The sequence below is a fragment of the Mercenaria mercenaria genome, chromosome 14 (genome assembly GCF_021730395.1).
Source record: "Mercenaria mercenaria strain notata chromosome 14, MADL_Memer_1, whole genome shotgun sequence".
NCBI classification, from domain to species: domain Eukaryota; kingdom Metazoa; phylum Mollusca; class Bivalvia; order Venerida; family Veneridae; genus Mercenaria; species Mercenaria mercenaria.
In genome coordinates this window covers 8,303,922-8,376,010 of record NC_069374.1, presented here as the reverse complement: position 1 = coordinate 8,376,010, position 72,089 = coordinate 8,303,922, and the positions used below count along the sequence as shown (strand labels likewise).

Sequence of the window (72,089 nt, the reverse complement as noted above, 5' to 3'; positions counted from 1 at the left end):
TTTTAAATTAAAGTTTGGATCTTCTTATTATTTCCCTTTTTTATTTCCAAGTTAAAATGTTTAAACCCAAACAAAACTTTTAAAATTAATTTTTTTTAAAGATTTCCCTAGTTTATTATTTTTTTTTATTAATAATTAATTACATCGCTTATTCTTGATAACTTGGTATTTTTTTCTGGAAAAAAACACCATTCCCAAATTCAAGCGACAAGACCAAAATGAAATTTTTTTCTTTCTGATTAATTTTAAATGATTAACAAAGGGGGATTATGTTTTTGTGAAATTACTTTACGGGTCGTTGTAAAAAAACAAATACATTTGTGGTTTTGTTACCCCCCATTTTTCAAAAGTTAATTTTTTTGTTGTGTATCAGTTTTGCTTTATCTTTTCCCAGGTATGCCATTTTGTTTTTTTTAAAAAATCTTTCAGTAGAATTAATCAAACCCAAATTCTTGAAAATTAAACGGGACCCCAAAATTTAAATTTTTGTTAAATTTACTCTCCGCTCACAATTAGCCAAAAAAAATTAATTCATCATCATCTGTCACTTAGGTTTTTTTGAATTTGACTTGGAGGTAAAATATAGTTTCTAAACCCAAAAAAAAGAAAATTTTTTAAGGAATTTTTAGCATTTACCCTTTACCACCTTCGATTAATCCTTTTCTAAAAGAAAAACCCTTTTTTAATCCAACTCGATCATTCCCTGCTTCACAGAAAGGAAAGTATCTAAATAAAAAAATTCTTTTTTCCCGTTATTTTGCATAATTCAGATAGTTCAACTAATCCTTTTAAACTTTACCCCTTTAAAAAAAATTATTACAAATCAAAAACTTTTTTTTTCCATTTTTTTTAAAACCACTAACTGATTTTAATGAAGTGCTTATTATTAGAGCAATTTGATTAGCCCTCCATCGTCACCAAAATTTTCCGTTAGCAAGCTTATTTACTTTAAAACTTATTCAAAATAACCTTTAAAACCCAAATAAAATATGAATTTATTATTAATTGAAAAGTGATAACCGTTTTTTTGTTGCTTAACATTTTTCCCCCAAAACAGTTAATTAAAGCTGTACAATTGAATAGAGTTAATTCAATCTTTCACAATATTGTTTTGTCTAAACATGTATATATTAAAATTTATTTTTTTTTTTTATTTAAGTTAAAACTTTATTTTTTAAAATTTAATCTTTAATACTTTTTTTTTGTCGGCAAAACCCAGACCCTGAAAATAATCTATTTAATCTTATATTAATATCCTCCTCCTTACATTTTTAGGTTTTTTTCTTTTCTTGTAACCCCTTACAATTAAATTCCCAAACTCCGGGGGTTTTTTTTTAAATTTTTAAAAAAATTTTATCAGGCAAAATTTCCAATTCTGCCCCAACCCTTTTTTGTTCCATTTTCCAAGTGCTGTTTTTCCTGCTGTTTCCAAACTTTTTTTCCGCTGTGCCAATTGAAAGCAATTTTTCCGCTTGAAAAAAATTTCGTTAAAAGTATCAAAGATCCCTGTTCCTGTTTTTTTTTCCCCGGTGAGCATCAACATAAATAATATTCCTTATTTTTTTTTCATAACTTTTTTGTAATTATAAAAACAAAAATTTTAAATTTCATATTTTTTTTAAAATTTATTAAAAAACTTGTTTAAAACCTCTTTAAAAATTTAATTTTCACAAATAATCTTAATATTATTCTAATAAATTTTATAATATATTTATTAATTTCAGAATATCCAACTCTTTGTGGTTTTTTTGAAAATGGATAACTTTGTTTAAATCTCATTACTTAAAGCATAGATAAAACACAAATTTTCCATCACAAGTGAATTATCAAAAGATCAAAAAGAAGTAATTGTATAACAGAGTTAGTTATATTGGGTTTTGTATTCCCCCTTCAGTTTTTCTCAATTTTTTTTTTTTAAAAACAAGCAATGTATAAAAATTTTTGATACTTCCAAACCCCAACCCAAAAATTATTGTAATTGAAATCAAAATCTTAAAATCTTAAATAAATTTTCCAAACTTTTTGGGCAATTTTGATTTATTAAAAATTCAAAATCATCTTTTATTAATTTTCCCTAATAAATTATTAATATCTGTGAACTGTAAGAAATTTTGTAAATTAATACTTTCCATCCTTACCATTATAAACAAATTTTTTTTTATTGCATATTCATCATTAATATTAGCCAAGGTAGGTATAGTGTTAATAATAAAAACCCAACAAAAATTTTTATTTTTTCTAAAATTAAAAACGAAAATCTGTTTGAAAAATCATTTGGGTTTTTTTTATCATTTTAAACTTTTCAGAACTTAACATTTTTTTGTTCCATTTATATAACAAAAATTTTAAATTCAAAAAATAATTTTATATAACATTTCTTTGCTGGTAAAAGTGAATCATTTTTAATAGTTCACAATTTTTCTAATCCCTTCTTTTTTTAGTTCTTATTATTATTTCCACATCAATGAACCACAAATTAACCCCCAAGTCTTTAAAACCAAATTCTTTTGTTTTACAGGACAAACGTCAAACCTTGTCCTCAAAATTACTTTTTAAATTTTATAATCTTTTTTTGATAGGAAATCCTGATTTTTCTTTAATTTTTTTAAATATTTTTCCTGAATTAATTGAATTTTTTTTATTTTGTTAATTTTTAAAACAAATAAATAAAAATTATTATTTCATTTTAATTACTTCTTTTCCAGTTATTTTCCTTACAAAAAATTTGTTTTGGCCAAAAAGTTTATTTAATTAATAAAAATTTTACCTTTTGTCCATTGGGGCAAAAATTTATAGGGTTATGATTTTTTTTTCCTTGTCCACTAAATAAGGACAAAATTAAAAGTATTTTTCAAACCCTTTTTTTTTTATTATCAGTTCCTTGTTCATGTTTTTTTTTTAAATTTTTTCTTTTTCTTTCTTATTTGGGTCTTTTGATCTTTTATTTGCTCTATCAGACCCCTTTTGCTTCACTATTGTATAACTTACCATTTTATTTTTGGGCTGTGTCTTCATATATTTATTAGGGTTAGATTCCCTCTGCATAAAAAAGTAAACATTCAGACGGTTTGGAAATCCAATTCTTTTTTAAAAAACAGTATCCAAACCGCATTCAAATCTTTTAGTATTTTTCCTCCCATTTTTCAAAATTCCCCCAACAGGGCTTCTCTTCGGGGACTTTGAAATTGGATTGGTTTTTTGGAAAGCTGTGGTACACCCCGGAAAAATTTTTTCTTTCATTTCATCACCCAAAAACGCTAATTGTTTTTTTATTCCAGGTAATGCTTTTAAAAGACTTAAATTTTTCTTTTTTTACTTTCTATTTTTTTATAATTGGGTTATAAATTTCAGTGTACAATCCCCATTTTAGCTTTTTTTTTTTTCCTCTTATTTCTTCTCTAAGATTTTTTTTTATCTTTTGCCCAAAAAATTTTTTTTCTTATTTTCATTTTATTAAGTTTTTTATTGATTTATATAAAATGTAAATAATGTAAAATAAAGTAAAAAAATTAAGATTTTGTAAGATATTTAAAAAAAATTAAAAAATGTAATATTATAAATGAAATTCTAAATTTGATACAAAAAGTGATAAATCCAAAACTTAAAAAATTTTTTTTCCCTTTTATCCAGTTATGTTTTAGAATGTTAATATGTGGATCTTTTGGATCTGGAAAAAAAAAAAATTAATGCTTATACTTCGAAAACCCTTAATATTATGAAAAAATTATATTGTATGCTAAAAATGAACAATCTAAATATCAAAAATTTAATTAACCACTTAAGCCAATTGCAAAAAAAATTAAAGTAGATCCTAAAGAAATATTGAATGTTCAATAATGAAATAATTGATGTTAATGATCTGAATCAGAAAAAAAAAAAGTAGTAATATTTGATGATTTGGGATGTGAAATAAAAAAGTTCAAAATGAAAAAACAAAATACTTTATTTAAGGAGCACAAAAAACTGTTGGTTATTTTTTTAAGTCATCTTACTAAAAACACCCAAAAGATATTCGAATTAACTGTTCACATTAATTTTATTTGAAATCCCGGGAAACGAGAAAAGATAGATTTGTAAGAACAAAAAAAATCTGATTCATTTGCTAATGCAACAAATCAAAAAAAAAAGATTTTTTAAAATTTACAAACCAAAGGGAAATTTTTAAGAAAAAACTTTACTGGTAATATTAATGGGGGTTTTTTTTTGATTAAAACAAAAAATGAATCTGACATATAATAAATTAAATTTTATATTGTTAATGATTAAAGACTAAAAAACAATACAAAAAGCTTTGAAAGGAATGGAATCATAAAAAAACCCCCACAGAAATAAGAACTTGATAACACAATGAACAGAGCATTAGATTGGAGGGAATAAAATAATCAACCCAGAAATCCAGAAAAAATCCCCCGATGTGTTTCAAGACGATTTTGTTTAAAAAAGTTCAATGTAATAGATAACTAAAACTTGAAGATGTCAAAAATAAAAAAGACTTAGAACAAAGTAAAGAATATTGAAGATTAACAAAAGATTTTAAAAAGAATTTATTATTAAAGTTAATTACAAGGAAAAATTGAAGAAGAAATGAAAGCTAGGGTTTTTCTATTAAAAACTTTAGGAAAAACAAAATTTGACAGTGACAATATAAAAAAAAATATTTGAACCAATTTTTAAAATTATACAACAAGTTCAAAAATTAAAAAAAGTATATTAAACATGAAGAACTAAAAGACAAAATTATTGAAGCTGAAAAAAAGTTAAAAATATTATCAGTTTTGAAATTAGAACAGAAAAAATAAACAAATATGAAACTAAAAAAAAAGATAAAATTTATTTAAAAATTTAATTTTAAATAAACTTCGAATATAAAACTGAACTGGAAAAGGCAGCTTCAAAAGGGGATGACCAGACCGCATTAGAGGACTTTAAAAAAAAGCTCAATTTTAAAATAGATGACTTTAAAAACAAAATTCGAAAAAGGGTTTTTATTTGACAACCCTCACAAATTTAAAGTATGCAGACTTAGTAATATTACAAAAAATTACAAAAGATATACGCAGCTTAATGTTTAAAAATTTAAGAACAAAAAATGAACTGGGCTTTTAGTTGAAAAAAAAAGTTAAAAAGGAAGTTAATTACTGCTAAAACTAAGCAATTAACAAATTTTAAAAATCATAAAAATTTTGAAAAAAAACTTGTAACCCATTAAAAATGTTATGCACGTCCAATAAAAAGTACGAAAGTTAAGTAAACTTAAAGTTTATTACAAAAAGATATTAATGAAATTTAAGATCAAATAAAAAAAAATAAAAAATTTGGACCTATAGTGAATATCAGCTAAAAAAGGGAAAACAAACAGCTAATATTCAAATAATTATGCAATATTTAAAACAAAACCCCTAATGTCGAAAAATTTTTACTAATCTGAAGAAATTACAAAAGTAAAAAAAAATTTTTTGAAAACAAAAAAACAATTAGCTAAAAAAAGAATACTGTTACAAACTTCCTTTGAAAGTTTCATAACAAACGAATTGAATTTAGCGAAAAAATTTAAACTTTAAAAAAAAACAGAAAAAAAAAAAGAAAAATTTGGAAAAGAAAAAGAAACAGCAAAAAATGAATGTTCTTTTTTTAATAAAACATTTTTTATGGGAAAATGATCCAAGGTTTTTAAAAAAACGGTTTTTTAATTTGTAAAAAAAGAAAAAATATTTTTTTAACCCTCTTTGGGGCTGGATACATTCAACATATGAAAATTGACGGTCAAAAAATTTAAATGAACTTGAAATTTGACATGGAATTTCGTAGTTTTTGAAATTTTTTACGCAAAATCAACAATATGTGTAGCTGTCCAAAATTTGGTTTTTTAAGGGTGTTTTGGTTAAAAAAACCCGGAACTTATTAATGATATTAATTTTTATTAGCGGGGGCCGGGTTTAAAGCTGAACCGAATTAAAAAAAAAGACAAAAGCCCAAACGCGATATTTGGGTGGTAAGAAGGCTAAATTCTTTGGTATATTTGGAGTTAAAAAATAAATATAGTACCAGGCTTTGGACATTGGATCGGGCAGAATAATATCTATGTATAAAAAAAAAATTTAAATTCACTAACACAAGGAACAATGTTTGCAACACCAGAAGATTCAACATCTCAGAAAAAAATTTTACGCTTTTTAGGTAGTTACACAATTTACTATCGGATGAAACCTTTTTTGATAAATCTATATGGTGAATTAACTGGTGAACATTTTTAAACCTTATCGAAGAACTGCAAAATTTAAAAAAAAGACAAAAAAATTTGTATAAAAAACTGAAACCATTCGACAGCAGGGTTTAACTATTTGAAGTGACATGCTTTTTCTTGTAAACGTTACTATAAATAAAAGTAGGACATAAAAAAATTCCACTAAAGTTAAAAATAAACTTTTTAACGGAAGTGACAGCGTTTCTTTAACGGTTTTTAAAAAAAAAACAAAACAGGCCGGATTTTAAAAAAAGATAAGGTTACATTGAAAGTTACTAAAAAAGGCGTTTTTCTTGAAACGTTTTAAAAATTGTTAAAAAAAGCGTTTTTTTAAACGTTAAAAAATAGCGTTTCATTGTAAACGTTTCAAAAATAAATGTTCTAAAAAAAAAAGGGGGGTTTCCCTTGTAAAACGTTATAAAAATAAATGTTCTAAAAAAGCGTTACATTGTAAACGTTACTAAAAATAGATTTTCTTTATTTTTTCTATGGTTTTTTAAAAAAATTGTTAAAATCTTTTTTTTTTTTTTTTTTAATTGCCACATTGTCATGGACCAAAAACAAAAAAACTTTTTTTTTTTTTTTTTTTTTTTTTTTGGTTTAAAAAAAAAAGGTTTTTTCATTCGGTTTTTTTAATAAAAAAAATTTTAAAGATTTTTAGGGTTTTTAAGTAGGGATTTTTTAAGTTAGGGAAGTTTTAAAGTGCACTTAGAAAAGGGGCAAGGGGTCAGGGGGGGGGGGGGGGGTTTTTTATTTTTTTTAAAATCGGGATTTCTTATTACGGGGCCAGCATGGAACCGACCGCCTGCGCATCCCCGCATTGGTCGTTCTGTTCGCAAGGTTTTTCTCTAATTTCAAAAAGGCTTTGAAAGCGAACAACAAAATCTTGACCAGACTGGCGGATGCGCCCGGCTTGTCGGATCCATCTGGTCGCAAAGCCACTGTTTGGATTCTCTGGGGGGGCTCACAGATAAAAGTAAACCGGCTGGACGGTCTTTCGTGAAGTTTTTAAATATGCAACAATTTTTTGGGCCCAGGGACCCACTTAATAATGTCCAATTTTAAAACATTTTATGCCGCGCTTAGGCTTATGTAAAAAAAATTGGATTTTCTTGATTTTTTCATGTCCATAAGGATTTTTTTACCCTTAAAACTGAAAGTTTTGGGAGTACAAAAAACATAGTTCAAAGTGAAAAATTGGTTAAAAATATTTAACTCAAAAAATAAATTTTAAAAAAATTAAATTACATACTAACTTTTTATGAAATTTTTGGGATTACAAATATCGAGTATTACTGTTTATAGCAAATTTTTGGCAAAAAAACCAAAACAAACAAACATCTTTGGTGGCTATTTGAAAACCCGGTTTTCATCAGTCTTCGGCGCCCTTTGCGAATTATCATGCGATTCATTGTACACGAGATTGTGTGAAATGCAAATTTGCGAACGTTTGGTTTTTCATTGCGATTGGTGGTGGGGACCAACCGTTACTTTTCACCGTCTAAATTTCTGGCTCATAAATGATTTAAATTAATAACTGACTTCTCTTTCTTATAATATTCAAGTATGTTATTAATGATAATGAGCCATAATGAGCTATTTGTGCTGATAGTGATAATAATTGATCAAACCGAGCCTGCAATATTTTTGTGTTGGGCGACCTATGGCTTTTCCAATTTTTTTCTATTTTCATATATTAATAGAAACATTCAACATTAGCATAGAACAGTGGTTATGTTAAGTTATCTGAAAACGATATGCAAATAAAATTTTATTAGAAAACGACGTTAATCTTATTAAAACTACCACGTCGCAAGGTTAGAATAGCGAGAAGACAGGAATAAGAACCCCGGAAAAAATACCAATTCGTCACCGATCTACCGTTCAGACGCAACTCTGTGCCAGCCTTACTTTTAATGTCTAGAAATACACACACGTGCAGTACAGGCTCATTATTTGAAACAAAATATGTTTTATTGTTTATATGATCATAAGTGATCAAAGGTGAGCGAGTCGCGCTAAGCTTCTTTGATTTCTTTTTTCATTTGAAATTAGAATAATAAAATGCTTGTAAATTACCTTACCACAATTTCAACCATTATCAATGGTAAACATGTCACCTGATTGTCTCCTTGATACATTTTCTTCCCACTAACGAAATTAAAACGAAAACGAGGTACAACAAGCTGACCAATGTTGATAAACAGCGGAAGAAATGTGACGTGAAATAGATAAAGAATAAGACAGTTCTTGAAATAAAAAAGGAAAACAGTTTGATGTGATCATTTTATACATCTTCAGTCAAATAATTAGATCAATTAATTTTAAATAAAGTTCTTCACTGTTTAGATATTTGGAAGTCAAGGTTTGTAATAATCTTCTAAAGAATAGTTTTGTTAAATTAACCGTTCTCAAGAATATTTACTTCATAGCTTATCACGAATATTATTTTTTTACGAATTAGTGTGAACATTGCTATTTCTATATTCTGGAGTTTCGACTTTTCTATTTTAATCAAAAAGTATAGATATTCAGTTTTTTAAGATTTAGTTTCGCTCGAAATCATAAAAGAATCATATAATATTATTTCTACTACTTTGCGCACAATCTGGCCGGTGTATACTGCAGTTTACCGGGCAAAGAAGTCAAAAAATGGAACTGTGAAATTTATTTTTTGTGTTATGTAAAACACTTGAATTGTTCTCCGTTCAAAAAAAAAAATAAATAAATAAAAATAAAAAATAAAACAGTTTCAGTTTCTCCGTTCAAAAGTCAACATTTTTTGTTCTGGGTCCTTATAAGTAATGCTTTCAACACAGCTGTCTGAGATTTTAGTTTTACAGTTAGACTTTAAAAACTATCCCTTATTATTTCTACATTTCGTTTTCTTTTTAGTATTTTTAATATCTGATTTAAGCCATTGTTTCAGAACCATCATGACGGATCAATTTTCGAGCTTGCTGAATAGCTCCCTTGACACCATGGGTTACTCAATAGGAAATATATCACTAAGAGCCGGGTTATCGAAAAAAATTACAAGAATGTGCAGCGAAAGATGTACTGAACAATTTGGTGTGAAATTACTCTCTGCAGGAAGCAAAGCAGAAGGTGTTTCATCAATTTTCGCCAGTGATGATGACGCTATGCTGGTATTTACTGATTACATTTGCGTGGATTTTGGTGACATCGAAAACGGCATATATGTTATTCGAAAACACTTTGACGACTCACCTCCGGGATATATCAAGTTACGACCACTGGGTGTGCAGAATATAACAGTGTTGCCACGGTTGCATTTATTCTCAATGTATGTACCTAACTTAGATATTGTGTTGTTATCAAGCATGTGCTTTCGAAATTATTTAACTTTGATGTACAGTAAAGTCATGCCTTATCTAGGACTGGTAACAAAAGTATCAAAGGTTAGTGGACCAGCACTAGCTTTAACTGTAAACCGTTGTATGTTGGACGATGTATTTTCAGCAGACCTTTATGCTGTCATTGTCCCAGCTTTACCTTACTATTCTTCCTCGATCCTGGAACAGTGGAAAAAAACGCAGGCGGTTGTATGAATGGCCCTCTTCGGACACCATAAAAGAAGTATCAACTACAGAGGGATATGTTGTTCCCGTTGGACACAAGCATAGTGAGGAACAGAATTTCGAGTGGAGAGTTTGCTACACGACCGGGGAACAGAAGCTTTTAGGCAGCTTGAATGAGGTTCCGATGAAACTTTATGTTTTGCTTAAAATGATAAACTCGTGTGTAATCAAAGGTCAAGTGGACTGTCTTAGTTCTTATATGATTAAAAATATTGTCATGTGGGTTTCAGAAACATGTCGCACTGGCATATTTACACCAAACAATCTTTCACGTTTGGTACTCCAAAGCTTGGCATTTTTAAGAAACTGTCTTCTTTACAGTAACTTTCTTCCGAATTACATGATTGCTGACAGGAATCTATTATTTGGTAAGGTTGAAGCTCAAGAAAAAGTTGAACTCGAGAATATAATAGGAGAATTATTACACGATGGTGAGTTTTTATTTCTCAGGTGTGAAAAGCTAACACATGCCATGTACATCATGTGTGAAAATCCTACACTCGCACTGAGATTTCGGGCCTGGAGAAACGAAATTGAAGAACTCTTCTTATTTATGCGTCTAAAAGCCTTTTCAAAAATTAAACCCAACATGGTGTTCAAGTCGAACTTCTGGTACGAGCTGTTCTATGAATATCTTCAAGACGAATCGTTTATAGAAACAACGATGAGATTATTAAACCTGTTGTCGATCGATGAAAGAACAGCGTTCGGAAATGGGTTTCAAAACTTTGACGACATTGATAATTGGCTCAACAGATTGTTTTCATAATCTCGGCATTTTATAAAAGAAACTGACATGATATGCATACAGTTACATGCAAATCTAGGATGACAGTTAGACAATCAATGGTAACCAACAACCATCTATGTACTGAACATTCACTGTGTTGATAGTGTAATCAGCCAGTTCCTCACAATCATATTTATTAGATGTATTCAAATATCTATCAACGTAAATAAAGATAATTGTTATGTTTTCACTTCACATGACGTGTTACTTTGAATGGAGTGAACCTATATCATATAAGAATAAACTTTTTAAGTTATCAAGTTGTTGGTCGAGATCTTTAAATCTTTTTTGTAATATGTACGTTAAGGAACTGACAGTACATAAAATGTATGAATCTTTTAGTTTCAAATAACAAAGTGAAATTATCAAAGAACTGTGATATGATTTTAAATCCACCGTTTTAATTCTAATTCGACAGATTTATACTGGAAAACACCAAATACAAAAAGTCGGCACGTAAGGCTCTGTTTTTGCCACTGACGCGCGTGCTGCGGGTTTTGTTTTGGGGAGGTTGCGTTTTTGGTACGTGGTACTCTCTGTTTTTGGTACGTGGCATTCCTGTTTGATATTTGTCTTTGTTTACTATATATTTCAACAATAATTTACATCTTTTGAATTTGAAAAGTTGTTAAATGCGTTTAGATCAGTTTCATTTTTATGCCCCAATGAAACAAGTTTTCCCATTTGTTATCAACATTTTTAATTTGCTTGTAATCTAATAAACACCTTACGGACGAGTTTCATGTTTTTGAGGAGGACCTTTTATACTGTCTAAGATTTCGTAATATAATATTCTTAGTTTAGTCATCATCATATAATTAGTCTACATAATGAAATAATTCGATAATTATAACTGTATCACGGCCGACTTTTGATGCACATTTCACTAACGGATATTCAAGGAAGTGGGCCCTTAAACACAATCTGAAATTTCCATTCATATTCTCCGAGTGCGATTTCGATATTCTCCGGTTTTTATGAAACATGGCCGAAAGATTCCGAAATCGCACACGGTGGATACACGTAATCATACGGCGATTACGGGTCCATTACCTGAATTTTGAATCAAGGTCTACATGGTCTATGTGCTATACTGATATAATCAACTTTTGTTTGCATTTTTTCTTTTTCCCTTTCCCTTTCTATAAACTATGGAGTAACGTGGTAGAAGGATGCGGAAGGAAGAGGATGTGGAAGGAAGTTTTAAGACCCTTTTGTCTAATGAAAAGAGGAAAAGCTGAAAACGACATCATTTCAGGACCATTCTTAAATGTATGGTTGTTTTGTATAGGGATATCTAGAAATAGGTTTTACCATAAAACAGCTGATTATCAAGAAACAGTAAAAGCGATATATTTACATGCATCTATTAAAACCGTGAACAGTTCAAGGATGCAGACAGACCATTCGCATGAACATATTGTATTACCCTTGTAACTTTACGAAAGAGCTTTCTTTTGTCCCGGTACTTGTAGCCAATTCGGAAGCATGTACTGTAAGAAGACAAGTGTGAAATTCTATTTATGGTGCTATTTCACTTTTAAATATTTAAACAGAGTGGTATTTATGACATTTTGCACAGAGACCTGCTCTAAGTTTTCCCTAAAGCAAAAGATGAATTTTGCAAAATACATTTTACCACTATCAACAGGCCGGAAGTGCTATGTTCACGTTCTGTTACGTTTTAGCTACGTTGTACTACGTTCTCAACACGTAGTTTCTTATACCCCAGTCACACATACGGCCCGGAAAGCTACGTCTAGCCCCGGATAAAAACGTAGTAATCCGTATCGACCCGTATTGAAACGTACCTGAGACGTACCTTAATGTAGTAAGCCGTATCAATTCGTACCAATGCGTACGGCTCAGGTACGGATCGATACGGGTTACTACGTTTCTATCGTAGCTCGACGTAGCTATTTGCGCCGTATGTGTGACTGTGGTATTATTGGAAAACGACATCGAATTTTGAACATGTCTTAAATTAAAATTTCTAGGTCACGTTTCGTCACGTTTGAACACGTTGTGCTATGTTGGCCCACGTTGTAGCCACACTTCCCAACGTAGCTATAAACATCACACTATGACTGGAGGATGTCTGTTACTAGTATTTACATAACACATTGGCAGAAATATTGTCGTTATTCAATTTACATTGAAGAAGCAAAATCTGTTGGCTATACATCATTATTTTAAAGATTTAGGAATATGAAATACGGAAATGCAGTAGAATAATCTCAGACACTATTGAAATCATACCGTTTTCGTCTACATGCAAAACTCAACAATGTGATTTGATAACTCATTGATATTATCTAAAGTCGCCGATCTACATGTACTCGTCCCAGTTTGGATAGTGTTATTAAACGTGATATTTATAAAGGTATTTGCGTTAAATTCATTTCCTCATTATGATTCAACATTATTACTTTGTTTTAAATTTAGAAGCTCCTTCTGTACTACACTTTCCAGTTAGGACATGGGGTGAGGCGCATTTTAACGGTATTTTGTAAGATTGTTAGATAAAGTGTCCTTTCATCTAAACTTTTTAAGGAATTAATATATGTCAAAAACCTGATAGTTCTTAAGTTAAACGACAATATAGTTGCGATGTGTACAGTTCAGCTGTTCAAGGCATGTTTGACTTGCCAATACATTGCGGGATCAATGACGGTTCACTTACTTAATAAAAAAGGATATGGAATTTCGTCATAAGTACAAGTATAATTTACATTGACAAAAGGTTATACATCTCTATTTTTTATTATAGTAATATATCTAAGGCTGATATTCAACTAATTGGTCGATTTATTGACATATTTTAGAATTAAAAGTTCATTATTCTTCCGTCAGTTGAAATGTTTAAAGCTAATCTAACATGGCCGCAATATCAATCTTTATCATTTATACATGTGTCCATTGGCGGAGGCATAAGTTATTGTTGCTTAAATATAACTTTTAGATTTTTATGTATCGAACCTGCATATTACATTTTGATTGAAGAAGAATGTAATACTATGTTTACATACAACTCAATAGGTCTGCTGATACAACATTTAAAATCACACCCATGTTTTTTTGTGAGGTAGCCACAACTCCCATGGAAATTCAAAATGTGAAGTCTGAAATTTGAAGTATGAAGTCTGAAGTATAAGTATGTAGTTTGAAGTGTGGAGTCTTTTTCGTGGTTTTTGTTTTTTCTAAACAATCTTGAATACCGAAATTGGCCACAATAAAGTATAATGATTATGGCTAAGTTACTTTTGACTCCAGAATTTGAATAAACATATTAGAGTATAATATACTGTCTGGGCGTACCATGTAAGGTTTAAAGCACTGGTATTAACAATGGGGGTGAAATAATCAGGGGGAAAGGTGCGGTCATGACTTTTGTTTAAAAAAGGCTGTTATGATTGTTATTAATATTATTGTCATTATAATTACTGTTATTATTATTATTATAATTATGTAAAACTTCATTGTATATGTCATTGTATAAAAATAGGCATTTAATCAAATTATTCAGTTTGGGGTTCAATTCCTAAAAATGTACTAATCATTAATGTCTTATAATAACACCTGCGAAGAGGTGTCCTTTGGGCATCGGACTCAATGGATGGTATTTCAACAAGTTTCAGAGGATTGTATATAGACTTCTCATCATCCGCGTTGTTAGACGCTTATTGAAATTCGTTGATATGCAAGCAGTTGTTTGTTGCAGAACATAGTTCTTGTTTTGGTCAGCAGGAAGTTATTTATGACACTTCTGATTGGTTGAAAATGTATATGGTATTCCGCGGTGTAAAGTGATCTCTCATTCGCATATGTTAGATGTGTTTGATGTGTTTTAAAATTATCCAATTTCATCAATTCATACTCTAATCTATGATTACTGGCTAAAAGTTTATGGAATGGTGCATTTTGTATGATGTATATATTTGTGGTGCCTATGTCTGGTGCCAGGATTCTCCCGCATATAATTTTTAAATATTGATTTATTTGATTGTTTGGAAGAAGATGTTATAAACTTTCAAAGCCTTGGGTCAGTATATGTAGTTGGTGATTTCAACAGCAGGGTTGGTATGAAAGCAGACTTTATTGTTTGTGATCGTTTGAATACTTTTATAGATGATGATCACTATGTTCCAGATTTGACCATGTATCGGGCCTCACCAGATCGCTCAAGTAATAGTCATGGTACTAAATTACTTGACCTTTGCAAATCTACAAACATGAGAATTGTTAACGGTAGACTCGGTCACTCAGATAATTATACATATATATCGAGAATGGGTTCGTCAGTTATTGATTACTTGTTAACTAGTGAACAAAATTTTAAAAATGTGTTTGATTTTACAGTTGAATCCGTTAATGAGTGGAGCGATCACGCACCGCTGATCTTATCTTTACATTGTAATAAGATTTATGAATGTCACGACGACCAGTCTTACTCTAATGTTAAATGGAATAATTTACATCGAGATGAATTTAGATCGGCTTTAATATCAAAATTACCCGAATTGAACAGCATTGTTAGAAATATAAACTGTAATAGTCGTGAATCTGTGAACGAAGCCCTTTGTAATCTAACTTCGGTTGTACGCAATGTTGCAGACCCTCTTTTTACTAAATCGTAACGAGACAGTCGCATGTTTATTTTAACGATAATTTACAGGTTAATAACGCTGAGTGGTTCGACAATGAATGAACTATGGCAAGAAAACGTTATTTAGAAGCACGGAATGATTTTAATATGTGCAAAACTGATACTAGCAGAACACATTTTTGTAACTGTAAAACTGAATATAAAAAACTTGTTAAAAGGAAAAAGTTTGCATTTAAGTGCAAAAAATTGTCTGACATTGAAAACGTACGTAAAAGTAAGCCTAAGCAGTTCTGGCGGTATTTTAAAGGTCCAATCCTAAGGAAAGTGAACATTTTAATTTCTTTTAAAAAGCACAGAAACTATTTCATTTTATTGGAAAATGAAAGTTGGTATGTAGAAATTCGAAATAAATCGCAGTATATGTACAATTATTTTTCTATGAAGTATGAAGAAAGTTAAAAAGACCTGGGGGGGGGGTCATTCTGTCGATTCATTGAAATTTCAACATACTACACATACATTTCTTTGAGTTCCAAAGACCTTCTGTAAATTTTGACCTGCCAATCTTCATTATTTAGAGTCTTGCAGAAGTCTATGCACTGGCTATGAAAAAAATTGCCAACTCACTTTCCCTTAGTAATGGACCTTTAAGCGTAATAAAAACAATACTTCCCGTATTTCATTGGAAGATTTTCGTGTATATTTTGAAAACTTAAGTAATGACATTTCTGTATCTACAAATGATGATGCTGAAGATTTTAATAACCATAATTTTAATAATACTAATACTTGTTTTCCAGAGTTAGATGAACCTATAACTGTTTCAGAAATAAATGATGCTGTTAAGTGTTTAAAACCTGGTAAAGCCACCGGTAATGATTTATTGTTAAACGAATATTTTATCGAAAGCATTGGCATTTTATCTTCTCATTTATGTGATGTATTTAATGCAGTTTTAAATTCCGGTTTCTTCCCGGAACATTGGGCAGACGGTGTTATTGTTCCTGTACACAAAAAGGGGGATTATGATAATGTGCAAAACTATAGAGGAATTACACTAGTTAGTTGCCTGTCTAAATTATTTACGACAATTTAAATAAGAGAAGTACCAAGTTATGTGATAAACACAATATTATAACAGATTCACAATTTGGTTTTAGAAAGGGTAAATCCACAGTGGATGCTATTTTTGTTCTCATGTCTATTATACAAAAGTATATTTATGAAAATAAAAGGTTGTATGTAGTCTTCGTTGATCTAATGAAGTGTTACGATACTATTAACCATAATATACTTTGGTTTAAATTGTTTAAATTGGGAATTCAAGGAAAGTTTTTACACATAATTAAAGATATGTACCGCAAGGTTAAGTCTTGTGTAAAGTCTTTGAATAGCTTTTCAGATTATTTTGAATACGCAATCGGTTTGCGACAAGGCGAGGTCATGTCACCAATTATGTTTTCTCTCTTTATTGAAGATCTCGAGTTATTTTTACAAGGTGATGTTAACTCTGGGTTAAATATTGATGACATTATTTTGATTCTATTATTATTTGCTGACGATATGGCTATTTTAGCGAAATCTCCTCAAGAACTACAAAACCATCTTGATACTTTATTTACCTATTGTGAAAATTGGGGTTTAAAAGTTAATGTTAACAAAACAAAGATAATGGTATTTAGAAAGCGTGGGGGCGTGTTACCTGATGAACAATGGACTTATAATGGAAATATTATCGAAGTTGTCAATAATTTTAACTATTTGGGAACAGTCTTCAATTACACGGGTAATTTTAATCTAAATCAAGACACCTAGCAAGTAAAGCTCTTAAAGCATTAAATATGCTATTAGTGAATTTTAAAAAGATACCTTTAACGCCTAAAACATTATGTCAATTGTTTGATGCTTTTGTTGGTTCAATCCTTGGATATGCTAGTGAAATTTGGGGCTACACGAAATCAAAAGAAATTGAAAGAATTCATTTAAAATTTTGCAAACGTATTCTAAATGTAAAGCTAAATTGTAGCAATGTTAGCATTTATGGTGAATTAGGTCGATATCCTCTTTATGTAGCACGCTATGTACGAATTGTAAAATACTGGTGTAAAATTCAGATAATAATAATTTTGATAAAAACGATGTATAATGAAAGCTTGCAATTGTGCAATAGAGGTTGTAGAAATTGGGTTTATAATGTTAAGAAAATGTTAAGTGAATATGGTTTTATGTATGTATTTGATGACGACTTTGTAGATTTTCAAACTTTACCAAATTTATTTAAACAAAGAGTTATGGATTGTTTTATTCAAGAGTGGCATAGTAGTTTAGATAGAAATCAAGTTCTCTTAAATTACAAATATTGAAAACTAATTTTGGTTATGAGATTTACTTAAACATTTTGCCATACAATCTCCGCTATTATTTTGTAAATTAAGAATTTCTGTCTTACCGTTAAGAATCCAAACTGGCCGATATGCAAGAAATAATACTCCTAGAGACCAAAGGAAATGTTTATGTTGTAATTCTGATGTCGACATTGAAGACGAGTTTCATGTTATTTTTATTGCCTATGTTATAATGATTTGAGAAGTAAATATATTACACGATATTTTAGAAATAGACCTTCTATGTATAAATTTTAGAATTATTAAACTCAACAGATAAACGCATTCTAGTAAACTTATCGAAATTTGTTAAAGAAATGTTAACAATTAGGAATTCTATTCTTAATATGTAATATGTTCATCCTCTGTTTAACTATTAATGTTATGTATAATGATGAAGTATTTGTACCATATATGATTATCTCGCTATGACTGTCACCTATTCGTTTATTTATTTGAATTTATAATGACTATGTACCATGTACACGTCTATGAAATAAACTTCTGTTCTGTATGAGAAATGTGCATGTTTTATCAGTAGAGCATTTTCATGAAAAAATTTAAAAAATCACTGCCGGACTAGGGGTAACCGAGTTCAAAGAGAAAAAAGTGCCCAAAAGTGACGGTCAACATGTACATTTCTTGCAGTTCTTCGATAATTGTTTCATCTTGAGTAGGTGGAATCAAAAATTTAAATGTTAGGAAAGACCCATGACCGGAAACATTACAATGTGGGGCTATAGAAATCGATCTAGTTCAATATGACCTTTTGGTTGCTTCGGTATAATAAAATAGATAACACGTGTCAGTTAGGGTGTAATTGTTATTGTCAACCCAAATCGGTATTAACATCCGAGCCGATTGTCAGTGAGGGTGTTAATACATTTTTTTCGGGATGACAATATCAATAACACCCACATGGCCTTGTGTTATTATTATTTTACCAAAGGATAATATGACTTTAATACAGAATAACGTTTCCTTATTCTATTACGACTTTACGTTGGTGTATTATTTACACTTAAAAAAGGAAATTAATTTCTTCTTTTTGATAATAGTATTATATTAAAAGAAAAAACAAAGATGAATATCAAACAGAGAAAGCCACGTTGTAACAGGCAGCCTCGCCAAACGTTAAGAAGGCTGGTCTGCAATTAATTGGTAGATTTATTGATAAATTTCAAAAATAAAAGTTCATTAATTTCCGCCAGTTTAAGTGCTTCAGGATAATCTAACATGACCGCAATATCAATATTTACCATTTGCACATGTGTCGATTTACGGGGTTCCATAATAAGGTTGCGTAAATTGGGACACTTCAAAACAAATTTTCTTCCTAATGATAAATTATGAAAATGTAATCAGCAAGTTTAAACAACAAAGAGATAAAAGCCGTTCTGAAACAAGATGACTAATGTCATTGTGACCGCTTTGATATGTCATGTCGCGAAAGCAAGTAAATTATTTCTTACTTAAAATGTTTATAAAGCGGAAAAATATTTTGCTTAAGATAATTTGCTGCTTAGATGCTCTGACAAGGTTACATCAAGGTCCAATAAAACAAATCAACAATAGTCAACGAAGAACAATAATTGGAAAGTTGTATAGACTTGAAATAATACCGCTTTTATTTGTTTGTGTATTTGCAGCGCATTTTCTTGTTCAGTTAGACATTCATAAAATTTTTCTTAGAGCTGTTTGTGTAAGGACTGATATCAGAATATGTTCAGACCTTGTTGACAATCTACTGCTTTCCTGTTTTTGCAAGAGTCCATAACATGATCTGCTTATCCATTAAGGTATTGAAAGTCTGTTAGTCTAAGAACATTGCTACAAGAAATAATAATCGGTAAATTGTCACTAAAACGATCTCATTGTTTGAATGTGTCTAGATTAGACAAACATCGATAGATTCATTCCTTTAATATATATCCTCAGTAAACACGTTTTTTTATTAATATCAACAATATAAGTTCGACATCGAGGGCATTTTCATTCTCAATAAGACTGCCTCGAAAACAACCATTTTTGTCTGAAATCTAATAGTTTACTCACATTGATAACTCAGCCTGGTAAAGTACATTTCATCTGATTTACTATCGCATAATGATTAGTCTGCACATTTTGAGAAAACGACACCATAAAGCAAATCAACAGTAGTCTAGCAATCATTGTATTATCTACCATGTTACAGCAACACGTGCACGTTTGAAGACTAAGTTTTGTCGTTGTCAGAATATTATAAACAGTAAATATTGACTTGAAACATGTCTATTTTACAGCCTATCTGGAGGTAATAAAAAAATCCCTAAAAGTACCAATTCGTTACCGACCTACCGTCCTACCGACGCACTTCTGTGCCACAGATCAAATATCATCCTTACTTTTAATGTCTAGAAACACGTAGCAGAAATACACATAAGTGCAGTACAGGTTCATATTTTGAAGAAAGTATGTTTTATTGTTATCAAAGTGACCATAGGTGAGCGCGTTGCGCTTAGCTTCTTGGATTTTTTGTTTTTCATTTGAATATCTTTGTAACCTTACCACAGTTTCAAACATGTCACCTGCCTGTCTCCTTGATGAGATGGCGTTAATCAGGTCTATTCAAAACATATGTTCTTTCCACATACGAAATAAAAAAAAGCTGACCAATGTTGACATTTTCTCCACACCAACCGAAACAGCGGAAGAAATATCACGTTGTGAAATAGATAATGACTAATACAGTACTTGAAAAGAAATAACAAAGGAAAATATTGATGATGCTGGGACAGTTGTACATCTTGAGCCAAATAATTCTATCCATTTATTTTAAATAAAGTTCTTTACTGTTTAGAAATTTGGAAGGTAAGGTTTGTAATAATTTAATAAAGAATAATTTTGCTAAATCAGTCGATCGCACGAATATTTACCTTATAGGTTATCAAGAATATTCTATTTTTGAAATAGTGTGAACATTGCTATTTCTATATGTTCATATGTCTTGACATTAAACATCAATTAAGTTATTGCATATTGACATTTGTTATTTCATCATTCGTCTTAGTTAAAAAATATAGAATTTCAGTTTTTCAAACTTCTCCACAGCAGATTGGATTTCGCTCTAACTCATCAAAGAATTATATAATAGTATTACTAATTTACGCCTTCGTTTCAGAACCAGCATGACAAATCAATTTTCGAGCTTGCTAAATAGCACCCTTGACACCATAGGCTACTCAGTAGAAAATATATCGCTGAGAGCTAAGATTTCGAAAACAGTTACAAGAATGTGCAGCGAAGGATGTACTGAACAATTTGGCGTGAAACTACTCTCTGCAGGAAGTAAAGCAGAAGGTGTTTCACCAATTTTCGCCAGTGATGAGGACTTTATGCATGTATATACTGATTACATTTGTGTGGATTTTGGTGACATCGAAAGCGGCATATATGTTATTATGAGACACTTGGACGAATCACCACCAGGATATATCAAGTTAAGCCCGCTGGGTGCGCAGAATACAACATTGTTGCCATCGTTGCATTTATTCTCAGTGTATGTACCTAACTTAGATATTGTCTTGTTATCAAGCGTGTGCTTTAGAAATTTTTTACCTTTGATTTTCAGTAAAGTCATGCCTTATCTAGGTCTGGTAACAAAAGTATCAAAGGTTAGTGGGCCAGCATTAGCTTTAACTGTAAACCGCTGTATGTTGGACGATGTATTTTCAGCAGATCTTTATGCTGACATTGTCCCAGCTTTACCTTACTATTCGTCCTCGATCCTGGAACAGTGGAAAGAACGCAAGCGGTTGTATGAATGGCCCTCTTCGGACACCATAAAAGACGTATCAACTACAGAGGGTTATGTTGTTCCTGTTGGACACAAGCAGAGTGAGGAACAGAATTTCGAGTGGAGAGTTTGCTACACGACCGGGGAACAGAAGCTTTTAGGCAGCTTGAATGAGGTTCAGATGAAACTTTATGTTTTGCTAAAAATGATAAACTCGTGCGTAATCAAAGGTCAAGTGGACTGTCTTAGTTCTTATATGATTAAAAATATTGTCATGTGGGTTTCAGAAACATGTCGCACTGGCATATTTACACCAAACAATCTTTTACGTTTGGTACTCCAAAGCTTGGCATTTTTAAGAAACTGTCTTCTTTACAGTAACTTTCTTCCGAATTACATGATTGCTGACAGGAATCTATTATTTGGTAAGGTTGAAGCTCAAGAAAAAATTGAACTCGGGAATATAATAGGAGAATTATTACACGATGGTGAGTTTTTATTTCTCAGGTGTGAAAAGCTAACACATGCCATGTACATCATGTGTGAAAATCCTACACTCGCACTGAGATTTCGGGCCTGGAGAAACGAAATTGAAGAACTCTTCTTATTTATGCGTCTAAAAGCCTTTTCAAAAATTAAACCTAACATGGTGTTCAAGTCGAACTTCTGGTACGAGCTGTTCTATGAATATCTTCAAGACGAATCATTTATAGAAACAACGATGAGATTATTAAACCTTTTTGTCGATCGATGAAGAACAGCGTTGGGAAAATGGTTTCAAAACTTTGACGACATTGATAATTGGCTCAACAGATTGTTTTCATAATCTCGGCATTTTATAAAAGAAACTGACATGATATGCATACAGTTACATGCAAATCTAGGATGACAGTTAGACAATCAATGGTAACCAACAACCATCTATGACGTTGAACATTCACTGTGTTGATAGTGTAATCAGCCAGTTCCTCACAATCATATTTATTAGATGTATTCATATATCTATCAACGTAAAGAAAGATAATTGTTATGTTTTCACTTCACATGACGTGTTACTTTGAATAGACTGAACCTATATCATATGAGAATAAACTTTTTAAGTTATCAAGTTGTTGGTCGAGATCTTTAAATCTTTTTTGTAATATGTACGTTATGGAACTGAAAGTACATAAAATGTATGAATCTTTTAGTTTCAAATAACAAAGTGAAATTATCAAAGAACTGTCATATGATTTTAAATCCACCGTTTTAATTCTAATTCGACAGATTTATACTGGAAAACACCAAATACAAAAAGTCGGCACGTAAGGGTCTGTTTTTGCCACTGACCGTACCGAGGCGGTGCCCCACTGTGTTCCTTTGAGTGTTCGTTTTGTCCTCGTGTGTTGGCGTGTATGCGAGTGTGTTGTGTGTGTGTGTGTGTGTGCGCGCGCGCGCGCGCGCGTGCTGCGGGTTTCGTTTTGGAGAGGCTGCGTTTTTGGTACGTGGCACTCCCCGTTTTTGGTACGTGGCATTCCTGTTTGATATTTGTCTTTGTTTACTATATATTTCAACAATAATTTGCATCTTTTGAATTTGAAAAGTTAAATGCGTTTAGATCAGTTTCATTTTATGCCCCAATGAAACAAGTTTTCCAATTTGTTATCAACATTTTTAATTTGCTTGTAATCTAATAAACACCTTACGGACGAGTTTCAGCATGTTTTTGAGAACGACCTTTGTTACTGTATAAAATTTCGTAAAATATAGTCATCATCATATAATTAGTCTACATAATGAAATAATTCGATAATTATAACTGTAACACGGCCGACTTTTGATGCACATTTCACTAACGGATATTCAAGGAAGTGGGCCCTTAAACACAATCTGAAATTTCCATTCATATTCTCCGAGTGCGATTTCGATATTCTCCGGTTTTTATGAAACATGGCCGAAAGATTCCGAAATCGCATACGGTGGATACACGTAATCATACGGCGATTACGGGTCCATTACCTGAATTTTGAATCAAGGTCTACATGGTCTATGTGCTGTTTCTTCTCACGAAGATACTAATCCAATACTGACTTAATAAACTTTTGTTTGCGTTTGTTTTCCTTTCCCTTTCTATAAACTATGGAGTAACGTGATAGAAGGATGCGGAAGGAAGAGGATGTGGAAGAAAGTTTTAAGACCCTTTTGTCTAATGAAAAGAGGAAAAGCTGAAAACGACATCATTTCAGGACCATTCTTAAATGTATGGTCGTTGTGTATAGGGATATCTAGAAATATGTATTACCATAAAACAGCTGATTATCAAGAAACAGCAAAAGCGATATATTTACATGTATAATATTAAAATCGTAAACAGTTCAAGGATGCAGACCGACCATTCGCATGAACATATTGTATTACCCTTGTAACTTTTGTCACGGTACTTGTAGCCAATTCAGAAGCAAGTACTGTAAGAAGACAAGTGTGAAATTCTATTTATGGTGCTATTTCACTTTTAAATATTTAAACAGAGTGGTATTTATGACATTTTGCACAGAGACCTGCTCTACGTTTTCCCTAAAGCAAAACATGAATTTTTGCAAAATATATTTTACCACTATCAACAGGCCGGAAGTGCTATGTTCACGGTCTGTTACGTTTTATCTACGTTGTACTACGTTCTCAACACGTTTCTTATTGGAAAACGACATCGAATTTTGAACATGTCTTAAATTAAAATTTCCAGGTCACATTTTGTCACGTTTGAACACGTTGTGCTATGTTGGCCCACGTTGTAGCCACGTTTCCCAACGTAGCTATAAACGTCACACTATGACTGGAGGAACATCTTATGTATGTCTGTTACTAATATTTACATAACACATTTGGTAGAAAGATTGTCGCTATTCAATTTACATTGAAGAAGCAAAATCTGTTGGCTAAACATCATTATTTTAAAGATTTAGGAATATAAAATACGGAAATGCAGCAGAATAATCTCAGACATTATTGAAATTATACCGTTTTCGTCTACATGCAAAACTGAACAATGTGATTTGATAACTCATTGATATTATCTAAAGTCGCCGGTCTACATGTACTCGTCCCAATTTGAATAGTGTTATCAAACGTGATTTTTATAAAGGTATTTGCGTTAAATTCATTTACTCATTTTGATTCAACATTATTGCTTTGCTTTTAATTGAGAAGCTCCTTCTATTACTATACTTTCCAATTGGGACAGGGGGTGGGGCGCAGTTTAACGGTAATCTGTAAGACTGCTAGATAAAGTATCATTTCATCTAAACTTTTTAAGGAGTTAATATATGTCAAAATAACTGATAGTTGTTAAGTTAAACGACAAAATAGTTGGGATGTGTTCAATTCAGCTGTCTAAGGTTTGACGGTTCAGTTACTTTATAATTAGGATATGGAATTTCGTCATTGGTACAAGTATAATTTACATTTACAACAGTAAATTAATCTCTATTTTTATTATAGTCATATATTTAAGGCTGATCTTCAACTAATTGGTCGGTTTATTGACAGATTTTAGAATTAAACGTTCATTAATTTCCGTCAGTTGAAATGTTTATAGATAATCTAACATGACCGCAATATCAATCTTTATCATTTGTACGTGTCCATTGGCGGATTCTATGATAAAGTACACTTCAAAACATATTTCTTCCTACTGATAAGTTAAGAAAATATAATCAACAAAGTTCTGAAACAAGATGACTAATGAGATTGTAAACGCTTTGATACGTCATGTCACAAAAGCACGTGAATTCGTTATACTAAAGAGGAAAATTATTTCGCTTCAGATTAGTTTTGACAACTTGTAGGTTACATCAAGGGCCAATGAAACAAACCAACAATAGTCAACAAAAACAATCTAACAATAATTGGAAAGCAGCACGGACATTCACTGGTATACGAGCGAGGGTGTATTGGCAGGTTCTCTGTAATTTTCATGTCAGTTTTAAACTACTGGTCTAAAAATAAACGAGAGTGTGCTTGTAGCGGTTGATACATTATACATGCATGTTTGAGTAAAAGCAGACTACAGTGACCCACGAAGGTGGGCATATTAAAGTCGCACTGTCAATCCGTCCACGTGTGTCATCCGTAAAGGGATTTTGAAATAACCTGGCACAAATTTTCACTATAATAATACAACGTGTCATGCGCAAGACCCCTAGCTCCAAGGACAAGGTCACACTTAGACCACTTAGAGGTCAAATGTTAACAGGGTTTGTTTCGTGTCTGGCCAATAAGTCTGTCATTGATGAAGGGATTTTTAAATTACGTGACATAAATATTCCACATAACGAGACAACGTGTCATGCGCAAGATCCAGACCCCTAGCTCTAAGGTAAAGGTCACACTTAGAAGAGGTTAAATGCTAACTTGGTCTGTTTCTTGTCCAGTCCATAAATCTACCATTGATAAAGGGATTTTAAAATTAATTGGCATAAATGTTCCCTATATTAAGATGACGTGCCATGAGCAAGACCCCTAGTTCCAAGATCAAGGTCACACTTAGAAGTCAAAGGTGTCTCTTGTCTAGTCCATAACTTTGACATTTATCAAGGGATTTGAAGATAATTTGACACAAATTTAAACCATATTGAGAAGGTGTGTCACGCTAATGGCCCGGGTCTCAAGAGTCAAGGTCAATGTCACGAAATAATGTGTGGCTTTTTTGCGCAGACAACTGTAGCATTCTTGGGCACGCTTCGGGGGCATTTGTCACCAACAGTGAGAGCTCTTGTTTTTATAAGATTTTGAATGTTACTGTTGCTTAAATATAACTTTTAGATTTTTATGTATCAAACCTGCATATTAAATTTTGATTGAAGAAGAATGTAATACTATGTTCTACATACAACTCAATAGGTCTGCTATACACTGGTAGAACATTTATACTCAAATCCATGTGATTTTGTTTACAAAGAGTGAGTTGGCCACACCTCCCATGGAAATTCAAATTTTCTCCCAACAGACTTAAACTTCTTTTCTTAAAGTCACCTTTGCAAAATAAAACAGACAGATTTTTTATAAAATGTTGAAAAAAATCACAATGTACAAATTTGTCAATTTGCAGAAAAAAATCTTTCTGTTGAAAAGGGTTCACTGATGTGAAGCATGCACAAATTATGGAAAAACCTGCCCCATCTCCAATTTGTGCCTTATATACACCAGCTCACACTAAGGTTTGCAGTTGACAAATGCACTTTCGGAAAGTAATTATAGACTTAAAACGATACCGCTTTTATTTGTAAACAATCATGAATGGTTGTTTACCTGGACATTACTACAAATTTTCTTGGAGCTGTTTGTATAATGTAAATTTCAGAATGACTTTGTTGATATTCTACTGTTTTCCTGACCTTGTAAATGTCCATAACTTGATTTGCTGATCCATTAAGATATTGAAAGTCTGTTAGTCTAAGAACATTGCTCCATGAAAATAATAATCGGTTAATTGTCACATAAACGATCTCCCTGTCTGAATTTTGAATAGTTACAAAATGTGTCTAAACTATGCAATATAAATAAACGCATACAGGATATAATCAATGTTTCAATACGTAATATACATGAAGTTTACGAAGGGAGATCTCCAACAAAGATTCATTCTACAGATAATATGCCAACATTTGAAATTTAACGAATCGATTTACATAATATGAGATATTCAAATCATGTCAGAAAAAGGCACAAATAAAGCCTCAAGACAGAAAGTTAATTAAACATAATTGTTAATATTATTCCGCCTTTAATTAATTGTTAATGCTATTGTAGATGTTACCTCTTTTTTCGTCTCTAAATATCGTTAAAACAGGTAGCATTATAGAAATCTCCAGTATTTCTATGGTGCATATTATTCGAAAGGGAGCCAAGTCCTTCGTCCTTAATTTACCAATTAACGATTATCTATCCTTCTCCCCCCCCCCCCCCCCCCCCCCCCCCCCCCCCCCCCCCCCCCCCCCCCCCCCCCCCCCCCCCCCACCCTCTCTTCTGGAACATTTCGAATTCAGGTACATTTCGATTCTTAATTGTGGGTACATCATTCATCAAAATTCATAGGAAAGAAAAAATTGTAAAATTATATTGCATCGATAGACATGATATCTATGTGTACTTATCATTCCATTTTAATGACAGATTAGATGAAGATTTTACAGTAATTTGATGGATTTTCTTGCATTCTATCCGTCGTCTTTGCGTAACATAAAGAAAATGGCCGATATTATAATTTAATAAGTTTATCTAAATCTTCGTTAGTATTATTGAGATGTTAATGTTATTTGTATAAATATTGATATGAATCCTATTTTCAGTCAGTAAATGCATTTAATTCAGGTATCTATATTCAATAAATTGATTTAATTTAGGGCAATTTGAAATCACAGTGGGCCTACATAGTTGTGTAAAGTTAATCAGTACTGTGAATCGCTTGCGAATATTGGCGTGTATCGTTAATTGTGTACAGCACATACACAGGTTTAAATCAACGGAACATTCGTAATTTTAGATATTATTTAATATTTTTACATAAATGAGTAAGGCATCGAATCCCCTTTTGATACATATAAAATTTATCTGAATTTATAGACTGAGACGTAATCGATCCGCGAATTAAACCTGCCGGCAGGGATAAAATTACATTGGAAATTCCGCCTCTATTACTATAATAAATAGGTATGACTTAAAGTGTATTGATGTGTATTGACGTTTAACATATCTCGGCATAGTTTGGAGCATTATGAATCTTAAGGAGCCAATGGACACTTGTTGTTGTCAAGTCATTTATATTATCTAGAGATGCTTTGCTTGTAAAAAATGATAAATGATAATAATTAAAAAAAAAATAGATAAATTGATAAATAAAATATGAATAAACATCAGTAGGCTGAAAGTATGGTAGACCTATATATGACAGAATCTGGATAAATAGATCTACATATATTAATAGTATTATATATATATATATATATATATATAAAATAATGCAATACAAAAAATAGGCTTTTATTTGGCTATTGGTCAAAATAATTCATCGTTCGGGTTGTTTTATATCTGCGAAGGGCAATCTAAGTATAAACTTCAATACTTTTAAAGACCAAAATAATGGAGGATAAATCATAGTACAGAGTCATGTTAGTTATCAGGTTTTTGGTGACTGCGCATGCAAATTGTAAATGTTAATCTTATGCAGTACATAGAACTACATACATATGTGTAAATCAATAAAAAATTCGCTAATTGTATTATTTGATATTTTACATAAATCAATGAATTCCTCTTTCGATGCCTGAAAGTTTTTGTGGCCATTTTGAGTTTGTGGCCAGTTCGAGAATAACCTATAGCATGCAAAGAGTCGGCAGCAAAAAAAAAATCAATAAAATAAAAAAAAAATCAATATTGTTGGGGGGGAACATCTCGGCAAATTGGGTGGGTTGATCTGGCAGTTGAATCAGATTTGTTTATATCTATATACATCTATATGGCATACTTCTGATTATTACATTGGTCATTATCGTTCGATCATCTGTTTTGACGCTCATAAAGTTTGACGGCCAATTTTAGTTTGGCTGTCAAGAAGTTTTAAAAGTGAGCTAGGTTTTTTTTTTTAATATGCCAAAACACTTTATTCGGCCTCTAGTTTTTCGGCTGGGCCCCAACATTGTAAATGCCCATAAACCTAATGTTAAACATTTATTTTTGACAGTCTGAACCCCTAAATAAAAATGGCTAGCTTATATTCCTGCTTTGTAATAGCTTATTTTCCTCGAAATACCGAAACCTATGTTTAGAACGAGAAATCGAAAGTACACTCATTTTTCCGGAATTTCCATTACGTAAAAAATGTGAATAATCGACAGCTTCGAGCAGTAGTTCGGAGATTTCGGTAAGATAAATTGACCGTAACATGTATGTTCTGTTTTAAGTAGCATAAATTATATTTCCATATTGTGTGCAAAGTCTGTAATATGATACTGACACTGCTGAATGGTGAATTACGTAAGTGCATCCGCCGAGGCCAACAGTGTTATATATATATATATTTTATAATTGCCTTATCATTTTTATCATTGCTAAGTGTCGTTGCCGACAGATAGTAGTATACCATTCGTACGCCAATTTTAACAATTATCAGTGTTTCACTATTGAAACCAATATAATTTGACCACGTACAAGTAGAATTATTTCTTTATTCATTTTATTTAAGACTATGGGAAGTAGCTTTAAAAACATGATTCTTCCATAAGCAACTTTTCAAGAATTAAGATAAACTTTTAAACTTTAGTAACTTCACTCTGCTGTAGGCTGTACACCTTATATCGCGATTCTTATAGGTTTTCACTGAAGCTACCAAAGTTAGAGCTGTGAGAATGTCTATATTTTTGTGTCCTCAGTGTTTTGGTAATGAATGACTGCTATAAAAGATATGTACAGCGAAACATTATAAATATATATATATATAAAAATGACAAAGAAATGGTAAAAGGTTACTGTAAAAGACTAATCTTAACTTATTCATTGTACTTACTTGTATAATTGATCTATATTACTAATGACATATATATTAAGACTGCTTAAGTGCGTCAAAACTATTGTTTCCAGTATATTATGTTGTTCTTCCTTTATGCCTTATTGGCGTGTTTTCAGACTATTTGTATTTGCCTAATGCGGGCTTGTCTGGCCATTGTACCGAATTACCGAATTGGTGCCAGTTACATTTTTGTTCATATCCATGTGTTCGTATATGATATGCTTACTTCCGACTTTCCTTTCAAGGATACAAATATATAATATACAAATTATTAGCGATTACGCGGAATGATCACTATAATGTTTACTTGGCATTATGCCATGTTTGAAAGTAGTCAAGTATTTGTATTTGCCTTATGTATGTTTTGTCTGGCCATTGTACCAAACTGGTGCCAGAAAAATTTCTTATCCATAATTATGCCTTGTTGGCATGCTTTTAGATTATTTTTATTTGTCTAATGTTGGTCTTGTCTGGCCATTGTACCGAATTGGTGCCAGTCAAAATTTTTGTCCGTCTTTTATATATGATACTTCCTAACTTCCGAAGATACAAATATGTAATATACGAATTGTTACCGATTATTCGGAATGATATCTTTAATTTTGATCTGCCATCATGCCATTGCTTGGCGTGCAGTCAATTCTTTGTATTTGCATAATGTAGGCTTTGTCTGGCCATTGTACTGATTTGCTGTCAGTCAAATTTTTGTCCGTCTTTATATGTTTGTATATGATACTTCCGAACTTCCTTCCGAAGATACAAATATATAATATACGAATTGTTACCGATTATCCGGAATGATATCTATATGTTGACTTGCCATTATGCCATTGCTTGGCGTACAGTCAAATCTTTGTATTTGCATAATGTAGGCTTTGTCTGGCCATTGTACTGATTTGATGTCAGTCAAATTTTTTGTCCGTCTTTATATGTTTGTATATGATACTTTCGAACTTCCTTCCGGAGATACAAATATATAATATACGAATTGTTACCGATTATCCGGAATGATATCTATATGTTGACTTGCCATTATGCCATTGCTTGGCGTGCAGTCAAATTTTATATTTGCCTAATGTAGGCTTTGCCATTGCGTGCAGTCAAATCTTATATTTGACTAATGTAGGCTTTGCCTGGCCATTGTACCAAATTGGTGCCAGTCAAATATTTCTGTAGCATGTCGTTTTTTTGTTTTTTTTTAAAAAAAAGAAAATTATATATTTGCTTAATATGAGCCTTGTCTGGCAACTGTATCGAATTGGTGCCAGTCAAAATTGTGTCCGTTTATATATGGTTGTATATGATTATACATTCCATTCGGGGATACAGATATATATCATATATAGATCATATATGTTGACCTGCCATTATGCCATGTTGGCGTGCAGTGTTTGCTTTGTATATAATACTTCCTTTAATTATGTATTATTTCCAATCCCTGTCTGCATACTTTGTTTTGTTAAATTTACCATATTTGTTCCCAATTTACAAGAACATGAGTAATTATCTTTTCAAATATGCTCTGTTTTTACTGCATTTCGATATTTGCAGAAAATATGAATTTTGAAGAAGTTAGATTTTAATTTCAGTTATCAGGAATGTTCACTGTAAAGTTTTAATATTTATGTGGATTGTCTGAATTTACAAGGATACTGAAAATTAACAAATTTCCAATATGTGTTATTGTACAGTATTTATGTAATAGATACCGACAGTAATTCTATCATAATATAACTTGCATTGATCCCGATATTTCTATCGCCATCTACCCCCCACCCCCATCCCTCACAAGAAATTAGTGTATTAAATCTATATTTTCTTTTCATTTAAATTTCTATCATCCCCGAGCAGGACGTGGTCAAGGACGAGCGCCCGGAAACCAAACCATGTCCAGTATATGCTGCAGAGGACAGCTCACCATGTGGAGCCACAGATACCACCTATACAGTTATCACTTCCGCCGATGCAGCCGCCACAACCACTTCAGCAGATGCAGCCTTCAGCATATACCTCCACAACATCTACTCCTTCAAAACATCATGCACCCATATCCACAACAAGACATTCCTCAACCCAGATTCTACAGGACATCCCTCAACAGCCTATATTACCTCAATGCATGCAGCCGGCAATTGTTCCAGCCATACCACAGCAGATGCCGCCATTACCTCAGTCCGGTAATGTTTTCAATTCTGTTTGTTACGATATATCCTTACATATTCCAAATCGATTAAAACAAAACATATGGTATGGAGAATTTATTAATTCAGCTAAGTTAGTTTCTGAACAGCCCGAACCTGACCAAGAAATTGTTCCTTTAATTGATGGTTATCATGGTTTCAAAGCAAAACCAGCAACATAAAAGTAACTTCTATTAACACATGGACTGATTTGTTTCTTATATTTGCTAACATATATATTGACCGCCATCCTGCTTAGTCCAAGTCTTTGCTACATCATATGCATACAGTATATTTAGCAGCTAAAAGGCATCCAACAGGTCGGGCTTCTTATAACCATCAGTTTCGCATCCGCAAGGCCAGTTACCCGGCCTCAGACTGGGCCACCATTGATGCGGAACTGTGGTTATTATGCATGATTTCGCCTCCATCTGATCGGCCTGATTTAAGGTAATGCCCTTCGCCTGAATATTTACAAGGTGTTTCTGTTCCATTTTGCAACGGCATCTACTATATATTTTCCTTAAAATTCCTTTTATTTCATCTGACAGGTTGGCAGTTATTGTCTGTGGCTTCATCATTGACAACGCACTGTTCCGCATATATCTTGGGGATTTATGGCGGGTCACGAACGTAAATGGTCGTAGACTCATTTGTGTTCGTGCCTTGGCATTTGCCAGCACGTTGTCTGTTTTTTAATTCATAGTATATGTGAATAACATATTATACTTCCGATATCCGGAGTGTAATTTTTGTTTGTTTTCAACATGTTTCCGAATTTCCGGAGCAAACATTGATACATTATTTCCGATAATTCCGGAATAAATATTCATATTGCATAATATTTCCGGAATGACAAACTATTTGACAATTATTTTAAGTTGTAAAAGCCATGGACAATAAATGCCAAAACATTAAGATTTACATATATCTATTAATAAATTGTTTTTAATTGATTGGAAGCTTAATGTTTTATGTGATACCTCCATTTTCTAATAAGTAGCATTATAGAAATCTTCAGTATTTCTATGGTGCATATTATTCGAAAGGGAGCCAAGTCCTTCGTCCTTAATTTACCAATTAACGATTATCTATCCTTCCACCCCCCCCACCCCCCACCCATCACTTCTGGAACATTTCGAATTCAGGTACATTTTCGATTCTTAATTGTGGTACATCATTCATCAAAATTCATAGGAAAGAAAAAAATTATTTGTAAACCCACCCACCCTCTCCTTGTATATATACTTCCTTCTCCGTCTGTTTATATCTAATTTCAACTTCAGCTTGTAATTCAGTTGTCTAACTTGAAGGCACATTAAATGCTACCGCACTTTGCAAATAATTGTTATTTGTGTTGTCATGGCAATGGACATTCCAAAGCACCCATTTATTATTGCAAAATGAGGACCTGTGATGGAAAGTATCGCAAGAAAAAACGAGAGTGATTGTAATTGGAAGAACATGGAACAGAGATGTGGGACGTCGCGGAAAAAAAACGTGAAAAGGTAGATATTTTCGATTCTTTTAGCGATTTTCATTCATATTTTTTTTCAAATGCATCAACAGACAAGAGGTTTTCCCAGTAAGTTAAATATTTAACTTGGCAATATTGGAGAGAAATTCATTGCGCTCGGTCAAAAACCTTTTACGGCTAATGAGCAGTAACTTGAAAATCTAACAGTTAGGGGGGGGAAATAAGAAAGACCGGTGGTGACTTCGAACTTCATATTTCTTCACACATATATAAGGCGAAATCAAAAACAAATAACCAGAAAGTCGGAAGTTTGAAGTCTGAAGTTTGAAGTCTGAAATATGAAGTCTGAGGTGTAAAGTTTGAAGTTTGAAGTCTGAGATGTGCAGTGTGAAGTTTGAAATGTGAGGTCTAAATGTTAAGGTCTGAAGTTTGAAGTGTAAAGTGTGAAGTCTAAAGTCTCAAATGTGAAGTTTGAAGTTTGATGTGAAGTCTGAACTATGTCATTTGAAGTGTGGAGTCTTTTTCGGGCGTTTTGTCTATTTCTAAAACAATCTTGAATTACCGAAATTGGACATAATGAAGAACAATGATTATGGCTGAGTTACTTTAGACTACAGAATTTGAATAAACATATTAGATTGCAATATACTTTTAGAAAAGGAGACTGATACTAAAAGGTTTTCCTTTATAAATCCGTTTAAAAGTACCGTCCGTCAGCTGGGATCAATTTTGAATCCAGTGGCATAATTTGAATACCTCTAATACTAGGGGATCGCTAGATAATGGCACACACCATATATCTAATTTCTAGACCTTTCTGTTTCACACATGATGATTTGTAAACAAATGTTTCCTTTCGTTTACCATGGCTATTATATTTCTGCATTGAATGGAATTGTTTTAGCACTTTTCATGTGCTTTACCCAAGTATCAAATTGAATCTCGTTAGATTGTTATCCTAATAGTTTTTCTCAAGAAAATTTTTAACGGACGGGCGAAAGACAGTGAGTGACTTTCCGCTTTCTTTTTAATATAAACAAGGAATATAATCTTATCTCGATTAATTTTCTATAACATTTAAAATGTACACATTCAATCAATGATACTTAAAACTCAAATAAGAAATGGCGTAGACACATCTATGCCATTGCATAATATGCAGATGACATCAAGTCATGTGTTATCAAATCTATGAAGTGCAAAGTATGAAGTGTGAAGTGTGATGTTTGAAGTGTGAAGTTACCACCCGGTCTTTCGTTAAAATACTTGTTTGGGTTATTGTTTCTTCGAAATTTATATCGATGACGCATGTGAATGATTTCTTTAAAAAATAATGGGGGTGGGGAGATAACTACAGATAGCTTAATGTCATCTCTTTTGTAGGGTTTCGAATGATCGAACCTTGTCCATAACCTGATTGTTTTATTAACATGACATTGTGACGAATAGTACAATATAGCTGTTGTATTTGTAGATTTTATGAATTATTGAAATAAATAAACTACATAGAAAATTTGTGTGTTTACCGGGCGGCTAGCACTATAATTATCACATTGAGATTTTCTAACCGTCTGGTAATCGAATTCACAATGAATGTTTTTTGATATATTTTACCTGTTATTTACTTTAGTGCGCATGCGTTCGTGGTTCGTTTTTGAAATCAGAGACAAAATTTACTGACAATATAACAATATCGTTGTTTTCTTCTGGATGAATAACCTAAACAATTAATGGATTATAAGCTGTATGTGATGACATGCAATACCAATGCCGAGGAATATGTCGAATAAACTTAATAAACGCAGTGAGTCGGACACTGAAACAAGATCTAGAAAACAATTCAAACATGGCGGATAAAAAGTAAACAAAAAGGGGAATGGGGCAGTGGATTACAGTTTAGATTTACAGTTAAGTGACGTGAACTAATAGTGTACTACATGCAGATCAATGGAAATATAGTGAATATAGAGGATATTACATGTTTGTCTTTTCATATTAAATTTATTAATCGAGTGGAATAAAATAATAAAATGCGAGGCTCTGCCGAGCATTTTATCAATTTTATTCATTTTATTCAGTTTAATAATTTCAATGTGGAAAGTCACAAATATAATAATTATTCTTTTTATCGCATTTTAGCCTTTCCTATCGAAACATCAAAAATTCTACTTTCTTTTACTTTATAAACAAGTCAATTTGACCAACGTCTCCTATACTATAAATGACGTCGACGTCAAAGCTTTTTCACACTAGAGTATCATCATTTTTATTTGATGACTTTATTACACTCCCGCGACTTCCAAATTTTTCTGTTTCAAACATGTGATAAATAGAGATTCAGATAGTGAACAGGATATATCAGTATTCCCACAGCCCCCAGTGAGCGAAAGCTAAGATCAAGCACATATATGGCTACAGGTAAACAGAATTCTCCTGTTCTAAGTGATTCAGAAAAACTGAATAAAATTCTGGTAGCTATAGATACATTACAGAAGGGTCAAGAAGGTGGAAGCAAATTGATTGAAAGCAAAACTGGTAAGTTGAAAAATGAAATGAGAGTTGACATTGATTAAAAAAATTTGAAAATAAAGGACGAAATTTCATTGGCCATGGGGCAGGAAAGCAGACGTGTTGATGATATAATGACAAAAACTCAGTCCCTTACAATGCGCAACGACGCAGTTAAGCAAAGAGACCAATTAGATCCTGATCCAAGATGATGGGACTATAGACATGGATTATAGTAACCAATCACAAGCTAGCGGTCAAGCACGACCCGTCTATAGAAATAGGGCCGGGGGGGGGGGGGGGGGTAATACGGACGACTCGGATATTTCCATTATAGCTATGGGTGTTCCAGTACAGCTGGAGGAATACCTCATATGCTTTACATGGATGTTTTTAGATATGTTTTACATTATTCATAGTGTTCTTTACATTTTAACATGGATGTTTTAGGTATGCTTTACATTTTTACATCAATGTTTATGTTTTACAGTTGGCGTTTGCAATATGATTTCTTTTCGGCGATATATGACCATTTTGTGTCGATTCGCCGTAAAAACCAACTCACTCACTCATCGACATTATTCTAAGTATTTGCTAATGATCTTGTGAAGGATATAAATAACCTTGACCTTGGCATCGAATGGGAGACATTAAGATATCTATCCTCTTATACGCTGACGATATTGTGTTAATTTCAGATAAGGAAGAAAACCTTCAGTCTATGCTTAATACTTATGATTGGTGCAGACATCGGAAGGTCATCATCAACACAAACTAGTCAAAATGCATACACTTCAGAAAAGGCAGGGTTACAAGGTCAGATTATGTATTCAAAATCAATAACAATATATAAGAAACAGTCGAAAGTAACAAATGTCTTGGACTTACATTTCATGAAAAGGTAATTATTCGACAAGCTGCGATTTGCTTTCAAAATCCGAGGGACGTGCTCTTGGACGTCTGATAAATAAAGTACACAGTTTGAAAGACTTGGGATTCTGGACCGTCGAAAAATTGTTACTAGTATGTCGCACCTGTACTGAATTATAGCGCTTCCACCTGGGGCGAAACACAATTTCAAGGCCTCGACATTATACAACATTGAGCACTTCGATACTTCTTGGGTGTGCCTGGCATTATACGGGATACAGGTAGGCTACACAGCCTGTATAGATGCTTGACAAGTGTTTTTCGCTTCTGTAACAGGTTCCACTTAATGGATGAAAAAAGGTTGACAAAACGCGTTTTTATCAATGATTATTAATTATGTCGTAACAACTGGTCAAGTGATGTTAAATAAATTGTCGATAATCTCGGATTAACGGACGCTTTTAATACAAAATCAACAATACCGCTATTGACGGCACGTGATCGAATTACTAACTTTTATTCAGAGAAGTGGTCTCCTGAAATTCAAACTGTCTGGAAATTACGGACTTAATGGTTTTTAGATCAAATAATGAATGTGATACCTACTTAAATAAGCAGGGGAAGGGTGCGGTCACGACTTTTTGTTTAAATAAGGCTGTTATGATTGTTATTAATATTATTGTCGTTATTATTACTGTTATTATTATTATGTAAATTGTATATGTCATTGTATAGAAATAGGCATTGAATCAAATTATTCAGTTTGAGTTTCAATTCCTAAAAATGTACTATTATAAATGTCTTATGATAACACCTGCGCAGAGGTGTCCTTTGCGCATCGCACTCAATGGATGGCATTTCAACAAGTTTTAATCGATTGCACATAGACTTCTCATCATCCACGTTGTTAGACGCTTATAGAAATTCGTTGATATGCAAGCAGTTGTTTGTTGCAGAATAATTTTTTTATTTTGGTCAGCTGGAAGTAATTAACGAGACTTCAGATTGGTTGAAAAAGTATATGGTATTCCACGGTGTATATTTACAATGTTGCGTAATCTCCACTTTGTGTTGGTTGTGACCTTATTTCATCAATTAAAACTCTAATCTATGATTACTGGCTAAAATTATACGGAATGATACATTTTGTGTGAGAAATGTGCATGTTTTATCAGTAGAGCATTTTCATGATTTTTTAAAAAAAAAATCACTGCCGGGTAACCTAGTTCAAAAAGAATAAAAGTGCCCGAATGTGATGATCAGCATGTACATTTTTGCAGTTTTCGATAGTTCTTAGAAAGTTCTTTCATCTTGAGTAGGTGGCATCAAAAGTTTAAATGTTAAGAAAGACCTATGACCGGAAACTTCTAAAGAAATTGATTTAGTTCCATATGACTTTTTGGTTGCTTCGGTATAATTAAATAAATAACAAATGTCAGTGAGGGTGTAATTAGTATTATCAACCCAAAAATGAATTAACATCCGAGCCGATTATCAGTGAGGATGTTATTGATATTGTCAATCCTCAAAAATGTATTAAAACCCCCGCCTATAGGCCCGGGTGTTAATATATGTTTCGGGACGACAATATAGATAACACCCACGTGGCCATGTGTTATTTGTATATTGCCAAAGTAAAATATGACTATAATACAGAATAATGTTTCCTTATTCTATTACGATTTACGTTTGAGTATGATTTACACTTAGAAAAGGAAATTAATCTCTTCATTTTGTTTTGATAATAGTATTATATTTAAAAAAATACAAAGATGAGTATCAAACAGAGAAAGCCACGTTCTAAACAGGCAGTCTCGCCAAACATTAAGAAGGTTGATCTTCAACTAATTGGTCGATTTATTGATAAATTTCAATTATAAAAGTTTATTAATTTCCGCCAGTTTAAATGCTTAAGGACAATCTAACATGACCGCAATATCAATCTTCTCCATTTGCCCTTGTATTTATTGACGGGGTTCCACAATAAGGTAGTATAGATTAGGACACTTCAAAACACATTTTCTTCCTACCGATAAGTTATAAAAATGTAATCAACAAGTTTAAACAACAATGAGATAAAAGCCGTCCTGAAACAAGATGACTAATGTCACTGTGACCGCTTTGATATGTCATGTCGCGAATAAACGAAAATAATTTCATACTTAAAATGATACTAAACCGGAAATAATATTTCGCTTAAGATAATTTGCTGCTTAGATGTTTCGACAAGATTACATCAAGGGCTAATAAAACAAATCAACAATAGTCAGCGAAAACCAATCTTACAATAATTTGGAAGCAGCAAATGCACGTTTGAAAACTACGTTTTGTAATTGACAAAATTTTAAGTTTTTGTATTTGCAGCGCATTTTCTTGTTCAGCTAGACATGCATAAACATTTTCTTAGAGCTGTTTGTTTAAGGACTGATATCAGAATACGTTCAGACCTTGTTGACAATCTACTGTCTTCCTGTTTGTGCAATGGTCCATAAACATGATCTGCTGGTCAAATAAGGTATTGAAAGTCTGTTAGTCTAAGAACATGGCTGCATGAAATAGTAGAATCGGTAATTTGTCACAAAAACGTTCTAATTTTTTTGAATGTGAATAGTTAATTAATGTGTCTAGATTAGACAAACATTCGATTGATTCACTCCTTTACTATATGTCCTCAGTAAACACGTTTTTATATTAATATCAGCAATATAAGTTCGACATCGAGAGAATATTTTATTCTCAATAAGACTGCCACGAAAACCTTTTTGTGCCCCCCATGAGTGATAGAGGGCATATAGATTTGGTCTTCTCCGTCCGTCCGTCCGTGTATGCGCCCGTCCGTCCGAAGTTCGTGACGCGCTTAGCTCAAAAAGTATTTGATATAAATTGATGAAACCTTGCAGGAGTCTTTATCATGATATGACATAATTAGTCAAAAATGCACATTTTCACCTTTTGACATGCCTACCTCAAAAAGTATTTGATATAGATTCATGAAGCCTTGCATGAGTCTTAGTCATGATATAAACTTGTGTACCTCCTATTTTTAGAGTTATGGCCCCTGAAATGGTCAAAAATGCCCATTTTCGCCTTGTGACGCACCTAGCTAAAACGTATTTCATATAAATTGATTTAACCTTGTATGAGTCTTTATCATGATATGCACCTCCTATTTTTCGTCTGGCTTCGCCCCCTAGTTTTAGAGTTATGGCCCCTGAAATAGGCAAAAATGCACATTTTCACATTGTGACATACCTAGCTCAAAAAGTATTTCATATAAATTAATTAAACCTTGTATGAGTCTTTATCATAATATGAACTTGTGCACCTCCTTTTTTTTATCTGACTCCGCCCCCTATTTTCAGAGTTATGGCCCCTGAAAAAGTAAAAATGCACATTTTCACCTTGTGACGTGCCTAGCTCAAAAAATATTTAACATAAATTGATTAAACCTTGTTTGAATCTTTATCATGATATGAACCTGCGCACATCCTATTTTTTTTGTCTGACTCCGCCCCCTATTTTCAGAGGTATGTCCCCTAAAATAGTCAAAAATGCACATTTACACTTTTTGACACACCTAGCTCAAAAAGTGCTTAATATAAATGGTTGAAAACTTGCATAAGTCTTTATCATGATATAAAATTGCACACCTCTTTTTTGGCTTGCTCCACCCCCTATCTTTAAAGTTATGGCTCCTGAAAGAGTGAAAAATGGCACATTTTCAACTAATTATGTGCCTAGCTCAAAAAGTATTTAATGTAATTGCTTGAGTCTTTATCATGATGTGATCTTTCACACTTGGCACACTTCCTGAGAATCTTTGCACTTATTACAGGGTTATGGCCCTTGAAAGAGCCAAAATAGTGGAGTTTTTGTTTGTGATGCTCAAAGCTCAAAAATAAATGGCCTAGAATAATGAATCCTTTTCATATAATGTTTGTTTAGGCTAAACGCCATTAACACTTCAACCATTTGAATTATTGCCCCTTATTTGTGACAAATGTACCAATGGGAGGCACACCCTGTGTCCTACAGACACATTCTAGTTTTTGTCTGAAATTTAATAGGCAATGCACACTAATTTCTCAGCCTGGCAAAATACATTTCATCTATAATTACTATCATATATCAATTAGTCTACACATTTTGAGAAAACGACACCATTAAGCAAATCAACAGTAGTCTAGCAATCATTGTATTATCTGCCATTTTACAGCAACACGTGCACGTTTGAAGACTAAGTTTTATCGTAGACAGAATAATTATAAACAGTTAATATTGATTTGAAACTTGTCTATTTTACAGCCTATCTGGAGTTAATATAACCCCGTAAAAGTACCAATTCGTTACCGTTCCGACGCAGTACTGTCCCACAAATAAAATATCAACCTAACTTTTAATGTCTAGAAACACATAGAAATACACATTAGTGCAGTACAGGTTCAAAATTTGAAGAAAGTAGGTTTTATTGTCATCTGAATGTCTCCTTGATGAGATGTCGTTAATCAGGTCTATCTAAAACATATTTTCTTTCCGCTTAAGAAATTTAAAAAAAAATCAAGATAACCAATGTTGACATTTTACCAGGACTTTAACTGAAACAGCGGAAGAAATCCCACGTTGTAAAATAGATAATGACTTACAAAGTACTTGAAAAGAAATATAAAAAAGGAAAATATTGATCATGCTGAGACAGTTGTACATTTTGAGCCAAATAAGTCGATCCATGTATTCTAAATAAAGTTCTTTACTATTTAGAAATTTGGAAGTTAAGGTTTGTAATAATCTAATAAAGAACAATTTTGTTAAATTAATCGATCTCACGAATATTCACCTTATAGGTTATCACGAATATTATATTTTCGAAAAGGTGTGAACATTGCTGTTTCTATATTCTCCTATTCATATGACTATCTTGACATTAAACATCAATTAAGTTATTTGCCCCTCATCGATGTGGGTTCGAAACCTCATTTGGGGCGTAGAATTCTTCACGTGAGGAAGCCATCCAGCTGGCTTACGGAAGGTCGGTGGTTCTACCCGGGTGCCCGCTCGTGATGAAATAGTGCACGGAGGGGCACCTGGGGTCTTCCTCCACCATTAAAGCTGGAAAGTCGCCATATGACCTAAAATTGTGTCGGTGCGACGTTAAACCCAACAAAATAAAATAAATAAATAAATCAATTAAGTTACCGATATTGACAATTGTTATTTCAACATTTGTCTTACTGTAGTTAAAAATTATAGATATTCTGTTTTGCAAAATTCTCCACAGCAGATTGGAGTTTGCTCTAAATCATAAAAGAATTATATGATATTATTTGTCCACTATATTTATGTGCGATCTGACCGATGTATACTGGAACACTATTTCTTGTGGCAGGTCATTAATGTTTTATATATTTACACATTTTAGTATTTTTAATATCTAATTTACGCCATTGTTTCAGAACCAGCATGACAGATCAATTTTCGAGCTTGCTAAATAGCACCCTTGACACCTTAGGCTACTCAATAGAAAATATATCGCTGAGAGCTAAGGTTTCGAAAACAGTTAAAGGAATGTGCAGCGAAAGATGTACTAAACAATTTGGTCTGAAACTACTCTCTGCAGGAAGTAAAGCAGAAGGTGTTTCACCAATTTTCGCAAGTGATGAGGACTCCATGTTGGTCTATACTGATTACGTCTGTGTGGATTTTGGTGACATCGGAAACGGCATATATGTTATAATGAGATATTTGGACGAATCACCACCAGGATATATCAAGTTACGACCGCTGGGTGCGCGGAATATAACAGCGTTGCCGTGGTTGCTTATATTCTCAATGTATGTAACTAACTTAGATATTGTCTTGTTATCGAGCATGAGCTTTCGAAATTTTTTAACTTTGATATACAGTAGACTCATGCCCTATCTAGGGTCGGCGAACAAAGTATCAAAGGTTAGTGGACCAGCATTAGCTCTAACTGTAAACCGTTGTATGTTGAACCATGTATTTTCATCAGATATTTATGCTGACATTGTTCCTGCGTTACCTTACTATTCTTCCTCAATTCTGGAACAGTGGAAAGACCGTAAGCGGTTGTATGAATGGCCAACTACGGACACCATAAAAGAAGTGTCAACTACAGAGGGATATGTTGTTCCTGTTGGACACAAGCAGAGTGAGGAACAGAATTTCGAGTGGAGAGTTTGCTACACGACCGGGGAACAGAAGCTTTTAGGCAGCTTGAATGAGGTTCAGATTAAACTTTATGTTTTGCTTAAAATGATAAACTCGTGTGTAATCAAAGGTCAAGTTGACTGCCTTACATCTTATATGATTAAAAATATTGTCATGTGGGTTTCAGAAACATGTCGCACTGGCACATTCACACCAGACAATCTTTCGCGTGTGGTACTCCAAAGCTTAGCATTTTTAAGAAACTGTCTTCTTTACAGTAACTTTCTTCCAAATTACATGATTTCAGACAGAAATCTTTTATTTGGTAAGGTTGAAGTTCAAGAAAAACTTAAACTCGGGAAAATAATAGCAGAATTATTACACGAGGGTGAACATATCTTTCTTAGGTGTGAAAAGCTAAAAAATGCCATGTTCATCATGTGTGCAAATCCTGCACTCGCATTTAGATTTCGGGCATGGAGAAACGAAATTGAAGAACTCTTCTTATTTGCACATGTGAACATCTTTTCAAAAATAAAACCCGACATGGTATTAAGGTCGACTTTCTCGTACGATCTATTATTTGAATATATGAAAGACAAATCGTTTGTAGAAACTGTTATCAGACTTTTCAACTTGTTGTCGATTGATGAAAGAACACTTTTCGGCAATGGGTTTCAAAGCTTTGAGGACATTGATAAATGGCTAGACAGATTGTTTTCATAATTTCAGCAGTTCATAAAAAGGAACTTATTGTGTCAGGATACGAGTTATATGACCCGGGGAAGTGCCTACGCCTTTAGTATCTTGAACAATGAAATTGGTCCTATCGCTAAGGTGACTATGTCTTAGACTAGCTAACAAACGATGTAGAATGTCCTTTGTTAAATATCTCATATATAGAATTTTTCTCTGGCTAGGTACCAATGATTCGTAAATGATTTTCATTATGAGCTAAACAATTTCAGGGATCAGGCAAATCACTAAATGTTTCAAACATTTTTCGATTAGCTCAAACTCCTATAGGCTGGAGACTCTATACTTGACTGGCCTTTTTGTTGATGTTCCCGTCAGACAATGTCTTTAAATCAACAACATACGAGTCCTATCGCATAGATGCTCGGCCTTTGTCCTCTTAATTGAAGTTACAACTCTATATAAATACCTTGACTCCTGGAATGCTCAGCGCCTATATACTATCCTTGTTATATTCCCGATGTCTTGGCTGTACTTCACCAATAATGCTGAACCGTCTAAAAGCTGGAACTATCCTACTATCTCAGTAGATTATTAAACTCTGGGTCTCTGTCTCAGCTTTCCGATGCTCAGCCTATATTTGCTATCGTCTATAGTATTCAATTACCTTTAAGGTTAAACTCCTATGCGCCGCCCTATAGCTCGAAACCTTATTGAAATTCTGTAACTCTTCTTTAGTCTATGAACTTACAACGTCTTCTTTTTTATCTCCCCGCCAAAGGCGAAGGGGATATTAGAAATGCGTCCGTCCGTCCGTGTGTCCGCAACGATCTTTGTCCGGAGCATAACTCCAAAAGTACTGGAGGGATTTTCTTCAAACTTCATACATTGATAGAACAAATTGGGAGGAAGTGCAGTGTGCAAGAACAATGACTCTACCTTGCCTATTTCTGAGTTATTCCCCTTTATCATATTTTCTTAAAACATTTTGTCCGGAGCATAACCCCAAAAGTACTTGAGGGATTTTCTTCAAACTTCATACACTGATAGAACACATTGGGAGGAAGTGCAGTGTGCAAGAACAATAACTCTACCTTGCCTATTTTTTTGAGTTATTCCCTTTTATCATATTTTCTTAAAAGCATTTGTCCGGAGCATAACTCCAAAATAACTGGAGGGATTTTCTTCAAACTTCATACACTGATAGAACACATTGGGAGGAAGTGCAATGTATAAGAACAATAACCTACCTTGCCTATTTTTTGAGTTATTCTGCTTTATCATATTTTCTTAAAACATTTTTTCTGGAGCATAACCCCAAACTTACTGGAGGGATTTACTTTAAACTTCAAACACTGATAGAACACATTGGAAGGAAGTGCAGTGTGCAAGAGCAATAACTCTACCTTGCCTACTTTTTGAGTTATTCCCCTTTATCATATTTTCTTAAAAAATTTGTCCGGAGCATATCTTCTTCATGCATGGCACAAATGTTTACCTCCACGAGGCAGAGTGTCATGCACAAGAACCAGGTCCCTAGGTCTAAGGTCAAGGTCACTCTTCGAGGTCAAAGGATACAAGAATGAAAACCTTGTCCGGAGCATTTCTTCTTCATGCATAAAGGGATTTTGTTATAACTTGGCACAGATGTTCAACACCACGAGACGGAGTGTCATGCGCAAATCCAGGTCACTAGGTCTAAGGTCAAGGTCACACTTAGAGGCCAAAGGTCAAATACAAGAATGACTTTGTCTGAAGCATTTCTTCTTCATGCATGGAGGGATTTTGATGTAACTTGGCACAATTATACACCATCATGAGACGAAGTGTCATGCGCAGTTCCCTTTAGAATTACTTCCCTTTGTTGTTACTTTAAATAGCTTTTATTGTAACTTTTTTATTACTAGTCGTAGGGAAAAATCGAGACCACTTTTCTGTAGTACAACATGCATGCTATATCCAATTTTGAGGTGTATTTTGACCAATCTCTACCTGATAAAGATTTTTGTGTGGACTTGCAATTTTTTTTTTAAGATTAACCTCCCTTAGTTGTTACTATAAATAACTTATTTTGTAACATTTTTATAACTGACCGTAGGGAAGAAACAAGACCACTTTTCTGTTGTACAACATAGATGTTACTCTCCAATTTTAGGTGTATTTTACTATATATAAGGTATCTCTACCTGGTAAGGAGTTTTTTTGGACTTAAAAAAAACAAAAGACTTACAATGATTACTGAACAACCACAAAATTAACATTCCATTTGCAAATTTGCAAATACAGCTGCTAGAGTAAAGAAATTTGTTGCGACGGGCATATATTGTGACATTCTGGCACTCTTGTTCCCTGTAAGCTTTCCTTTCCATTCCTTCTATTTACAATAGCCATATAGAAAAACATCATAGCTATACTGTTCATGAAAATTAATAAAATTTAGTAGTAAACCACCTTACTACTGACTTATTCTTTCTTCCACATCTTTAAAACCCCTGATGCGGACCACAGCTAAACGGTTTTTCAAAGCTTTCCCCAAAATTAATACTTTCAGACACTAACTTGCTAGGAACTTTAGCCTTCAATTATAATATGCCCGGCGGGGGGATTAGCCATGTGTAACATGGCTCTTGTTAATAATTTATCCGCCCTGACAGGGTAGTTGCAATAACCTCCTTATCAAGGTACTGGGATAAATTATTAGTTGAATCCTCGATGTGTCTTCAACCGCTGGATACCGAATGCCCTCTCTGTCATCCATCGACCTGTTTATACTTCAGCAGAGTCTGACGTGCTGTTTTTAGAACATGTTTCTGATTGATCCAAATTTAAACATAGCTTTTTACAACGAGTACTTGCTCTGTCAAATATCTGGTTCACTTTAACTTTTGTATATGACATAATGTGTGATGTTGGAGTTCAGCTTTCCACATAATGAACCCAGATCAGCCACAAATTCCCCGAATTCTATTATTAACAGCAATTCAACAATAATTAAAGCAATGATAGTATGGAATGGGAGTCAAGCACTATCTGTGCTTAATGTGTTACGTTATCAATATATCAAACATACAAATTATTCTGACAATATGGTATTCATATAGTTACATGCAAATTTATGATCACAGTTGGACAATTAATGGTAACCAACCATCTATGATCCAATGTTTTAATAGAGTAATCAGATAGTTTCTTACAATCATATGAATTAGATATTTATCAACGTAAGATAACTGTTATTATCTTAAGGGGACGCATACTTTGAAATTAGAAAAAAGTGGGTGGGGTATTATAAAATTTACCTGTAAAAAAGTACAAGGTTTTGGTAAATGAAATGAATACTGTTTCAACTGTTATAAGTACACAAAGGATTGCTCACTAAAATAAAAATGAGAAAAACTGAAACAAGAAAGTTATTGTTGAATTACATAAGACTTCTTGTGTACATTCAAAGTCAACAATTAAGACTTTTTGGTGCAAAAACAATAGTGCTTCACTTTGTCCAAACATTTATCAATGTCCTACAGATTCTAATTTAAAGAAAGAATGTGAAATAAGTTCACTGTCTTGCTTTTCATTTCGCATATGTGAGCTAAAACACATCATTTAGTTTGTTTACAAAGTAGTGCATAAGAAAAGATACGGTGGTCAAGGAATGCCATATTCCAAAACTAAAAGAGTATATTCCCCTTAATACATTAAACATTTATCGTTACAAAAGTCTAGTGGCTTACAATAAAGGCCTAGAAATGTTGCCATTATTAATTTTTAACTTGGTATTCATGAACTACAATGCACTAAAATATCAGAACACATTCAACAAACTTTTGAAAATGTATTGTCTTAAAAATCCCAAAAATAAGGTATGAAATTTGGTTGAGAGGTCCAATCAATGTGTATATGTGCAAAAGCAACATTCTAATCTTGTTCACAAAAGTTACTAATACACAGCAGGAATGTCAATGATCAAAACTGGACGAATATACAGTTATCCTCACTTTAATGTCATTTATAATTTGTCCTTGAATTCTCCACCATACTTTTCATAACTCTGTTTGCACGAGTTGCACGAGAATGCTGTCATTCACGTAAAAAAACGGGGTCAAAGAAGTTGTAAATGCAATATCATCTAAACATAATTAATGGATTATGCAGTTCAAGATAAACTTTATCTCATAACGTATCGAACATATATAATGTTGTAACAACAACTTTACTTACACTGATTTAAGTAGCAGTCGGTTTATAAGCGACTTTATTGATTCATTTTGTGTTTGTTATTGTTGTCAAAAGTATAACGGAAGTGCCTCACAACTGAAGCGGAAACCAGTTTGATGCGCAAAGAAGTCCACTGTAAGTAATATTTTTTGACAAATGTCCACAGAAATTAATAATTTTCTAATATTAAAGACGAATATCTGAATAGGATTCATTATTTGATAAGAAATTATAATCATCGACATGTTTTTTTAAAAATCGTACACGTGCTGACACCTAAGTTGTCTCCCGTTGTTTATTAGAGTTACCTTTCGTCCGTCGCAGTAATACATTTGCAGTGAATCGCCCAGAAGTCGTGGGAAAATTAAAAACCATGTAAACAAACTAAAATTAACCACCTTTTCAAGATGAATTTCAAGTGATCGACATTATGCATTTAACCCGCCTGACCTGTGTAGCATCTTAGATATCTGTTCTAAGGTATTCATTGCGTATAATGTCATGTTATGCCCTTGCAATGCTAATCCCACTCTGATTTTTTTGTTTACCTGTTAACATTTTTTATCAATGAGAAATATGGCGTCCATCCCGAGATGAACTGACGTGGCGTTAAATTTTTACATGTTTAAGCAAACCTGGTGTGTTAGAAAGAAAATCTCATCCCTTCAACATTATTTGGAACACTGTTATTGTAAAAAACCTGTTTTTTCCTTATACAAAAGCTTAATATTTTGTGTTGAATGTACTTTCACAAAGACCTCTGTTTTCCTATAACATTCATAGTACCACATCCTTATCCACAAAATACTGAATATTACAGGTGTCCATCAGTATTATATCAGTTTAGGAATATGTTTTTTATTTTCCCACCATCGATTTCTTGAATATGCACCCCTTCCGCATTGCTGTATGAACTGTGAATGTAGCAATATGCGTCCCCTTAATGCACATGAAGCATTACATTTGAAGGAATGAATCAATATCATTTAATGATGATTTTTTAAGTTGACAAGGTGTCAATCAAAGCTTTAGAACACTTCCGCAAACTAAATAAATTAAGTAAAGTTAAACTGCATTTTTATGACCCCGAAGGGAGGCATATAGTTTTTGAACCGTCTGTCGGTCTGTCAGTCTGTCGGTCTGTCAGTCTGTCAGTCTGTCCGCAATTTTCGTGTCCGGTCCATATCTTTGTCATCGATGGATGGATTTTCAAATAACTTGGCATGAATGCGTACCACAGTAAGACGACGTGTCGCACGCAAGACCCAGGTCCGTAGCTCAAAGGTCAATGTCACACTTAGACATTAAAGGATAGTGCATTGATGGGCGTGTCCGGTCCATATCTTTGTCATCGGTGGATGGATTTTCAAATAACTTGGGATGAATGTGTACCACAGTAAGACGACGTGTCGCGTGCAAGACCCAGGTCCGTAGCTCAAAGGTCAAGGTCACACTTAGACGTTAAAAGATAGTGCATTGATGGGCGTGTCCGGTCCATATCTTTGTCATCCATGGATGGATTTTCAAATAACTTGGCATGAATGTGTACCACAGTAAGACGACGTGTCGCGTGCAAGACCCAGGTCCGTAGCTCAAAGGTCAAGGTCACACTTAGACGTTAAAGGTCATTTTTCATGATAGTGCATTGATGGGCGTGTCCGGTCCATATCTTTGTCATTCATGCATGGATTTTAAAATAACTACGCATGAATGTGTGACACAGTAAGACGACGTGTCATGCGCAAGAACCAGCTCCGTAGGTCAACGGTCCTAAACTCTAACATCGGCCATAACTATTCATTTAAAGTGCCATCGGGGGCATGTGTCATCCTATGGAGACAGCTCTTGTTTATAAACATGTTGTTTAGCTAACGGTAAATAGAATAAATGAATATATTAGTGACATTAGTAAGGAACTGTGACAAATATCATCTACCGTTTTATTTCGGATTCGACAAATTACTGGAAACAGACAAAAAAATGACAAAAGCTCCACGTGTAAGGCCTTTCATATGACAACAATAGTCAACATCTTTTGAATTTGAAAAGTTATTAAAATTTTACTCAATTAGTTTCTTTTTTTCTCCATTGTTATGCCCTCATAAAACATTTTCCGTATTTCTTCCCAACATTTATTATTACTTTGTAATCTGAAAATCACCTGAGAATCAACTTTTTTGCCTTTTACACGGTATAATATTATCATATAATATTCTTTGAGCAGAATCATCGTCAAGGAAATAATCTATATTGTTTAAACAGAGAATGTAGTAAGTCGCTAGTTGTAGCTGTATGGTAGCCAACGCGAACTGAGCATTTTACTTACGGATACTTAAGGTTCTGAGCCTGTAAAGACAACTGGAAATACCAAGTCGTTTAATTTTCTTACTTTTCTCCTTGTGCGATTTCAAATTTCTTTCTTCGGTTATTTTGGAATGTAATTGCCTGTTATTGCCGACTATACCGAAATCTCACACTCAGTCGTACGGAAATGGCCGACTATCATAACGAGTACATTACCGTATCCTTGATAAAAGTCGTGTTTCTTCCCACGAAGTTTAAAATCTTATACTTCCTTATTCGACTTATTTCCCTTTTCCCTTTCTATGGAGTAACATAATAGAAAGATGCGGAAAGAAGTTTCACAAGCGTTTTGAAAAGGAGGAAAGCTGAAAACAACATCATTTCAGGACATTCTTAAATGTATGGTCGTTCGTAAAGGGATATCTAGAAATAAATTTTACCATAAAACATTATTTTCAAGAAACAGTTACAGCGCAATATTTTAAGGTATCTATTAAAACCGTAAACAGTTAAGGATGTAGAAAGCCCATTTGCATAAAAATATTGTATTACCCTAGTAATTTTATGAAATGGAGTTCTTTTGTCCCGGTATAATCAGCCAATGCGGAAGCACGTACTGTAAGAAGACAACTGTGAAGTTCTATTTATGGTGCTATTTTACTTTTAAATCTTTTAAGAGAATGGTAGTTTTGACTTTTTGCACTGAAACCTGCTCTTCCTTTTCTCTTAAGAATTTTTGCAAAATACATTTCACCACTACCATCCGGCCGGACGCGCTATGTTCACGTTCTGTTATGTTCTTTTTTTGCTACGTTATACTAAGTCTTACTATATTCTCGCCACGTTGTTTCTTATTGGAAAACAGCAAATTTTTAACATGTCTGAAATTAAAATTTCCAGATCACGTTTTGTCACGCTTGAACACATTTTGATGTTGGCTCACGATGTAGCCATGTACCCCACCGCAGCTACAAACGTTGCACTATGACCAGAGGAAGATGTTATGTATGTCTGTTACTAGTATTTACATAACACATTTGGCAGAAAGATTGTCGTTATTCAGTTTGCGTTGAAGAAGCAAAATTTGTTTGCTATTCATATTTTAAAGATTAAGGAATACAAAGTATGGACATGTAGCAGAAAAATCTTAACACTATTGAAATTATACTGTTTTCGTTTTAATTCAAAACTCAACAATGTGATTTGCTAATCCAGCATCTAAAATCCCAGTCACACATACGGCGCGGATAGCGATAGAAACATAGTAATCCGTATCGGTCCGTACCTGAGACGTGCCTCAAAGCAGTAATCCCTATCAATCAATACAAACACGTGGCCAAAAGGTATTCAAGACTTATCCCAAACTTACAAGATTCTCCAACTTTTGGACACGCTCATAAGTTTGTGCGATCCGTAGCCATATTTAAGCGTGACTTAAGTCCAACTTAGTTAAGACCTATTCATCCGTACATCCGTAGGTAAACGTACTAAAACGTAGTTATCCGTACTGCAACGTACCTTGCCGAAGTCAAACTTAATTATCCCAGGCCGCCTTACATAAGCGTAGTTCAACGTAGTTCACCGCAGACCCATTCATGCGCTGGGCAAATTACCAGAAACACTTAAAAATAGTTCAGTGTAGTACGCGTAACCAATTCATACTTATTCGCGTCCTGTATATTTTGTTCCCCTTTCTCACAATTTTTCCCGTACTAATACGTACTGTTCCGTACTTATCCAATTCCGCCCCCACCCCCTTCCCCCGCACCAATCCATTCCGCACCGTACCTCAAAGCACGGACGACTGTAGCTTTATGTCGCCAATCTACAATATGTTATCGTCCCAGTTAAAATACTGTTATTAAACGTGTCTCCGTTAAGGTATTTGCGATAAATTCATTCACGCATTATGAGTCAACATTATTGCTTGCTTTTAATTGAGCAGCTCCATCCGTACTAGACCTTTCTGTTGGGGAAGGGAAGGGGCGCATTTTTTACGGTAATCTGTAAGATTGCTAAATGTCTTTGTAGTTAAAAAATTAACTCCAATGTCAGGGACCTCAGAAAATGAAATTGTTTGTCCTGAACACAGGCTTGTGCATAAAAAATAGGAACCACGGGAAGACGAAGCTATATACTATTGCCTTTTTCTCGCTGCATTTGTTTTATCAGTTGACATAAAATCAAACGAAGATGAAATGTAGACGGAGGAACTGGCTAGGCGAATTTTATGGCACTTAAATACGACTTCCTTGAATATAGCAAGTATCTAATACATTAAATGTGAAGCCATTGTAAAAACACACTATGTGGTAATTTTCCTTAAACACGCTCTATTTTTGATTTCGTTAATGCAGGGGATCCCTCTCAGTCGGCTCAAACTTGCTTCAGCGGATCCCTCTTGATTCTCTGCACACGGCTCGGGAACCCTCTCGGACACAATTAATTTTCTTTAGGCACCGGCGCCCTTTCAAATTAACTCCAGTGTTATAAGATGGTGTTCGTGTAATTATAGGTTTTTAGCTATGGACGAGTCTTGCAGCCGAAAAAGAGTGCATGACTTTAGGACCTCAACATTCTTCTGCTAAAGAACAAGTGCATATTTACCAAATTCAAATTGATAACTTTATGTTACAAACGCATACAATGTAATGTAACTACTATAAATTTGTTTAATGGACTGAATACGATTGACAAAAAAAATTGAATACTGAACTAAACTAGTAGGCTTCTTTTGAAAACAAGAAACATAGGAGAAGTCCAATGTTGCTCCTTTTAAAATTATATCAGAGATATAGATTGTTACATGTCTCTGGATATATGATAGGTTGTGCTGTAGATGAAAAACAGTTTCCCTGTTGCAGGTCACTGTGACCTATTAGGGGTCAATAATCACTGACCATGACCTAATAACCTCAATAAAATCAATACGTCATCTTCAGGTTATGATCAGCCTCCGCCAGTTCGAGGACTGTAGGCCCAAGCATTTCCTTGTTACTGAATTTCATTACCTACCACTGCAATAACTGTACACTGATCTTGAACCTGTTGAAAGCTGCTAAATTAGCATCTTACCATTTTTGCGAGAACCTCACCTGACAGGCTTATTTGTCAACTGCCTCTTTCATTTGGGCCCAAGAGAAGCTTTAGAAAAGCTAAAAAGAAAAACCTTATCAAATTTTCGTCTGCTGAAAGTGAAAAAATTAATATAACAACCATTTCAAATGTATTTTTTCACAGATTTATATTGTTAATGTGCAATTTGAAAAAAAAGATATTGCAAATATTTTATTTGTTTTAGTTTATTACTCAGTTTGTAAGGTTTATATGTTGAATTGCCGCCCTGTTTTAATTACGGGATTAACATTTCCGACTATCGAAGCACAGAAGAACTTTTTTTTTTTGTTCCGGCAGAGCTTCCGAGCGGGGAAAACGAACCCGTCAGCTAAAAGATAAATTCATTTAATTGAACGAAATACATTTAAACGTGATTTTGCTTATCTTTGAAAACTGCGAATAGAGAATAGTAGATATATATCTCTTTATTTATTTTTTTTAGAAATGAACCGTTTCCAACATTTGTAACAATAGTATTACACTATATTTCTTTATTCTAAACGAAAACATTTTGTCATAGAGAATTTCAAAACTTACTTTTGCGCAAGCGCATTGGGTCATTTTAAACTGACCCGCTGTAATTTGCGCTAGAAAGTGAAATCTAACGCCGTAAAATTAGTAAATTAGTCTAAACCTCCTAGTATGGAAGCCAACACAATCGATGAACGAATTAATGCCACGACATGTATTAAATTACGTCACGCATCCGATATGAAAGTCAGGTTTCAGTGTATGGAAAATTATCGCTGTTTCGGGTACCATTGTGACTCATCGGAGAGTATTAATACAGACTTGCGTGCCCGGGCAGACAGGGGTTTGTCATGAAACAGATGTGTCGCTGAATGCCCCCTTTTCCTCCCTAGCTATGCATAAATGGCCCCTCCTTTTATCAAAACAAATAATACAAATTCTACTTTAAAAGTAACGTTAGTGTCACTAGGTAAATTGTAGGTTCCTGTGCCGGGTGCAGTAAGTCAAGAGGAATCGTGTGAGGCAAAATTGCACCGACTGAGAGGGATCCCGTGCGTAAACGAAATAAAAGTAGGGCCTTTTTAAGGGAACATGATGAAAATGACCACAAGTGTATTTGCATGTAAGATTGGATCAACTTCACATCTAAGGTACTAGATTTTTGCTATATTCAAGAAAAGGCGTATTGAAGTTTCATAAAAATCGCATGATGTTCATCCAAGCCAATACCCTCCGTATACATTCCATTTTCGTTAGGACTGGTGTCAGTTGATAAAACAAATGTAACGATAAAAAAACAATGGTATATAGCTACGTCTTCCTGTGGTTCATATGTTTTAATATGCACAAACCTGTGTTCAGGACGAAAATTTTGATTTTCGGAGCTCCCATACATTGCAGTTCATTGTTTACCACAAAGAGTGTCCTGTGCCAGAAGAGACAGGGATCCGTTTACTTATTTACCACAGAGAGAGATCAGATATGTATACACACCCTGAATACATTGCGGGATAAGCGTCGGTTCACTTCTTAATAATTAGAATATGGAATTTCGTCACTAGTACAATTGTCATTTCGTCATTAGTACAATATAACTATATGCCTACCAGCAGGGATGGAATGTGGATAATATATATGTTATACTGAGAACTGTGTTTTCCGTATTCTATTACGATTCACATTTAAGTATGTTTTACATTTACAAAATGAGATCAATCTCAACTTTTTATAATCGCATTATATTTAAGGCTGATCTCCAACTAATTTGCTGAAGAATTAAGGGTTCGTTAATGTCCGTCAGTTGAAATATTTAAAGATAATCTAACATGACCGCAATATCAATCTTACTTACACATGTGCCCATTGGCGGATTCCATATTAAGTCTGGACACTTCAAAACGTATTTTCTTCCTACTAATAAGTTACAAACATGTTATCAACAAATAAAAATGAGACAGAGATAAAAGCCGTTCTGAAACAAGATGACCAATGTCATTGTAATTGCTTCGATATGTCACTTGGTAAAAGCACGTGCATTAATTCATACTTAAAAAGATATTATAGCGGAAACTAATAGTTCCCTTAATAAATTGCTGCTAGATGCTTGACAAGGTTACACCAGGGGCCAATAAAACAAACAAACAATAGTCAACGAAAAACAATCTTACAACAATTGGAAAGCAACACGGGCATTCGCTGGTATAACCGGGAGAGTTTATTGGAGGTTCTCTCTAATTTATGTCAATTATAAACTACTGGTCTAAAAATAAACAAGAGTGTGGTAACAGCGATTGATACATTATACATGCATGTTTAGTTAAAGCAGATTACAGTGACCCAAGAAGTGGGCATATAAAAATCGCACTGTCTGTCCGTCTATCCGTCCGTGCGCAATGTAAATTCTTGCCCGGACTGTAACTCTGTATCCATAAAGGGATTTTAAGATAAAAAATTGACACAAATTTTCACCATAACGAGACGACATGTTATGCGCAAGACCCAGACCCCTAGCTCCAAGGACAAGGTCACAGGTCAAAGGTTAACATGGTCTGTTTGGTGTCTGGACAATAACTCTGCCATCCATGAAGGGATTTTAAAATTACTTAAAAAAATTGTTTACCATAATGAACAGCGAGTCTACTATGTACCGGCAGCACATTTATTGTCACACCAATGTGATTTTGTTAACAAAAAGCGACTGTATCTGCCGTTGGCCGCACCTTCCATGGAAATTCAAATTTTCTCCTGACTTTTTGTCTTAAAATCACCTTTACAAAGTAAAACAGTACCAGCTTTTAGGATTAAATGTTGTAAAAAGTCATAATGTACAAATTTATCAATTTTCAGAAGCAGAATCTTTCAACTGATTTATTCTGAATTATAGTAATTTTAAACAAGAGGGTCTTTGACCCTAAAGCGCTAACTTGTGTACAAGATTTCAATATAAGTATAAGTATAGGATTAAGTTTCTTCCATGTTTGCCTATATTATATACATGTCACATACCTTTTTGACCCTAAGGCATTAACTTGAACAATTATGGTAGACATCACAAATCTGATATCATAGGCCAAATATCAAGACTCTACATATAATTGAATCATAGAAGAAATGTTAAGATGCGCGCCCCCCCCCCCCCCCCCCCCTCCCGCCTTGCAGCAACGTTTTGACGAATCGGATTAATATGAACAATCTTTGTAGAGAGTCACTTAACAATTTTTCAGGAAAATTATTTTGAAATCGGGCCAGCATTTTCAGAATTTTTTTACATGTAGGGAAAAGTGACAACGCCCTCTGGCGGCCAAGTTTTTTTAACAAATCAAAATAATTTGAACAATCTAGGTAGAGGGTCACACAAGGACCATATGTGTAAAATAGTTCTAAAATCGGGCCATCAGTTTCATAAAAGATGATTTTTAAAGTTTCCACTATATACATTAAGGGAAAAGTGACCGAGCCCTCCAGCGGCCATGCTTTTTTACGTATCGATATAATTTAACAGTCTTGGGAAATACGACTTAAGGACCATTTGTGTGAACTTATTTCAAAATCGGACCATCGGTTAAGGAGGGTATGTCGTTTGATTTTATTTCATTTTTTAGCTCTGGCAGCCCCTATGTGCAATCAAGCGAAGCCGTTTGAATAATTTTGGTGGAGGACTTCTCAAGGAACATTATGGCCAAGTTTCATCAAAATCCATTCAGTGGTTTTGGAGATGTCGTATAAACAGAATTGTGGACGACTTGACGCACGCACAGACGGACGTTCCCACAGATGGACCTTTATTGGGTATTTCTTTTGTAAAAAAGTACCCGGTATGCGACAAAAAGTACCCAATAAACACTACGGAATGAATAGAATTTACCGTTACCTATTGTTGTCTGTACCCAACAAATGTTCATTCGTGGGCTCGGACACATGCACGGACAACGGACAGAGCGTGATCACAATACCTCACCATGAGCACTTTGTGCTCAAGTGAGCTAAAATCTGTCAATGCTTTTTATAAATATTTTTATAGTGTATGCGATCTCGAGGCAAACTATTCTGTCATCTAAAATTTAACCCTTATCAAAAAGAAACTGATCTTGCTCAGACTGCACGGATTTGTAGGCTGATCAAGATCTACACTGGTCGAAGAGGCAAAATCAAACAAACATCTTTGGTGGTTTTAGTCAACCCTTTGCGAATAATCATGCGATTCGTTGTAATGAGATTGTGAAAAAAGCAAAATTTGCGAATGTTTGACTTTTCCTTTCGATGGGAACCAGTCGTTACTTTTTACCGTCTCAATTTCTTGATTACAAATGCTATAAATCAATAACAGACTTCTCTTTCTTATAATATTCAAGTATAAATAAACACATGTCACAAGGTTAGAAAATCGAGAAAAAAAGCCCCAGAAAGAATGTATCATCTGAGTAAAGTGTATCAATATTGCTTGTATGTCTCTGTCTCTCGCAACTTTTCTTTATACGAAGCATTTGATTATGATGAGCAGCATTATTTCAAATTAATCCATAAACACTGTTATATAAAGTGTATGTAACATGCACTTGTATGTATTTTGGTGTTCTTCTATTCAAACAATTTTGCAGATTTAGGCACGGCGATTGAATTTGTTCAACGTGACAAAACGTAGCGGCTTTAACTGTATTATTTAATAAAAAGATTCGATTGTGGCAGGTAACTAAATGAATTTGACGGTATCTCGTAAAGCATTTATACATATTTAATTAAGATTTACATTTTATGCCGTATGTTTTCGTTTCTATTATCATTATGTAAAATTACTGTTTTCTGTTATAAGAAAGGTACTTTAAAATTTGTACTCTAGTTACTTCAATCTACAGTAATTTTTGTGGGCAGCGAAGCATGACCACAGATTTACCATACCACAAATATACGGTCAAAACGCTTATCCGAAACCGAAGAACAAGTAATTCAAGTTTTTTCAACTTTCAGAAAGCTTCTGAGATTCAACTTTATCTAAAAATGCATTGCATAAGAACATATTTGTCGTAATCTATATTCTAAAACAAAAACAACGCGTATGAAAATGAGCATGCTTACTTTGATCACATGACCAAAACAATTTCTTCATCACGTGACCAAAATAAACTATAGAAACAACCTACAAAAATAGCACAGGACTTCAGCACTCCGTGTACATCTATTATCGGTATTAAACCAAGTTGCGTCTTTTGTAAATGTTTTAGATTAAAACTCAGTTCCTGCTAGAAGAGTAAATCAAAGTTTTATTATTATAACAACAACAAAGAGCTAGTTTTGGTCACATGAACAGAAAACATCTATAGTAATTAGCACGGCGTGTGGTGGACAAAATTGCACCCGTGTATCCGTCAAACTTTGTAGCAAAGAAATAGGTTTATGGAAAGATATATTGCATGCAAAAAAACAGAAGAGATGTTATCTTATTTATTTTTCATAGAGAAAGATACGATCCATTCATTATATTTACTTAGATAATTTCTATTTGCACGACTTAGGAAAATAATTCCAGCCGTAACGGAGGGGGCAATTTTTTTTACCTGTTTCCCGAAAATACGAGCGTATACACTTCAATTTGATTTAATATTACATTCCAGCTGGTGTTTGTGATTGACATATCATTAAAAGGTATAATTATTTCGAAAGAAACATTATTTTTAACAAGTTCACCTTCTAATCGCCGGTAAATTTGCGGGGTTCTCGTCCCAAAATATTCACGTTCCGGCGTACGATTTCTTCTCGGATAATTATACAATAGCGGGATCCAGAAGACTGCAATGAAATCATCTGAGACAATTCAAACTAAGTAAAAAGATCAATTTTCAATATTTGCATTTTTAACAATAAAATTCGTTAAAAGATCCTTTGGAAGCATAGAATACAACCAAGAAGAATTCGATTTAATTGTTATAGGTAAAACATAAAATTATGGTAAATCTAAGGTATAATTACACCAATGTGCTCAACAATTTGTCTGAAGTCAGAGCACAAGAGCCTAACTTATAAGGGCACGACTAAGAAAGCTGCAAGACAAAATTCCACTTCCTCTGTTCGTTTTATGTACAAGGATTTAGGAGAAAACATGAAGGAGTCTTACACATTATTAGTCATCGCACCATAAATAGAAAAGCGTAGCGATTAACTGCAGAGGTGTCAGTCACCAAACATGCACTGTGTCACAATTTTCGCATTGTATCATCTTTTGATAAACTTATTTACACATTTCACAAATATCTGATTAACATATGGCCTATGATTAATTTTCCGAATTTTATAAACTACATCTCCATAGTATTCCGGGTGTGTATGACCGAATGTTAAATGTTTAAAGGTTAGTATTATATTTCTTTAACAGTTTGGACGATCTGTTTTTTTCTGGACGATATGTAGCAAAATTTAGTGAACCTGATAACGGTTACCCTGTTGTAATAATGTTTTGGTGATATGAAGTTTCTATCATAAAAATCCTCAAACTTTGAGCAAGCTCTTGCAGAACGAGTAAGTTGAGAAATATAGACACCGTGTGATGTTGATCGAGGGACATCCATCAAGGTGGGTAAGTTGACAGTTTCAAAATTAAAATCGTCTGTTTTATCTTATATTTTCGTTTCTAGATTAATATGAAAAAGGCAAAGCCTCTGAGCGAGCGTAGCTTAAACGGCAAAGAAACTATTCACTGCTTAAAACAATTCCGAGAACCTATTCACTTGAAAAGAAACAAAAATTTAGTGTCATTATACCTGTAACAGCGAATATCATACGTTGCAAAAATTATGGAAAACCGGTGTCACGGTTACGTCATTACCTGTTTGTGGCGTTCTTATTGCTTTATGCTTTTTTATGATATTCTATCCCATTTTCTGGCCAATGCTTGATCTTTTAAAAGAAAATCATATTTTTTTCTACCAACTGGAAATCTTTCTTGCATTATTTTTGAGTGATGGATAATATTCAGCAATCAAATGAAGTTCTGTATTCACTGCCAACAAAGCATTTCCTGTGAGCACCTGTCGTCTAGGGACACGCACTTTGTAAATCAAAAGCAAAATTGAAATTATTTCCATAACATAACTTTTTTAAAAATAAAGACACCTAATGAACATAGAGATTGTAACTCAAATATAAAATTAAAAAAAAAACAAACAATTTTCCCGACTTTGACGGAAGTAGAACAAAATGGCGGCACCCAAAATGGCGGCGCCCAGACGAGAGGAAAATTTTTCAGCTACATCACTTTGCCCCATTCGGCACACCTTTGTTATATTCGCCTACACATTGTCGTAAGGCGAGCTACGCGCTCGCAATTGCGCTTCGCGCAATTGCTCGCGAGCTGTGCGAGCTATTATTTACAGTTTTTAAATATAAGTCAAAAGCTGACGCTTCTTAATCTGAAGTATTTAAGCTGTAACATTATTTGGCTAAATGTGTTTCTCCATTTCTGAAAATTATAGGTTGTGCATATTTAAAATTTCATCAAGATACCTCGAGGTTCCATTAAAAGCTTCAATAATTTCAAATTGTTTCTAAGTATGGACAAATTAAGCATAAAAACTTGTTCATAACAGTATAAGAATAAATCAGCAATGAGTTGTGTGCAGTTTATTCCCATCGGGATATCAATTACTTGTCTGTAAGTTTTATTTCCAAATTTGATAAATGTGTTATCTAATAGAAACATTAGAGCTTCTCAAACCTGATCACAACTCCATAGGATGTATTTCTTAAATTTACTGTTAAAAAAGAATGTTCTTGTTTTATTACATGGTAGACAATCAACGTTTTCTCTTGCAAATGCTTTCTCAATTAAAGCTTCCAGTTTTTCTTTAATAAGATTATGTGGTAAATTAGTATGAAGACTAGAAAAGTCATAAGTACATACAGTCGAACATAAGACGTGTTTGTTTATTAGCGTTTTGATAACACCTCCTGAGTTCTTCATGGACCAAAACAGATTAACCCCGAGTTCTTATATACCTTGTTCTAGGTATCAAGTTTTATGACCTATCATGTGTCGGTGCGACGTTAAATCCAAAAACAATGTTTAAGTAAGTCTCGTAAAACCTATTTATAAATACTATAATCGAGGCTGGTTTCTTGGTCGTATTGTTTCAATTAGGCTGCGAGCCTTTTTGGCTGTTTAAGTCAACCTTAGGCATTTGTTTCTTATTCTTTGCAGGAACTTTACATAGCGACGGTTATCTAAACTATTATTACCAAGAAGAAACTGTTCAGCGAGAAGTCCTGTCTGTTCTTCCCCTCCACGTAGTCCAAATACTTTGTCGTAAGAAACGGTATTTATCAGTCCTTTTGCATTGGGCATTGAAACAAGTCCCTGTTTCCTAGAGTTTCTTTCCGTCCTAGAGTTGTTGCGTATCATTTATAAGCTGTGAAACTGTTACAACACCAAGACTGAACTCAGTTTCCTCGAAGAAGTTCTTATAAAAGTAATCATCGTTTACGAATTCTAACTGATAATCCAGCTCTTTTTTTGTTTTCTGTCGAAACTGTTTTATTTCTGCCATATTTTAATTAGTGGCGAGAATAATGGCCTACATGTGTACAATACGATGCACGAATTAACACTGTATCCACTAACCACACAAAAACCCGGCTATTGTCATTTGACTGACGTTTTAAGACAACATTTTCCTCTCTAGACTTGTCAATCAAAATTCACACGGGCGGACGTTATTACTTCAAAGTGTACGCCGGTACGGCGTACGTGCAAACTGTAAATTAATTATCGGTCATATCGAGTTTTATAGTACTTATTGCTGCACTCCGCTTGCAATAAATTCCGATAAAAATGATATTTGTCCAATAACTAATACTTATTGGGAACTGTTTAGCAAAATAAAACTGCAGAAATGCAGACACATTTTGTAAAAATGCTGCTGATTGTGACATAACAAAGCAGACAGTTTTACAGATTAAATAAGTTGGCGTATCTTTGCAGATCTTGTTCAAATACCTAAATGGCATTATTTTAGAGATGAAGTATTGCCTTTCACGTAACACTTAAAATAACTCAGTTAAATATTAACAGATAAACGTTAGGTATCATAATAATTGAAAAGTTAAAATGGTTAATGTTTCTTTTTTAGCATTGGATGAAAGAATGGATAGAACATAATGAACCCAGTAGAACTCACGACAATAGTCATATTTACCCCCCACCCAACGTTGAAAATTCTAGAAACGGTAACATTTTATTATTCACTAGTATTGAACAACGATCGATATTTAACCCGCTCTTGGAAAATCAAACCCGAACTGCTGGTGCTGTAGGCCAATCCTCTTAACCACTGTGCTGACTACCTATGACCTCTGGATAAGGGAACAATATGCTAAAACATTCAATGTGTGTTCGTAGTAAAACACAGATGTCTCACATACCCAAGGAGCGAGAAAACGTTTATGAACAACTTTGTATCTCTGTGATACTCGAATGCCATGTTCAGAACACAAGAGTATATATTTATGATAATCCTACAAAGATCAACTTTGTTTTCAAAATTCCTTTTCCTTTTCCTCATTTCCGTTATTTTCGTATTTTCGTACTTTAATTGTTGTTGTATCAACGTTTGTTTCTAACTTAGATCGACAAAGAGCCGTATGTAACTATGGAATGGCGTGATATCAGATCGTATATTGCTGTTTTAAGTATGAAAGAACCTAGTAAAGTAGTGTTCCAAACTCTTAAAGGTTTCAGTTTATCTTGTTTCTACTAGAACGACCAGTGTGATCTGGCGAAGAACGAAAACTTAAATATAAAAATACAATCTGATATAATAATAATTATCCTGTTTTCGTAATGAGACACCGTCCCGCCCGTATCCTCGGCAACACATTCATATGTTATCAGCAAAACTTTTTTTAAGTTCCTTTACTAGTTTTGTTATATAACAAAGTACTTCAATGAAGTCATTACTTTAGAAGGCAATATTGCAAATACAAACAAACGTAAAATTGTGAAAATCGGTTTTTGTCAGTGTATTATCTATGAGACCATTTAAAACATTACACGTAAATAAAATATACATGTGTTTGTGTGTTGCACATATATATTACACACAAAGTCTTTAACAATATACATGTGAAGTATTCAATATGTAATAGGCCTTTCAAAATAAGTGAATAAAAGGTATGGCTGGCTTTGATATCAATTGTTGTTTATTTCCCCTATTTTGATATATAAAAATAATAAATGCTAAAATAGATATAAAAATGGGTTCAATTGAAAGTAAAACAAATCCAAATTAAGAGTGAAGGAACAAAAGTCTTCGAGAAATGGTAAAGAGGTGCCCATTATCTGTTGCAGATGTCTGTGTTACCATATGAGAATGCTGTTTTATTTGTTGTTGTTTTTTTTTTTTCTAATTTTCATTTATTATGTAAATACTATGAAAAATGTTCAAACGTAAAGGAATAAACGTAGTTCCTTGCTTAGATGCAATTGCATACACTTTGTCTAAGTAAACTAGTAGCGTCCTTTTTAATTGTTAAACAAATTGGCACATAAAAATATGTTTCAGGCCTTATAAAGCCTGAATATATAAGCCTGAAGCTTTATAAGCGGTGCATTGCAAAATCACGCAAGGAACACAATAAGACTGACCTGCAAATATAAATTCGTATTGTTTAAATTTTAGTTATGTATTGCGCGATTTATGACGAAGTCTGCTAGTGTTGCGTCTCTAAAAGCACATCGGTTGCCGACTAAATTCCTTTTACATTTATTTAAAGGGATACAACGACAAGCAGAAATTGTCTCGTTCCAAGATATAAGCTGTCCCTTCAAATTGTAACTCTACAGCGATACAGTTAAACACACAAAATGAAACACAGACGTTCAACAAAGAATAGTATTTGGGTGCTGGTAAACACGCTATTTAGGGTGCTCATTAAAACTTACACCTGGCTCCAAACAAGTTCTATAATTTTAGGACAGTTCAAATAAACTATTTCTCTACAATATCAATCTTATACACGCGCAATGGTAACAACATACACGACATCAACGATTATTCTTAACACAAGGTTAATTAACACACTAAACCTACATACGACTTATGTGTTGTTTTTTTCTTATCTATCGACGTAATTTACAGTACATTCTGTATATGATCTTTTGTTATCTAGCTCTGAAAATCATAACTGTGAGTGTAGTGTACGGTTCCAATGTCATGCTTTCAAGTTATATTCCCAGAGCCCTCAACGTTAGGCTTGATTGTAGAACAGTTTCAGAGACTTCTGACATAATACTGTTTTCATGTTCTTGCAACTGCCAATAACAAAATTCGCTAGCCCATTAAGATATTGAAAGTCGTTCAGTCTAGGAACTCTCTCTGTGGAATAATTGTAATAAAATGGTCAAACTACTGACCTCCTTGTCTGATTGTAAGTAGATACTAAACGTGCCTTAATTGGAAAACGTTAGTTAGATTCATTCATCATATGACACTGTTAAAGATGCTGTCCTAATCTTATCAGTGCTATTACTTTGTCAGTAATCTTTGAAGCACATTGTAATGATATATCATGTTTTATCAAAGGGAATGTTTTGATTATCGTTACAATTGTCGAATACGCATATTTCATCATTTTTGAGTCATTTACATAAAGTTGTTCATATAAATTGACAATATATGTCATTAACAAGATATATAATTCTCAATGATAAAAGAAAACAATTATATGATTGAGATAAGTGCAGTTCATGGACATTTAACTACTAAGGTTTGAACTTTCAATAAATTTCCAAATAATTTAGACTGTTCTGTTTTAAATATACTCGTTTTACTAACGCGAGTAGCGAGTAAAGTATATGTTTGAATACGCTCTATCTCGTCCTATGGAAGGACATTTCCAACAGAAATTTGCTGTAAATACAGTGTATGACATAGTATCTACTACATAAGACTTTTTTATACCTACATAAAAAAGAAATTATAAGAGTTACGTACGCCTTACTAACTCCTACGTAGGACATACCCGAAGTCCTACTTTGTGGTGCTATATGGCCCTAGATATAAGTTTGGACTCGGTTTCGTCATATTTTCTGTTAATTCATATTTCATTTTTAATACATCCGGTACTGGGGTCATGACGGCCGTTTCTTTACCTCTCATAAAACAACAATTCAAAACCGAGTCTGTTTTTTTTCAGTTTTGATATTATGTTATGTGTAAAGATGATACGTAGATAAATTGGCTCAATATAAACCAAAATTGTGTTTAGGAAGGTGCTACTAAGGCCACAATATGAAAAATGAACCAATACCAACTGGCGCCTAAAATAGTTTCAGAGTCCCGAAAATTGACAACAGAATAGTGGAGTCCGCAACTCTTACATAATAATTTACATTGGTTAAAAACCGTATAAGGACTTAAGTGTATAATACTCCAGTCACACAAACGGCGCGGATAGCTACGTCTAGCTACCGACAGAAACGTAGTAATCCGTATCGATCCGTACCTGAGCTGTCCCTCAGAGTAGTCATTCGTATTGATCCGTACCAAAACGTGGTCAAAAACGTATTCAAAACTTATTGCAAACTTGCAAGTTTCTCCAACTTTTGAACAAGCACAAAAGTTTGAGAGAACCGTAGCCATCTGAGTGTGACTTTAGTCCAACTTGGCCGAAACTTATTCATCTGTAGTTAAACGTACTTAAACGTAGTTATCCGTGCTGTTACGTACCTCGCCGTAGCCGAACGTAGTTATCCGAGGCTGCTCGTACTTAAGCATAGTTCAACGTAGTTTACCGCAGACCCGTCTGTGCGCTGGGCAAGTTGCAAGGCGCAGTAAAACGTAATTCAACGTAGTACCTCGTACCTATCCGTACTTATTCGCGTCATGTATAGCTACAGTCACACATACGGATATGTCCGTGCGTTGAGGTACAGTGCGGATAGAATTGGTCTGTGGGTGTATAACTACGGAGCAGTACGTCTTAGTACGGGAAATGTGGTGAGAAACAGGAAACAAACAAAACAATATAGGACGCGAATAAGTACGGATAGGTTCGAGATACTACGTTGAATTACGTTTTACTGCGCCTGGCAACTTGCCCATCGCACGGACGGGTCGGCGGTGAACTACGTTGAACTACGCTAAAGTACGAGAAGCCTCGGAAAACTTCTTTCAGCTACGGCGAGGTACGTAACAGCAAAGATAACTACGTTTTAGTACGTTTAACTACGGATGAATACGTTTCAGCCAAGTTTGACTAAAGTGACGCTCAAATGGCTACGGTTCGCTCAAACTTTTGTGCATGTTCAAAAGTTGGAGAAACTTGCAAGTTTGGAATAAGTTTTGAATACGTTTTGACCAAGTGTTGGTACGGATTGATACGGATGACTACTCTGAGGTACGACTCTGGTACGGAACGGTACGGATAACTACGTTTCTATCCGTAGCTAGACGTAGCTATCCGCTGGGGTATATTGTTTTGTTTGTTTCCTGTTTCTCACCATTTTTCCCGTACTAAGACGTACTGCTCCGTAGTTATACACCCACAGACTAATCCTATCCGCACCGTACCTCAACGCACGGACATATCCGTATGTGTGACTGCAGCTTAAGGCCGGTGTAAACAACTTTGCGGAGGCTGTATAAAAAATTTAAGTGCAGACTTTTAGCTAAGTCGTACTTGACGAGACTCACGTACGACGGGTGCACAACTATTAAGTACATACAGCATACGTGTTCCGTGTGAAACATGTACAAAATGAGTTTTTGGTGAGATATATACATGATACATATATAAGTTTTATTGCTGTTTGAATAGAATTAGTATAGATTACAGCACAGTGTATTATAAATTATCGTACAAGCTCGAACACTTTTTAAATCATTTAAATTTAAGTAACGGCTATCAGAAAGAGACCTTGAATAAATTTTGAAATTGTTGATTTTGTTCATAAATAAAATGTTTAAACCAACTGAAAATATATCAGCCATGCCTAGTTCCGAATAACGCAAGTTTATATGCTTCACCTAAGTAAAATCTACAGTCTAGCAGACCTGATTTTGTAAATGACAGGGCTGTGATACGCCTTGGTTTTATATATCGCGTATTTGTCTGCTTTAACGAAAGAGCATAGACATACATCTGCTTTATGCACTCGGTCCCAGTTGTTCATGCCCTGCGTAGGAGTTAGCTAGTCATTCGTAGTATTTACTTTGTCCTACGTCAGTTAGTCGAACATGCACGTAGTGTGTCCTCATTTGGATATAATAAGCAGGAGTTATTAAGTTATACGAAGGAAAACAATTCCTGTGTAGGAGCTATTAAGCTCTTAGTCAGAGTTAGAAAGCCATACGTAAGAGTTCGCAAGTTAAACGTAGGAGTTATGTCCAACGCGAGTCTTCATACGTTGTTTCTCTTCTCTTTTTTCGGCGTAGCTGTATAAAATGGATTTTGACCTACATTCTGTAGTAATCGGGGTACGAAACAGGTGCGCGCCGAAACGATAAACCATTTTTTTCTGACTGTTCAATAAAATTGAATATCGGAAAGCACATATTAAACAAGGGATATTTATTTTTTTTATCACCCATAACTAAAATGATTTATTCGAACTTTATAATCTGTAGTAATTTATCATTGCAAGATAAATCAAAAGTAAACTTCATCCCCGTTGGTACCTCGCTTGCAGATGAAAGTGTGGCTGGTTGTAACTGTAGAGCCAGTGTACCTGTTTTTTTTTTTGTCACAGTTCGGGATTTTACACATCCGTAAAATTTATGTCCTTTGTGAAAATAAAGCAGGAAAGTCAATAATTCTATGTTATAATTTCACGAAACTGAGTTATTCCTTACACTACTTGCACCGAGGTCGTTCCCCAATGGGCTTCGCTCCGGTAAGTGCAGACGAAAACAATAAAAACACCAATGTTGGCCAATAGGTCAGCTGAAAAATATTTAATTTAATAAAAATAATGACTGCAAACAACAACAATGTGCAAATTGAATTCCATCATAAATATAATTATTTACCTATCACTTTACCGAAATAAAAAGATTTCAACAGTTACTGGAGATATTATGCTAGTGGGTTAATTATAGGGCATTCTGACCCAACACGAAATTATTTTAGAATCAGCATAGGACGTCAAATCATTTCGACCTTCTATCACTGATCATTTACATTTGTTGCTTAGTTGAAATATTTGCAAATGAATAATGTGTTCATACACGCATATCCGATTTTTTTCTTTCTGTACATTCTGTTTAATTCTGATTATTCCATGTGTCAAACAGTATTACCTCTACGCCGTTTGTCTTTTTAAAGGCATTTCTTGTCTCTTTTGGCACAGGAATGCTTCCTTCAAATAATTAAGGCGTCCATGCTAGGTTTCGATTATCAAAGTTACTTAAGACTATCGTTACTGTATTGTTTTCATGTTGTTGTTGTTGTTTTTAGCGTGATATGTTAATCCATTAGGACACTGGAAATCGGTTAGACTTAAAATATTGTTCCCCATTGAATAATTGACAGTATGATATTGAGTAAGCCATAACGCCGACCTACTTGTCAAGGAGCAGTATAACACAATAATCATCAGAACATTTCATTGCCCCAGTGCTACATCCTAGTGTTTAGAAAATTAACAAATCAAATACCGTAGGACATTTATATAATATCTCTTTCATTTTGCGATTCGGCAGATAACAAAAAAAACATTGCAAATAGGTCTAGTTCGCGCTTCGTAAATGTTATAATTTCTGAATACATTATCGAAGAATATTCTCTCGTATTTAAGTTATTGTGTTTGTGTCTTTGCAAGCTTCCTTTGCTTCAAACGACGCTATGCATTAAACATATTGAATGAAACAAGCCACTCAATTATATCCATCTTTGAAGCGACGACAGTTTTGTAATATGAGTGCTCTGTTTCTATGTTATTAATGTCATATTCCGTAAATGACGTTCCTGTTTTCAGAAACAATTGTCGTAATGTGGCGGTAAAACTTGTGACATTGTCGTGATTATGAAATTATGACCGTCACGAGTCATTTAGCTACCCAAGAAGGTAAAAAGTCGGAGTTTCTTGGCCGAGTGGTTATGCCGCCAACTAAGAGCTATGAATTACTTGACATAACAAATAACAAGTGTTTCACCATGTTTTAAATGTAATGCATATAATAATTATCCCCCGCCAATGAAATCGGGAGGAGGGTATTGAAATGGCGTTGTCCGTGCGCACGTCCGTCCGTCTGCAGCGATTTCTCAGTAACTATATTTTGTTTGATTGTAGTGATACCATCTCATTCTTATACATTTGATGTCGTGCTTAATTGATTTGATAGTTTTTAAGAAATAGAAAATCGGTCAAAATGTTTGCTGTCTTGCAAGTAAGTTACAGATATACCAGGGAATCAATTCACATGTTGCCTACATCAACAGCATTGAATATCTCTTATTGTATGTTTTATTATCTTTTAGACGCGCAAAATAACAATTTTTTTTTCACTTACTATACAGGCTTGGACTTTTCATCTGTTATGTTCCCGAAAAATGATATTCAGTTTGGTGTTAGCTGATGATCATACTAAGATTTTTTTCCAGTGTAACACACTTCATATTGCTCAACTGAAAAGCCCATAACCCATATAAATATATATTTTTCTAGGGTCAGTTTATACGTTTACACTGAAATCGCAACTCGATCTTTTATTGTCTATATCAGTTTTCTTATATAGTATCAATACTACGTGTAATAATTCTGGAATAGTTTTTTTCAGAAGATATAAACATGTACGCTTCACAATCAATGAAATATTTGTTGAAACTATTGAAATGGTTGTTATTTTGTCAAATGTTAGGTTCAAGACTGAAACCTCATTCGATTTCAAGAAATGAAATTTTTATAACAATAGACCCTTCAGACAAAATGTGGAATTACTTCGTTCTGCGTGCTTGAATGCGAATTATTTCTGGAATTAGTTGCGTGATATAAGGCCTCCGAAGTTGGCAAAACAACATTAATCTTTGCTGACTTTTGAGAAACAACCGCATTTGAAATTTCCAAACGACGGTTTCCACAGTAATAAAAGGCTTTCTAAGAATTGAAATAATGTGTTGCTCATTGTTGGGACATTCTGTTCGACAGAAAATTATTAACAGTGACCTATTTTGAGCAATTAAATCTAATTGTTTGTAAGAAAACATATTGTATATGTATTTTTTTTTCTAAAGTGCATATGACACTTTCTACAAGTGTACTGATAAGCTGGAAAATGAGTATAAATCTTTACTTTATTTCAACATGCACAACTCCTCCAGCACGCTTAAGCAGTGTACAGTAAAGTTTATTTGCAGTCGCATTCGCATATGTTAATTTGATACATGAGTAAGTTAACATAAACTTCTTCATGCAAATATTTTAGGATCAGATAAAACCATTTTGACAGCTCTATGCTATGTACCGAGTGATAATAATTTTATTTACATACAGATTTGTTAAAACCTGTTCTTGGCACTTCATAGCACGAAGACAGACACATCCGAGTTCATAACAAGTCAAATGGTTTATCGCGGCCAGAAATTTGTAGAAATCGGACAGAAGTTGCGAAATTGTCATTTTTTTGTGCAGGAAAGAAGCGTTTACCATAATGACCATGCACGGACACAGCCAATTTTCTCAGAGGGGGTCCGATCCCCCCCCCCCCCCCCCCCCCCACCCCCCTGGAAATTTTGAAATTTAGCACTTCATTTTTTGCATTCTGGGACAGTTTTATGGACTAACCTGTTAAATTTGGGAAAATGATAAATTCAAGCTTTCTTGAAGGTAAAATTCTTAGTTTCTTTTAGATAAATAATATGAATTATGTCGGGGTCGTATGTAGCAGCAGCCGCATATACTTTACATGCAGTCCTAATGTTGCCTTTTTCGAAAAACATTTTCTTTCCTTCCTGTCTTCTTTCCTTTTTTTAAAGATTTTCCAGAGGGGGTCCGGACCCCCGGTCCCCTCCCCCCTTCTGGATCCGCGCATGGTGACACATCATGCTTTCTGTTATGCAGGTAACTTGTGTTTGGTTTAAATTTCAACAGAGCACAATTGTCTGAACAGTGTACAAACTCATTACTGTTGTTTTCAGGCAAGGGTGGAAAAAAAGTGGCAGACAATGAAAGCAGTAACAGTTTTATTAAAAAAAATAAACAATGAGACTAACATTTCCAACATCTTTGGACGGTTCAAAAATCCCATGTTAAACATACGATAAAGCCCTAAACGCGTGAAAATGTTCCGAATGTAATCGGTGTGAGTACGCGCTCTATGTAAAACTTAGATTGTGCGTCTAGATTGATTAAACTGGGCGAGTCTACTTACTTATTACTTGAGGATGAAAAAAAAACGTGTTTTTAAATGTTGCCCTTAAACAAGGGTGGCGGTTGAACTACTAAAAGTACAACAACAGTTAATTCGCAACAAATCGTACGGCATGTTTTATAATCAGTAGAAGCTAGTCGTATTTACGCTTATGAGACCTGTTTCACCTATAAGTAAAGAATTCACAGGTCCATCATGAAATATTTTCCCCAGCGCGTATATACTTGTCCTATTCAAAATGATCATCGGCCGCGATCAATGAATGCAACAGACACAAACGGGCCGCAGAAT

At 33.8% G+C, this 72,089-nt stretch overlaps 3 protein-coding genes across 4 annotated transcripts; all 3 read left to right on the top strand.

The window, feature by feature from the left end:
• The first annotated feature begins 8,472 nt into the window (after nt 1-8,472).
• Nucleotides 8,473-11,128, top strand: LOC128548249 (uncharacterized). The gene is made up of 2 exons (XM_053522734.1): nt 8,473-8,609; nt 9,174-11,128. The coding sequence occupies exon 2, from the start codon at nt 9,716-9,718 to the stop codon at nt 10,613-10,615; it is 900 nt and encodes a 299-aa protein (XP_053378709.1). The 5' UTR covers nt 8,473-8,609; nt 9,174-9,715; the 3' UTR covers nt 10,616-11,128.
• A 9,132-nt stretch (nt 11,129-20,260) lies between these two features.
• Nucleotides 20,261-22,155, top strand: LOC123528130 (uncharacterized). The gene is made up of 2 exons (XM_053524009.1): nt 20,261-20,476; nt 20,787-22,155. The coding sequence occupies exon 2, from the start codon at nt 20,794-20,796 to the stop codon at nt 22,153-22,155; it is 1,362 nt and encodes a 453-aa protein (XP_053379984.1). The 5' UTR covers nt 20,261-20,476; nt 20,787-20,793.
• A 13,083-nt stretch (nt 22,156-35,238) lies between these two features.
• LOC123528021 (uncharacterized) lies at nt 35,239-50,526 on the top strand. 2 transcript variants are annotated; one of them, XM_053522908.1, is made up of 3 exons: nt 35,239-35,507; nt 36,807-37,259; nt 42,429-50,526. In XM_053522908.1, exon 3 carries the CDS (start codon nt 42,436-42,438, stop codon nt 43,867-43,869), a length of 1,434 nt encoding a protein of 477 aa, XP_053378883.1. In that variant the 5' UTR covers nt 35,239-35,507; nt 36,807-37,259; nt 42,429-42,435; the 3' UTR covers nt 43,870-50,526. The 2 variants fall into 2 exon arrangements, with proteins under 2 accessions (XP_053378883.1, XP_053378882.1); XM_053522907.1 differs by lacking the exons at nt 35,239-35,507; nt 36,807-37,259 and adding an exon at nt 41,435-41,752.
• The last annotated feature ends 21,563 nt before the right edge of the window (nt 50,527-72,089 follow it).

What these genes read in the sequence shown, in the direction of transcription:
- LOC128548249 (XM_053522734.1), top strand. Translation starts at nt 9,716, where the DNA reads ATGTATTTTCAGCAGACCTTTATGCTGTCATTGTCCCAGCTTTACCTT.
- LOC123528130 (XM_053524009.1), top strand. Translation starts at nt 20,794, where the DNA reads ATGACAAATCAATTTTCGAGCTTGCTAAATAGCACCCTTGACACCATA.
- LOC123528021 (XM_053522908.1), top strand. Translation starts at nt 42,436, where the DNA reads ATGACAGATCAATTTTCGAGCTTGCTAAATAGCACCCTTGACACCTTA.